This window comes from Telmatherina bonti, assembly GCF_933228915.1.
Source record: "Telmatherina bonti genome assembly, chromosome: 11".
In the NCBI taxonomy this organism is placed as follows: Eukaryota; Metazoa; Chordata; class Actinopteri; order Atheriniformes; family Telmatherinidae; genus Telmatherina; species Telmatherina bonti.
In genome coordinates this window covers 10261987-10315565 of record NC_136629.1, presented here as the reverse complement: position 1 = coordinate 10315565, position 53579 = coordinate 10261987, and the positions used below count along the sequence as shown (strand labels likewise).

Sequence of the window (53579 nt, the reverse complement as noted above, 5' to 3'; positions counted from 1 at the left end):
AATGATTTTTGTCTCAGATGATGAAATCTTGCAAAATTTACATCCTGTTTCAGGACGTCCCAAAGTTTAGCTTTTATTTTCCTAATCTAAAGATCTGAAACAAATATTTGCATTCCAGTATGAATACTGAATCCTGCAACGTTCAATCAAGGCAACGGCAATCACTTTATGCACTGAAGCATCACATTAAAATGATCTAAATCAGTGATTTTTTTTTCACAAAAACGTTATATTTTATTCTAAATCCTATTAGTTTTTCTTTGTATTGTTTGTAAAAGTCAACAGAAGTTTAATCTTTAGTTTCACCTGAACAACGAGGATTAAAACGCTGGAAACTGTTAACCAAGTGGTCCCCATCTGTGCAAAAATCCTCTCTTCAACGTGGCTGACAAGTAGAAAAACTGTTCTCAGTCGAGTGTTTTCCCCTCTCGTCTCTTCCAGATACTTTCACTGACTGTTATCAGTGTAGCGGTATAAATGCCAGAGCAAGTTGCTGCAGAAACACCAGGTTAATGACATCATCACAGGTGTGTTCCTGTCAGGTCTATGCTGAAGACGGGGAGCAGAAAACACACATTTCTGGGATTTACCAGCAGGAAGCAGGTCAGTGGTGCAACAAACCTTGATCTTCATAAACTCACAATTCTGTCATGTTAACACACACACAAAGCTGACACATACAAAGGTAACATCTTTCACAGTCATATTTATGCAAAAATCTGATTTTATTTCCAAACTTTGTTCATTTATAAATTTTTAACATTTAGTACAAAATGGAAGTTAGTTTTTTAAATATACTTTTATAAAATTGATACAAAAAACAAACAAAAAAAAACAAAAAAAAACAGGCTTTTTAAAATGTTCACTTAACATGAAAAAAAACCCCAGAAAAGTTTATTTTGATTTTATTTCATTTGTCAGATTTCTGGGATCTGAAAGTTGCTATTTCCCGCTTTGCATGTTGTGTAAGTAGTATCTAATTACCCTAATTCACTGAGTGTGGTAGATCCAGATCCCAAAGACAACCTTTTTTCAGATTGTGCTCTGGTAACAATCAGCTATTATGTAAAATGTTCATTTCAATTAAAGGGACACATTTCTGCACTCGTTTCCATGGAGAACTACATCTCCAGACTCACATCTCTCCAACCTGCTCTGATCCATAAAGAGAGGAGGATCTAATGGCCAGTCTTCCTGCTGTTCTCTAATGCCAGTCAGACTGGCAGATAATCTGGCTGCGTAGTTTATGTGCAGGTATGATAACAGGTGTTTTTATCTTGCAGTATCAGTGTTGCTCTTATCCCAATAAGTACCATCAACTCCTCTCAATGTTTTATATTGAGAGTAATATTGATAAAATCAAGTCTGACATGAATCCCTGCAAACTGAAAACAGTATTTCTGTACGCCGCAGATGATCTTAATGATTGCAGGTTTAATATAAAATTCTGCAAAGCTATGAGACTTTTTCATGTTTAGATGATTAAAAGTGAAAGTGAACTTTTCACTGATAGATAGCAGAGCTGTTATGTGTAGAAGTCGCTGCTTGCTGAGTTTTTCTTTACGCCCACTGGCATGTCTACCTGTTCAGAGCCATGTGGAGACATTCAGCTTGTCTGATCATGTTTGTTTTTTTGAACTTTTCAGTCAACATTTTGCTGACGGAAAGTAATGGATTCATTGTGTTTATATTTTGGACAGATCCAGTTATTACTGTCTGCTGAAAAGCTTTGGTTTCACCTTAAGTACTGTATCAGGGCTGAGAACGAACTTTTGGTTCCTGTTGTGGAAATTTCCTTTGGTAGCTTAGATATTCATATATTTCCCAATCCTTAGCATATATTAATTTCTGGCGATTGTTGTGTAGGTCTGAAGAGGTCATGCTGAGCCAAAGAACTTAAGCTTAGTTACACAATGTATGCTTATTTACCCTTAGTGGCACACTGCATCCAGACATGTGGACAACTAGTCCCTGGAGGGGACTGTCTGGGGTCAGGTGCCGTGAAAATGATGCCTGTCGCCACTGTGGCCAGTGGGGCCACTGGAAGGCCAAGTGTCCAAATTGCCAACACCTCCTTTTCCCTCTCTGAGACCCTCTCTTTCTTGTCAGACTTTGTGTATGACCACAGATCTTTGTGCTGCACGTGTGTGTGTGTGTGTCTGTGAAAATGCTCAGATGTGAGTTAGCCGGCTGGTGTGTGTGAACTGACAAGATGTGTTCTGCTGAGAAACTTGTGTATCAGAGTTATACTGAGAATGGTGTCTGCTGAATGTTGTGGGTGTGACTGAGGATGTCAGTGTAGTTAGGAGAGTGTGTAAAATGGTCACTGATTAAGATGACATCCTGAGCATTAGAACGGCTGGCAAACTTGTAAACTGGTAACCAAAGCGGCCAAAGCCGGACCTGTCAAAGCTAACGTGTTCTCTGGGGACATGACAGGTCAGTTCTGCTTATCTGAAGCAGACCTGGGAAAACATTCCAGCCTTAAAGAACGTTCTATAATCCTGGTGAGATACTGATAATGATGTGTCGCTGATTTAACCGATTGTTTCATGTTCAGATTTCTGCCCACTTCAAGCAGTTATCCTCTGGAACTAGAAGCGACTGTTTTGTTTCCCCTATGTGTGTGTCTGCTTCCAGTACATTCTTTGTCCTTTTACTGTAGAGGAAAGACAATGTTTTTTCATGACTTCGTTGTGGAAGCATCATTCCTGTTTCAGGCTAATCTCCTTATCTTATCTTATTTACATGAAAGATTTTGGCTCTTTCTGACGAGGTCTCTCAGAGTAGGGAATCGAACATATTGTAGCTTTTGCCGGCATTCTTCAGCATTCTTGCTGTGCTGTGGGGTTCATTGTATTTTTTTCATCCTGCTTAAGCAGAAACTTCTCATGTCTTTGCTTATCGACACCCCAAAATACTTCTGTGCTTATGGACATGCCAAATAGCACTGTTTACTGATGAATGGCCTAAAGATCCTGATTCTTTGTTTTCTCTTAAGGATGACGGTGAACCTCAGCGCTGTCTGCTGCTCTTGACAACATGTAACAGGCCTGATATCAAGGACAATGCTTACTAACGCTGGCCAGGTGTTGTATTTTGATGGTTTAAAGGGTACTGGAACCCAAGACCCGTTGTCAGTGGATAGGCTAAAAAACAGGGTACACAATGATCACACAGGAGACGTTGTTGTGTTTTCCTCCAAGATCGCTCAGCTTATGAGGAAAACGGGAGAGCACTAATGACTCACAGTCTCTATGCGCCTCCTGTGACACGCCACCATGAAGAGGCCATGTCTGATGATCAAGATGATGTCATCACTGATCCAGACTATGCCCTATTCTGTGATGAGTCCTCTGCCTCTGAAAATGAAAACAGCCTAACTTCGGTGGGACCAACTGCAGAACAGCAGGGTGAGGATGAGGATGCTAATTTAGATAATACAGTCAAAAGGAAAAGAAACAAATGTCTTAAACCAGCAGCATGGAAGCAAAATGAATCCAAGGAAAAACACCTGAGAGGAATGTCATACAAGAGCAAAGATGGCAAAGAGATAAGAGCTAAAGTAATAGGACCCCCCTGCAACTCAAAGTTCTGTCAGCGAATCTCAACTCGAGACTGCCAAGTTATTACAGAGTAGCAGCGGCAGTGGATATTTCAGAAGATTTGGGCAATGAACACATGGGAGGAACGCCTTTTATACGTCACCACTTTGGTCACAAAAGTTAACATAAAGCAAAAGAAAGTTGGTGAGGGATCCCGACGTAATTCATCATTGTCCTACCAGCTGAAGCTTTAAGATGGAATGACTCTCAGGGTGTGCAAGTCCCTCTTTTCCTCTACTCTAGGTCTCCCTGATAGAACCATTACACACTGGCTGAACGAAGACACCATTAACCATGACAAACAAGCAGCAGCACCACCATCTAAATCTGGACCCAAGACTGGCAAACATGCAAAGCTTGAAACTGATGCCAAGGATCTCCTAAAGGACTGGTTGAGCGACCTGCCCACTGTTGATTCACATTACTGCAGAGGCGCAGAGACCTACAAAAACAAGAAATTCCTGCACCCAGGCACAACCATCTCCCAATTACATCAGGAATATCAGCAGGCTGCTGCAACTGCTGGAGTAAGGGCTGTCGAAATACGATATTTCTCCGAAGTGTTTTATGAAGGAAACTATTCTGTTTTTATTCCACGAAAAGATCAGTGTGATGTTTGTGTTTCTTTCAAGCATGGGAATATCAGCAAGGCTGAGTATGATGCACATGTCTCCCAGAAAGATGAAGCGAGGCAAGAAAAATCCTGTGACGAGGATTCTGCAACTCATGAGAAGTCTGTTTGGACAGTGGACTTGCAAGCTGTACTGCTGTGTCCAAAAACCCAAGCCAGTAGCCTGTATTACAAAACTAAACTGCAGGTCCACAATTTCACCCTCTTTAATTTGGGATCAAAGGAAGGTTACTGCTACATTTGGGATGAATGTCAGGGTGACCTGAGTGGTGAAGTATTTTCTCACCTTCAGTATTGCCACTTTAAAGGTGTGATCAAAGACAATCCAGAACTCAAGGAGATCATAGTGTGGAGCAACGGTTGTGGTTATCAGAACCGAAATGCATGTGTGGAAAATGCATTCTCTGAGCTTGCAAGGAAATATGGAGTACTAATAACACAGAAATACCTTTTTGCAGGGCACACTCAAATGGAGTGTGACAGCATGCATAGTACTGTTGAACGCAAAATGGTTACAGATGTCTTCATCCCCAGAGACTACGTCATCATACTCCAGACTGCAAGACTTAGGCCATCACGTTACCATGTGAAAATGCTCAAGCATGATCAGTTCCTGCAAATGGATGGATCTTACTTCACTAGCATCAGACCAGGCAAAAAAGTTGGGGATCCAACTGTCCATGACCTGCGAGCTCTTCAGTTTAGCAGTGATGGCAAGGTCCATTTCAAACTGTCCTTCTCAGAGGACTCTGTGTGGGAAGCACTGCCCCAGAGGATACAGGTTCCAAATTAACCAATAACATGGATAAGAATGTTTCCATGTGCTCTGCCAATCCAGGAAAGAAGGTTCCAGGACCTCCAGTCAATGAAACATGTCATGCCAATCGAGTGTCATCACTTCTTTGACAATTTGCCACATTTATAGGCATCAGTCAAGAACCCTGTACAGAAGAAATGAAGGGAAAAATCGTGAAAATTGATGAGATACACACACCACCTCAGCATGATGTTTAGTTTGATCTCGATTGTTAACTGTGTTTAAGGTTTAAAGTAGCTTAAGTCACAAAAGGCATGTTAAAAAATTTGCCTAAGTCATTTATTCCTCTCATGTTACATAATTGAGAGACATTGTTTTAATATGTCAATAGTCATCTATTGTCACAACCTTTTTGAATGAAATTGTTCATAAAATAATATATATTCAACATTGTGTACTGTTTTTTGTGATTTGTGAAAATCCTGAAAAAATGACTTAGGCCATTATTTTAAGAGGGTGACGACATGGGTTTTACTTCACTGCCCTGCAATCATGACATCAGTGTAGCAATACCTTTTTACCTGGAAGCCCAACATCCCTGAAGTTTTGTGATGTGTAATTCTCCGTTGGGCCAGATATTTCAGTTTTATTTTGTGTTCCGTGCATGTGCTCATTGACAGTAATTTAAATGTTAGTCAGGGTACAATTGCTATTCAATCAAATGTTTTGGTTTAATTTCTTTTTTATTTAAGGGTTACTTGTTTTGGGGGTTATTGGAATTAAATCACTCAGTTGGGGAGTGACAGGGTTTATGGTTGTTCCCCGAAAATATGGCGCACTTGGTTTGAAGTGGTTCATTAAACTCCCAGTAAATCCACCAAACTGCAGTAATATTTACAGTGAGAAAATATATACAATATGTAAAATATTTACACTGATCTTGCCTCCAAAAGATCTCAAGCTCCAAAACACACTCCATCATATGCTATGCTCTGTACTCCTAACTCTCCATCCCCAACAACTCCGAAATGTGCGTTACCAATACAAAGCCCCACCCCAACAGGAACTTCCCCAATTACCCCAAACAAGAAGTGTAAACTTCATCAATATTTCCCACCTTTGAAACCTACAGAAACACACAATATTCTGGCATAATGCTACATTCAGTGGGTCACACAAGTAATGCCACCATAGCCATCGGAAAATCATGGAATCTATTTGACACTAGAGTAGAAATATGAGATCAGGTTACTAAACGAAGCCCTTTGAGTAGACTTTTAGGACTGACATAACAGAAATATAAGACCAGGTGACGAGGGGGAATACAGGGGGAAAGGAGGAGCAACCTAAACCAGATTCACCTATTATGATGTTGATGAAAAAGAAATATGGGAATGAATGTTGTGAATTTCTCGTTTTGTGGTGTGAAAGGTTCGGGTTTCCTGATGGAGGATCTCTTAGTAAGAACCAGTTGAAGAAGTTGAGAGATGAACTAGAGAAGGAACGCTGTAAGATGTTGGAAAGAAAAACGGTTAAGAGTAAAGATGTGAAAATGATGTACAGAATGAACGAATGTCTAAATAAATGGAAACCAAGAGTGTGAATTGAGAGGAAGTAAGGGCCAGAAGAGAAGCCAGACAGTTATGTCTGGAGTAACACATGGTGATAAGGGACAGGAGAGGCCTGCTAAGAAACCTAATGTTAAACCAGGAACCTCACTTCTCTCTATCCTTCATTACAGACATCCAATTGGGAATCTGCAGTCGACTACTCTCTGGACTCTGCCCTTCCGCCTTATTGTCCAACTGATCAGCACTATCGGGAGGGAAAAGATGACGGGCCGAGCTCACAGCATAGCAGCGCGCAGTCATCATCGTCTGAGGCTGAGGCCTTGCCATGTGTCACCACCCCATCACCTCCAGTACTCAGTCCAGTACACCAGGTGTCGCCCGAGGCTGTGCCACGTGTTGCCACTCCCCCACTTCCGGTACTCAGTCCAGTCCACCAGGCGTCGCTACAGGACACTCTTGCAGGGGCCTTTGGTGCACAATGCAACATCAGTTCCACACAGTCTGATCCTCCTATTTCCAGCCATACTAGACAGCAGACAATGGCTCATGTTCCCCAGCTGCCGATGGTACAGGTAGGAGGACCACGTGAGGCTCCTATGTTTGTTTACAGAGCGTGGACTCCAGATGATATCTTAAAGGCTGCAAAACACCTGCCGCCTCCTGAAAAGGGAGGAGATGTTCTCGCCAAGGCGTTGGAGGAGTTTATCCGGGATTTCACTCCCACCTCTGGTGAATTGGGTCGAGTCATGATGAACATCCTCACCCCTTCCAATTCTCTCCTCTGAGACCTCTGTTCAACATGCATTTCCAGCCGGCGACCCCTGCTTGGAACCATGAGTCGGCAAAGGACCAAGACCTTGACTACAGAGAGTGGGTTGTTCGGTTTCTGCAAACTGTCAGCGACTTTTTCCCAGTTACCAGTGATCTCTCCAAGATCAGTCTTTGCACACAGAAGCCAGGTGAAGCCGTGGAGGACGTTTGCAAACTGTTTTTGATGCTCATAGTGGTTTGGAGAAACCCCCGGGTACCCCGACGCTCGTATGGGCCCCTATGAGGGCCTTCTGAAGCAGCAGTTTCTCAGCAATACCCCTGGCTTGCTGACGCGGTCAAGGACTCATGTGTGGGTTGTTTTGATTCATCTGTGTGTCTGGCAGATGTGGTTCGCCATGCTAAACACCAGCAGTGCAGGCGTGATGACAAGGCTGCCAAGGACCAGCAGAAAAAGGAGGACACTCATCACAAGACGCAACCCCACCTCCTCTCACACGTGGGAACCCGTTATCCACTTCCTGACATACAACAATGTGATGGTTTGTTTCTATTGCCACCAACCAGGCCGATGGGCTCTGCAGTGCCCCCTGAGATCATGGCGCTGCAGAAGGAGAGGTCGTGGTCGTGGCTACTTCTGCAGTGGAGAAAGGGGAGGACTTAGGGGAATGCCAGACCCCAATTGGCAGACTGAGAGGTGAAGCAGGGTGGAGCTTCAGAGGGAAGTTCGACTGAGGACCGCCCTTCTCTGGCGCCAGACCACACAGATAAGTACACACCTAGACCAACACACACACTGCTGCAAACACCCACTGAAGAGAGTATTTTAAATCTGCCCACAATGATGTTGACTGTTGGTACAAAAAACTCAGTTTTATTGTTGATTCTGGAGCAACATTTTCAGTGATTCACCACTCTGACCTGCCAAACACCAGCCTTAGTGGGAGATATTTCTATTCTGTGAGTGCAAGTGGTTCGAAATTAAAGAAGGAAAACTTTACTGTTCCTCTTACTTGCTCCTCAGATAGTGCACCCTCATTCAAACATTCATTCTTGCTTTCTAAATGCTGTCCGTTTAATCTGCTGGGACGGGATCTTATGATTGCTATGGGTATTGAACTTCATTCGACCCCACTAGGAGTGGAGGTCTATCCAAATTCTAAATCTGCCTACTCCTTAGTGAATCATGTATCTTCTGGTGGTGTGTTTATCTACCAGTGGTGGATAAACTCAGAGCAGTCTGAACGGCTGTGTTCTATGGCATGCGAGTGGCTTTCACATGCTGCACAGTATATATCTGCAGAACGTCTTCATTGCGCTGCACACGTGGCCTGTGCTCCTGACCTTGACTTTGAAAAACATTTCTTTGCAGGCATAGAAGATGCTATACACTCCCAATATCTGTTTTGGTCCTCCACAAAATGTGCCCTCTCTATTCTGCTTAATCCAGACCAGCAGGAATTCTTTGATGTGCAGAATAGCAGTCCTCATGTTGCTCTTGTGAAATCGGATTACAGGCAGGACCTAGAGCCCTGGATGAGGGCCTGTCTATCTGTGTCAAATTGGCTGTCCACTTCTGACAGTTCGGTTTTGTTTTCTCCTTCCGTGAACGTCTGCAAAACCCCATGTCAGATCCAGCTTTCAGCTCTGAGATCACTTCACATCATCTATGCTACTCTGACTGCCTCTCTTGTTTCTTCCCCTTCACAGGATGGCCATTTCTCTGAATTGAGTTGGGTTCCTGACTGTGTGTGGGCTTCACATTCCTATGATGTTGGACTCATAAAGAACTTTCAACCATTTGTAACCAGCACATAGAAGGGGAGTCTAATGTTCCTTCAGAGTTGCCATAGTTAAGGAGCCATGCATTCCTGGGTTGGCAAATTACACACACCTGTGTAGTCATTTGGGAGCATAAAAGCCAGAAAATGCAGCTTTAGGCGTGCATGGTAGCTGGTTGCACGGTTCTCTGCAGGATGCTCTGTAGGGTAGGTGAGTGGGTTTCCACCTTGGTTTCTGTCAAGTTTTAGGGTAGCACATGCTAAATTGCTATCATTTCCTTTTGTAGTTGCAGGCTTAGCATTAAGGCTGTTCATAACCTGTGTGTGAATCTACGCAGGGTGGAAGGTATGGTGTCTGTTTTTTTTCTCAGCTTACGTTGCTGTTGTCTGTGGTGACATTGTCAGTCCTTTAATCACAGAGGCTGATGTACAGAGAAAACCAGTAGCTGGGCTTGAATTCCAATTGTAAGGTAAATGCAGTTATGTGAATACAAACGCACCTTGAGGTATGTGTGTGTGCAATTGCTTTCAACGGTCTCTCTTCTTCTTCTTGTAGACACCAAACCTTCTGGCCACTGCTGTTTTGTTCAGTTTTTATTGTGTTTTACATATGGTATTTTATTTTTTTTAAATCAACTGCTCATCTATTTTTCTTGTTGTTCCCTCAGGATCTTTATGCTGCCAGACCAGTAAATGTACAGGGACCCTCACGGTGGCAGCAGCTGTCAGGGTCGAGCTCTGGTTGGATTAGGTGGTCACCCTGTCCTCAAAGGTTTTTGAGTGCTTAAATGTACATGTCCCTTTTTTTTAAAAATTTTTTTTATTCTTTATTTATATAATTCTTTTTATTTGTATGAGTTTTTTATTAGAGGACTTAAGTGGGATCCGCCTCCACCCATGCTTTCTCCCCTGTAGCATTTTTAGCTGTGGCCACTGTTGTGGACCTTAAACTGGTTTCATTGGTTTGTTTTTAATTCTTTGTCTTCTGTTTTAATAAACTTGTGATCCTGAGGGAAACAATTTGTTGTGCCTATCCTTGACCTCACGTGATCCTAAATTTGGACCTGAAGGTCTGTCACACGTTGGTGGTCACACCTAAGTCTCACTTTTGCCCTTGCCAGGCTCAATATCCCCTGCGGCCTGAAGCACTTGCAGGCATACGGCCGGTTTTTCATTCACTCCTACAGTTGGTTGTGGTTGTGCCTTGTGATGACTCTCCTGTTAACACGCCCATTCTGCCGATTAGGAAGTACGTCAGCCCCCTGCACCAGAGGAGTGGCGTTTTATCAAGGCTCTTACTGCCGTGAATGCAGCGGCTCATGCTCGTACTCCGGTGGTGCCAAATCCTCATACCGTCTTGTCTACAGTTCCTCCGCATTCTAAGTGGTTTATGGTGCTTGACCTAAGCAACACATTCTATAGCATTCCTGTGGACAAGGAACGTTTGCATTTCAGTTTGAGGACCGGGCTACACCTTCACTCGGATGCCACAGGGGTATTGTGAATCACCCACTGTGTATAACCAGGCCCTGGCCGATTCTGTCTTATTTGGTTTTGACGGAGGGGTCTGCCCTCCTCCTGTACATGGATGATTTGCTTCTTTGTGTGCTGATGAGGGAGCAATGTGTGGCTGACACTGGCTCTGCTCTGCCACTTGGCGGCGGAGGGTCACAAGGTCTGCAAAAAGATGCAGTTTGCTCAACCTGAGGTTGTGTTTCTGGGTCACTGCATCTCTGGGCAGGGCAGGCGTCTCTTCGAAACATCTCACAGCGATTCAGAAGGCTCCCAAGCCTGAGACGGTGAGGCAGCTCCTTTCATTCATAGGACTCTGTTCATACTGTCGAGCCTTTGTTCCTAACTTTTCAGAGTACTCCAAACCTCTTCATGCCCTGATGCATTCTCAGCCCATGTCAGTGAGGCTGCAGTGGACTCTGGCGGCCTTGAAGTTGGCCCTTCAGTCTCCTCCTACGCTGGAGCTCTCTGATCCATCCAAGCCAGTCACCCAGACCGTGAGTGAGAGTGGCAGCTGCATGACTTCTGTTCTCCTTCAGGACCACGGTGGCTCTGAGACCAGTTGCTTATTTCTCATGTAAACTGGATCTGGTTGCTGCTTGTTTGCCTCACTGTCTGCGTGCTGTGGCTGACAGAGATCTGGCTGCTTCAAGGGACATAGTTGGTTACTCTGATCTCACCTTGCTGGTCCCTCATGAAGTCCACCTGATCTTGTCAGAGCACAGAACTTCACACTTCTCCGCTCAACGGTTCCTGAGATATTAAACAAGCCTCTTGGGCCTCCCTAATGTCACTGAAGCGTTGTATTGTTCTCAATCCGGCCACCGTCCTGCCCACTCCTGACAATGGCACACCCCATGACTGTGTGGCTGAACTGACCATCCTTTGCACCCCCAGGCCTGACCTTTCTGACCAACCTCTGGTAGGTCCTGACTTGGTTTTTTATGTTGACGGCTCTGCTTCTTAGAACTCTGACCCAGGAGTTTGTCATGCTGGGTATGCTGTTTGTAATGATATAGTGGAGGCTGCAGCTCTCCTGTCTCATTTCTCGTCGCAAGCTGCTGAACTTGTGGCACTCACTCGCGCTTGCTCGCTGGCTCGGGACAGGTCTGTGACCGTGTGGACTGACTCGCGTTACACGTTTGTGGTTGTACATGATTTTGGGGCGCTCTGGAAACACCATAGTTTCCTCAGGTCGGACGGTAAACCTATGCTCCATCATGCTCTCATTGACAGGCTTTTATCTGCTATTTTGCTTCCTTCAGATTGCTGTGTGTAAGTGCTCCGCTAACGGTTCAGACCCTGTTTCTACAGGGAATGCATGGGCGAATGCTGCGGCTAGGGCAGCTGCTCGGGGCCCCCTGTCCTCTCAGATGTCTTTTCTCTTGTTGCAGTGTTTTCGGCGGTTCTGTCCTCCCTCTCTGCGATGCAGTTCCTGACTTCGCAGGATCTCTGGAGGAAAGCGGGTGCCACCTGCTCTGATGCGGGCTGGTTTGGGCCTGATGGTAAACCTTGCTTGCCCTCTGCTTTTTCATCATTTTGTGATCCAATCCATGTGATAATTTAACATGTCCAAAGGGGAATGATGGACATGGTGGCGGCACGCTGGTTCACACAGGGTTTCACAGCGTGTGCTCGGAGGTACTGCCAGGCGTGCTTGGTTTGTGCTTCCCACTATCCGGGCAGGCAGCCACGGGACGCTCACAGTGCGGCGCATCCACCCCCTACAGGGCCGTTTGAACATGTGGTGATGGACTTCATTGAACTCTCGCCCTCTGAAGGAAAGAGGTATTGTCTTGTTGTTGTGGACATGTGGTCTAAGTGGGTTGAGGCTTTTCCCACTTCGAAGGCAGATGCGTCTGCTGTGGCGCGGCCCTGCTGTGTGAGAATTCCTCGCTGGGGTCTCCCTGGACCTCTGTCCAGTGACTGTGCGACTCATTAGCAAAATGAGTCGCACAGTCTCAGATTTCCCTGCATCTAGGCATTGATGTCAGGAAACACTGCTCGTACAGTTTGAGTGGGGGAGCAATTGAGAGGGAAAATGGGACCCTGAAGAACAAACTGGCAAAGTACTGTGCAGAATCAGGCCTCCTGGACCAAGGCCCTTCCCATTGTGCTGATGTATATGCTCATGCGTAGGAGGGAAAGATCTAACCTCAGTCCTTTTTGAGATTCTGTTTGCAGCTCCACTGAATGTTGGGATGGGCCCACCCAAGGCTCCGCCTCCTGATACAGCTCTGTGTGAGAGCAACATGTTGTCGTATTGTGCTAACCTGACTAAAACTCTTTCAGGCATCCGCTCACAGGTGTCAGCATCCCTCCCTTTGCCCACAGAGGGTCAGCTCCGTTCGTTTAAACCGGGGGACTTCATTCTGAGAGCTTCAAGAGACGGAGGTGGAATCAACGGCAGTGGGTGGGGCCCTTCCAGGTTCTCCTGATCACTCAGACTGCAGTGAAGGTGGGGAAGAGAGCCATGTGGGTGCACACAACTCATTGCAGGAAAGTGCCTCCTCCAGCTGCTCCTGGTCCATCCTAGCGGCGTTGTCACCCCACTCAACATAGGGGCAGGATAATCCCCTGTGGTGGTGTTGGATGTGAGACAGTCTACTCTCACATCTGAAGACCTGTGGCCTTCGCTTCTGTGCATCATCAGTTAAGGTGAACTTTGCTCTTCGTCTTGCTGCTACCTCTGTCGCCGCAATGTAACGCACCACCCAGCAGAGGGCAGAATAATCCCTGTGGTAGCGTAGGTAGTGAGACAGTCTCCTCTCACACCTGAAGACCAGCCACCATTCTCAAGCAGTATCAGTGTGGAGTGAAATTAGCATCCACCTGCAACAGTAGCGTGCCAAGCTCCAACACAAGCTCCACCCGATGTCATGGAGAGGAATAGACCCTGGCACCCATTTAGGGTTCATGGCTGGTCATTAAAGGGCTCAATGTGTTGCTTGGTCATTTTAGCTATAATCAGTGCATTCCCTATTGTCGTCTTTAATCAGTCTGCCTCACTGTGACAACCACCCCTCTGCCTCTCCCTACAGCTCCTCCTTTACGCCGTGGTCACTGGGTGTCTAGGTTGATTCCGATAAGCAGGCCCACCCACTCCTGTACCCCGATTGGAGTTCTTCAGAGCCCCTGTGCGGGCTGCTGCTCCTCCATATTTGAGACGTCTGCGCCTTATGTGTGTTACAATACGCTTTCTTTTTCTGCCATGGTGTCTCTTCCTCTGTCCTCTCTCTGGTTCTTCGAGAAGCGTGGTGATCAGTGGACTGGTTACCAGTGGCATTTCTGATTCCGCTTCTGCGTCTACTTGGGGGACCAGTTTTTTCCTATACTGGGACTGACTGGTCTCCTTACACCTACATGGATAATGAGAATTCTCGCAGGCGGTCTTGTGTGTTGAAATTAGACCTTACTAAGGCTACTCTGGTATTCACGTTCACTCTTTTACAGCATTCTCCTCCTAGCCGGTATCGTGGTGACACTTTTAATAACTCCTGTTATCATATGAGGTTATTTGTGTAAATTCCAGGCCCTCGCCGGGACCCGTTTGTGGATTTTTCTCTTTGCAGTGATGTTGTGTCGCCGCCTCATAGCTTGGCTGTGTCTTATGCTGACGTCCCTGTCATTGGTCTTTTCCCGGGTCCCAAGTCTGACCTGAGTAAGGTGTTGGTTGTGTGTAATGGTGACTTGGAAGTGGATGATTACATTGAGGTGATGACTGGCATGTCTGCTCGGAGTAATAACTGGTTATTGCTGGCTGAGCAGGTAGGGGTGTCTGTTGGAGTTGCTTGTGTAGTCTGCCTGGGGCCCAGACCTGTGCTGCGTGTAATCATCCCTCCACCTGGTTTTGACTCTGCCTGTATGGTTGATTTGTTATCTTCCACAAATCCCTCTGAGGTGCATTTCCTGGGATGTTCCTTTTCCTGTTATGTCCCGCACGCGGTTCCCTCCCCTATTTGACTCAGGTATGGCTCGGCAGAACTTCACTTGCTTCACGAGCTCCTCTCCCGGTTCTGGGTTTGTTGGGGCTGTGGACCGAGGATGGTGCAGTAGTGTGTATGCTGTTAATGTGCATTTTTCTGTAGCTCGAGCTGACCTTTGGTGGTAGTGTGGTGGTCAGGTTCTTAGGAGTGTGCTGCCAGCCTAGTGGGCTGGAGTTTGTGCTCCAGTCACCCTTCTTTTACCTGCTACTAACTTCCTGGGTTTCCCTTCGGCCCCCCCCCCCCCCTTCTCCTGTTGCTCAGGCCAGGCGCTCTATTCTCCCTGATGACTCGGATGATCCCACTTACATAGATGCTATTGGGGTTCCTCGGGGTGTTCCTGCTCAATACAAGCTGTTGAACCAGATTGCTGCGGGTTTTGAATCAGCAATTTGTTATGCACTCTAAATAAAAATGTTAACCGCCTCAATTACATTCATTTTAATATTCAGAGATTAGCTAATTTCACTTGAGATGGCCTGCAAGCAGTCCATGAACAGCTAAAGGCGACCTCCCTGATGGCTTTTCAAAATAGGATGGTGTTAGACATGATCTTGGCTGAGCGTGGGGGTATCTGCTCTCTGTTTGGGGAGCAGTGTTGCACATACATTCCTAACACTGCCCCTATGGGGAAGCTCACTTGTGCTATGGATGGCCTTAGGTCCCTTAATAGTAAGATGACTGTGCACTCTGGCATTGATGCCCCCTTTGGGAATGGCTGGTTTGATGGGTTTGGTAAATATCGGGCCTTCGCTGCATCAGTTCTGACTTCTGTTGCATCCTTCTCTGCTCTGATGCTTTTGTGCAGATGCTGTTGCACCCTGTGGATCAGGGCTCTGCTGCTTAGGCTGGTTGATCCTGCCTTAGGTCAGCGCATTCCTCAGCTTGTTTATGACCCACTTCCTACTTCGGCTCTCCCTCTCTGATCCTTTTCCCTTCTGTTTTGAGAGTGATGGTAGTTCTGATTCTGACGCTGATGTGATTGTTTTTCCTTGCAGGATGTTTTATGATGAATGTTCTTCAAACCCTGCTGGTTGTGACCATTCTGTATCTCTTTGGGTGGTTAGTGTTTTATGGGTTTGTTTTATTGCTTGGTTGTGTATTGTAGTTCTTTTGTGTTGATCCAGGAAAGAATCAAAAGGGGGAAATGTGGTGGGATCCTGTTTTAAGGTTACTAATTTATTAAGCTTCTTTTATGTAATACAAGTTATATATTCTGCATAGAGTAGTTCAGTAAGCTTGCTTTAGTAGATTCATGCATAAAACTAAGTGTTCTGTTCAAGGCCTGTTTCAGCTTGACTGTTATCTTGAAGCTGGCAGTTGTTTTGACAAGTGCTGCCAGGCAGAGGTTGTTTAAAGAACACTAACACTGAGCAGGGGGAGAGCTCTCAAGACCTCTCTCTCGCAACATCTGGACATGGTCAATAAATTTTAACAGAAAACAGTTGATAGATTTATTTCTCATTGGATAAATTCCATGACACCCACCCATCCCCCCCCCTCCCTGCCCAGCTGACATGGAAAACACCCCAGTAAGTTCACCTCTCGTAACCATTTCTCAGTAGTGAAACTATCTTCTTGCACTGACAGATTTGCCTGGCTGACAGTGGCCACGGGGACCTCCTGGCAAAAATCTAGGGAATAGAACGACTCATTCATGTAGGTGGGTGTGGGCATCTGTGACCAGGTGGTTTTGTCACAGTGAGACTAAAGGGTTGCAGTAATTATGGTTGTTCAGGGATGCTCCAGGATTACACCTTTTTTTTTTCCCCCCTTGGTTGCATTTGGTTACTCATGGTCAAGCTCATTGTTGAATTTTTTTTTTTCTGTCGGCATGAGGTGGGGAAATTGTTGATTTTCAGTTTTGTTTATGTTGCTTGCCAGTTAAGGTTTGGAAAATAAGATTTTGCCTTTGGGGTTTTGACTTGTAATTAAGCATTCATTCATTATTTTTTTTAATTCCTTCTTTATTTCAGTTATCCTCTCCAGGTGTCCCTGAAGAGTTTCAAGCTGATCATGCTCCTTATTGATGCATTTTATTCATTCTAGATTGCGCCGTCTGACAGCAAATTGTAGTAGCTCTGACTTGCTATCTTGATTGTAATTTAAAAAAAACAAAACAAAAAAACTCTTCATATGGATATTAGCTCAAATTAGGTCACCCCCCCCCAGGATTTTACGCCAATTTGGAGGGTGTGCTGCAACGAAGATTTTTCTGCATATTTTTGGCTCTCTCAAGACTAGTTATGAGTCTCCACGCCAACGAAAGACTTGTTTACAATCGGGATCAACAAATTATCAGCAAAACAACACATCAAATCCCAATGGAGTTGAAAAGAAAGAAGAGAAGAGGATGCAGAGTGGGAGTGAGACAGAGGAAGCTTGAGATGCTAAAGAGAGTGCAGTATTATGTGCTTCACCAAGACATGGCTGCATGAACACATCCCTGACTGTAATGTGTCTGTACCGGGCTTTAAAACAGTCCGTGCAGACCGCAGTAGACAACACAGAGGAAAGCTTAAGGGTGGTGGAATTGTAGTGCTGGTTAACCAGCGTTGGTGTTATTCTGGACATGTTACTGTCAAGGAGAAGATATGCACAAGGGATATTGAGCTTCCGTCCATTTTATTACCTAAAGAGTTTACTTGTGTAATTCTGGTAGCGTTTTATACACTGCTCAAAAAAAATGAAGGGAACACTAAAGTAACACGTAGATCTGAATTAATTAAATATTTTTATTAAATACTTTATTTCTATATTTGAATGTACTGACAACAAAATCATCAATGAAAATCAAATGTATCATTCCATGGAAGTCTGGATTTGGAGTTATACTCAAAATTAAAGTGGAAAAACACACTACAGGCTCATCCAACTTTGATGTAATTACCTTTAAACAAGTCTAAATGAGGTTCAGTAGTGTGTGGCAAGATTCTGGAGCTCATCACCAACTTTCTGGCAAAGATGAGACGGGACCCGTCGATGTGGTGGACTGAAGGTTTGATATCTGGATTTATGTGAAGTTTCACCTGAAAGTCTTTTAGCTTCCCAATGCCTTCGAACAGTTCTAGATAACTCTCCAAGTTCCTCAGCAACTGTGCGATCTGGTTTTGTGACTGCTGCTGCTGCAATTACATTAATCAGCCCGAGTGCAGTGGATGTTCTGTAGCTGAGAATGTAAGGTCCTTCACATTTGATCACGAAGAATGTGCATGTTGTCCTTCTGTGTTTCTTCTCCACGCAACACTTGAAAACACCATGAATTGGCAGTGGAGTTGTGGAAAGGATAGATCTTAGTTTCAGTAGGGCAAAGGTGTGGATGTGGTTTCAGCTTTTTAAAGGTTGTTTGCTGAAGCACCAGAATCTATTAAAACTAGCATGCTGAAGCCATTCAGTTTAATCACAGTCTGTGGCAGTTTGGAAATTTTGTCATCAAATGCAAAAACACAAGCATCATCACCGCTGGCAGTCATGTTCTGGCTTCTCACCTGGTGTGGACTCTCTCATGTAGTGAACTTCCTTTAAACAAGTTGTTTGATCTGTTTCTATTTATTCATTCAGTATTCTATTCAATGTTCATTATGGTCATGTTATTGATACGTTAATACAACTAAATAAAGGAAACCCCAGTGTAAATCTGTATACCAGTTTCTATAATGAGAGAATGGAGAATGGGACAGGGCCTACAAAATATCTCCTCCCAGGGGCCCAGCAGTAGGTAATGGATGTGTCATGCATGTTTTAATGTTTTTCATTGTGTCTGCAGCACCGTCTCCTCTGCAAACCAAGTTCTTAATGGATAAATAAAGCAAATTTTAATTTGATTTGAATTTGAGATACTCTGCTATGTGTGGACAAGGCCTGAATCATACAACAGCCCAGTTTTGGTTAACCACATGTCTCTGGTGGGTGTTTCTGAACAAACTGGAAGGAGACCCTGGGGAAGACCCAGGACACACTGGAGGGATTATATCTTTCAGCTGGCCTGAAATGCCTTGGGATCCCTCCGCAGAGTTGGCAAATGTAGCTGGGGAGAGGGAAGTCTGGCTTTCCCTGCTTAGGCTGCTGCCCCTGCGACCCGACCCCGGATAAGTGGCAGAAGATGGATGGATAAGTAACTAAAAAGTTCAGGATCTTGGAAACAGTTTGTCTACAACATTATGAACATGCGGGATTTTTTTTTTTTTTTAATTTGCTTTTAGTGAAAGACACAAGATCAAACAGAAATCCATCACCATTACAGTTGTATATGAAAATAACACAGATGTTTATCAGATGTCAGGTAAAAACAAGTCCTCTGAAGGAATATAGCACAAATATCAACTACAAGCATTTTCTAGTAAAATTAAAAAAACTGCAAATATCCCAAGGACACTGAGGTCAAAGGTCATAAATGATTTGTTTGACTCATGAGATTAGAAGCATCTTCTTGACCTGATCAATGCAGGTGATGAAAAACCACTGGACAGACTCAGACTTTAAGGGACACAGTGGCCTGCAGAAGCACTCATGGTGAATCTTTTCCTTGTTTTTGCAGCTTTTAGTTTTATTCTTTGCTTGTTTTTGTTCTTCCTGGATTGAAGTTTTATATTTTTGGAAGATGCTGAAATCCAGTTTCCTGAGCAAGGTCATTATTTTTATGAACTGGTTTATATGGACACAATTATAAACTGGACTATTGGCAGTCGCGATGAATTGTTTTAGCTGGATTATAATGGGATTACTGGGAATTATAAATGGAATGGACTGCATCTTTAAAAGCACCTTGTCAGGAATTAGCATTAAACACATAAAACTAAGATCAATAAATTGTACTGTCACACAACTAAGAACCCACAAAGAAACCCGAGAACGACAGTAAAGCAACCTGAAGTTGCTGCATGTTACAACACACTGGCCTCCAGTTTAGTGGAAGATGTTGGATTCAAGCAGATTAACACTCCTACTTGGTGGAGGCAGTGGCATCCTCCAGCTGAATAATCAGCGTGCTGGTTCCTGTGGCTGAAAGTTCATCTGATGAGTGAAAGACAAATAGTTTACACATCAGCAGATCAAAAGCTGAAGCTGCCCAGTACAAGTCTCCACCTACCGTCAACAAACCATCAACAATGTGTGCTGTGTATTTGCCTTCAGCAACGACCTGGGAGTTGCTGCTCATGAGACAGCTCACCGTCATTGGTCTGCCTGCAGGGTCACTTTTGATATTGCACCTGGACGTAGACATGACAGAGAAAGCTGTAAATCTTGTAAAGTCGGTGAGCATGAAGCACAGCGCAGACCACGTGCAGTTATTACATCTGGTTCATTAGTTCTCTGATCAGCTGTATTAATCTGTACAACGTCTGAGGAAAGTGACAGCATTGAGGCGTTTCTGCAAGTTCACACACGGGTTGCCATGGGGATGCTGTAGGGCCTCATGTAACACACTGGTTGCCATGGGGATGCTGTAGGGCCTCATGTAACACACAGGTTGCCATGGGGATGCTGTAGGTCCTCATGTAACACACAGGTTGCCATGGGGATGCTGTAGGGTCTGATGCTTGCAACCCGCTATTCATTAAGAGAAGTAGAGTGCAGGCTGCAGCAGAGCAAATCGGAAGGGTTGTCGTCAGTCTACATTTCAGAATAACCAAATGATTTAGTGACGTCAGAGTCAGTAAGTGGGTGATATAAGTTTATATAAGTTTAGTGCACCTTATTTAAAGGAACACTGTGTACCTTTTGGCCACTAGGGGCACTAAACATGTAACTTCAGACAGGTCACATGACACTGACACCAAATAAAACGCCAGCATTAGCCCTTAGCTTTTGGGACATTACAGTGTTACGGCCCATGGCCAGTCATCTAGCTCATCATTTCAACCAGCATCACCTGGGGAACTGATACACCTGACTTTCTTCCTGGAGCTGCCCTCAGGCTGATGTGTGCTGGATGCTGATTGGTCGCCACATGCCCACATACTCTTGATTGGCCGGACCTTCTCCAGAGCACCCGAATAAATGCTGTCGCCAACCTTCGTTCCTGGCAGCTGTGTTTTGGTTGAGCCTTGGTGCCACAGCTTGCCACTCCTTCACTGACTGCGAAGGAGATTGACTGTTTGGTGTTTGAGTTGACAATTTTGCGATTAATGCTGGGTTAGTGCCAGCTTTGGTTGATACTTTTGTTATCGGGTTTGGTTGTTTTCTGACCCTTGATGCGTTTAGGGACTAGTGGGTCCAAAAATAAAGCCTTCATTTGCACATTTTCGTGGTTTTCTTTTGTTAATGTTGCCACCCCCGTTTACCCCTGGACAAACTCCATTGAGGGTCGTAACATGCAGTAGTACTGCTTCTTATTGAACAGTGTAGGAAAACCATCAAACTAAACCAGGCCAGATGCTAATCGTTCTGTTACCTCTTTGATTTGTACCGGGATTTTAGGAAAGGCTCTTACTGCATACAAACCAACCCAAACTGCTTGAAATATTTAGGGACGTCACGTTAACTTTGATTTGTGGCCAATTAGTTTCAATCAGATGCATTTAACTTCTAGTGAAGATCAAACGAAAGAGACAGACGTACACCGCAACGTCCTGCAGCTCCCTGACAGCCATTGTTTTGAATAAATTCTGGCTGGCAGATGTAAAAAAAGTTCATCACATTTTGCTACGTTTGCACAACAGGCAGAGTTAACTTACTAGTCTTATCATACTGAGGCAAACAGAGAGTGGGATTTACATCCACGTTGTTCTTTCATCAAACTCCAACCAGCAAATTCTTTGCCAAGGTGAACTCGTGTCTTTCCACTGAAGCGAACCTTTTCCCACTTCCTCTTTCTGGCATCCTCAGACACCGTTTTCACCCTCTTACTTTGTTCAGCCATAACAAACTTTTATAGGAAGAGGAGGGAAAGTAGCACAAAGGAGAGCTCTCTGTGTTTATAGAGGGGCGCCGTAGAGCGAAGCGCTCCAGGTCACATGATCCACTCCTGCAAAGTTAAATGTCTGGTTTTTGAAGCGGGCAGTCCTTTTGGAGTCCCAACTCATGCTTGAACACTCATCAAGCAATGTACACTAAACCCATGCATTTTGCAAAATGAAGACATGTTTACATAAGAGCCTGACTAAGGACGGGCAAACACTCAGATACGCAGGTTTTTTTTCAGTTGATTGATTTAATCTGAGAAATGAGATATTGGTCCACCTTATTTCAGCTACTGAGTGAAATGACATTTTAACTCCTTAATTTCAGGTATATTTTCATTGTCTGATCTTCCAGCTTCAGTTATAATGTTTAAAAACATCTACAAAGTCTCAAGATGTTTGTTTCAAAACTTTGACCTTACATGACATTCTGTCCAGTCTCAGACGGCAGGAGGTCTTGTCTGGATACACAATTCACCACAACTGTGGCGGTGGAAGTTGGCAGTGGAACGGCAAACGGGACCTCATTCTTCACAGTGACCAACAGAGTGTGTTTGCTGCTCCTCTCAGTCTCAAGATCCTGGTTTAATGGAGGAAACACAGCAGTACAAGTCAGAAACCTCTTCCAGCTCAGTGTGAGGAAGTTCTCCAGCTTCTGTTTTACTCATGCAAACAGCTGTGAAATAAACTGCTTAAACTGTTTGGGATCAAATCATTTTTTCTCAACTTTAGAACCGGATCTCCCTCCTACCTTCGCCAGTTTCAGGATTCCCTCTTGCTTGTTATGTCCTGTTTCCACGGTGAAGAGATTTCCAGGATCTCCATCAACAATCCAAAACTTGGTGTTCCAGGCAGGGGTATGAGGCTCATCATAGTCCGTTACCTCCATTTTCAGGACGACAGCACCTTGTTTGTTATCTGCAACCGTTGCTTCGTACTGAAAAATGCAAAGCAGATATTAAAGACAAACCAGCTGTAGGCCGTCTACCAACTGACATAAACAAGGATAGCATCTGCAGATTACAGAATCAACTATAAACCGATATGAAAGAAATTGATCATAACTTTGTGTTTAGGATCTATTTCCCAGCAGGAGAGTCCGGAGGTTACGCCTTTTGCTCGCTACGGTGCTATACTCTCTCAAAAACAGTTTTCCAGTTAAAAATGACAGAATAAATATTGTGCAGGGAGATTTAATTCAGTGCAGACGGGTTGCAGATATTTAAAAAAAATTTCTCTGTTTTGGTCTATTTTTGTGGATGAGTTTTTTATTTAACTGATCAGGTCTGAGTTGGCCTTCATTTTATTATTTATTTCCAGGAAAGTTTTTAAATCCCACACAGGCAGTGAGATATTTTCCTGCTGCTGGTTTGGTGATTCTGGATCTGAGAATCACTAAACACAGCTGAGCCCAGGGATGGTGGATGATATCTGGTTTATACAGCATTCTCACAATCGCATGAATAAAACCTCCAAGTAAGAAGACAACAGACTGAAGGGAGGTGGTCTAGTGGTTTCAATCGAATTTATAAGGAACCTCGATAACAAAAATAATATAGCACAACCTGCTATACACATTTAACACCCCCTCACCCACCACATATACACACTCATATACACACATACAAGCACATGTACACACCCACAGACTGTGGACACAATCTATAAAGACCCAGAGTCAGGAAACACAATTTTAAGGGGTGGTTTGCACCAGGTCCCACCACCTCATGGCAGGTCAACAGAGCCCACAGCAGCGATGTAGTGCCACAGAACCACAGAGACAATCAGGCCAGAGCCAATAGCAGCGCCCAGTGCAGGCAGCCCTGACTGAGGAACACTGGAGATATAGTAATAAAACAAACAAAAAAAATACATTGGTTAAGAACACAAAATGAAAAGAAAGAAATAAATGAATAAATAGATAAAAAAATTCCTCATAAAATAAAATAAAATAAAATAAAATAAAACACTAGCTAAAAGCCAGATTAAATAGGTTGGTTTCGATCCTTTCTTTAAAATGATGAACATTCTCTGTAGTTCAAAATTCCTCCAGCAGGCTATTCCATAAACAGGGACCATAATACTGAGTCGGTCTGAGTTCTAACTTTTGGTGCCAGAGGATTTCAAGGTCCAAGAGGACTGATATGGTAAAAGCCATTCAGAAAGATAAGAAGGTCCAAGACCTCTAGGACATTTCAAAACGATTCAGAAGAACCAATCCATCCTAAAACACATTTATAAAGCAATGCGCACACACGTCCCACGCCTGTTTCGCTTTCTATATCAGGATCAACACAAAATTTTGCACACGTGAGGGAACATCTTGTCACGCCCACATGTTGGCTATAAATATTAATTGCTTTTATTTCAGCAGGAACAAAGTCCAAATGAAAATGAACAAGTCCACAGAGACTTGAGACAGAGTGATCAGTCCTTTCCCGGCTTATCAGTCGCTTCTTCCCTTTGGAAGGTGCCGGCTCCACTCCAGAGTAAAAGTAGACTATAATTGGCATACGCTGGTTTTTGTGCATTCAACAGCTTTATAAATGAGGCCGCTGGTTCTGAGGAAGCTGGCCAAGGTGCAGACCGGATGCCTTCAGGGCAGTAAACATCTGTATGCAGCAGACCATGTCAGCTTTGATACAGAAGGGGGAGGGCCAGGGTACACGAGGCCGAGAGAGAGACTATGGACTCACACCCTCCCCCCACCATCCCCCATCCTTCCCACCTTCATTCTGTGGATGTAGAGATGGTGGCCTTGAAGTGTCACAGCAATACAAAAGCCACAACATAATTAGCCACAACACAACACAATTAGCCACAACACAACACAATTAGCCACAACACAACACAATTAGCCACAACACAACACAATTAGTCACAACACAACACAATTAGTCACAACACAACACAAATGCTTTATTAGCAATAAGAATAAATTCTTTGTTGTGCAGCATTTTTGAACATAAGTTTTGCTAATTAGGCAACATAAAGCTGTGATTGCATGAATCTGTACTAACGTGAGGAAAATACTTTATATAATAAAGTGTCATATGTACAATACTTAGCCATTGTGTAGTTAATTAATCTTAAAGATTTCTCTGTGTAGAGCAGGGACGTCGAACTCCAGTCACTCCAGTCCTCAAGGGCCGGTATCCGGCAGGTTTTTGTTGCTTACCTCCACCAACACAGCTGATTGAAATCAAATGGATCCAGCAGCTTCTTGTCAACCTGTTTATGAATTTCAGTCATGTGTGTTGGAGCATGAAGACAACAAAAACCTGCAGGATACCGGCCCTCGTGGACTGCAGTTTGACACCTGTGGTGTAGAGTGTGTAATATTGAACTTTACAAATAATTACACTTGTGTCACTCCACCTGCATGCAGTAAGAGGGGAAGAGTGGGATGACACATTCATAACATCTATACCTTGGTCACTAATAGATGGGCAAGTTCTGTTACTGTCTAATCATTCCATTATGAGCGTCACCATAGCAACACGTTAATCAGCTAGTTCAGATCAGCTGACCTTTGACAGATGAATGAGAGAAACATGCTACTTGAGAACAGTTGAATTACAGAGGCCAGCATAAAATAGTTCCTACAGCCTACTTTAGCATATTTAGCGAGTTTTGCAATAAAAAAAAATTTGTAAAAGAAAAAAAAAAGAAACCTTAGTTATAAAATATTTATCGTGTGGGACCATGGTGATTACAACACTGCGTTGTGCCTTCTAAGAAGTGATGGGAACTGATTTCCAGTGCATGTAAAAAGGAACTGCTGTGATATGTAAGAGCATGCATAATTTTATATTTTACATATGTCAGTTAATGGGCTTTGGATAACCAGTAAATAAGTGTCTGCTGTATGTTTTTCTGCCAGTGCCCAGAGACCACTGCCGTATTTTTTCTTTTTATTGTTTCTTTAAAGTGGAACTATTATGTGCATTTCAGGCTAATTTATTTTTTATTTCTGAGCCCAGAAGGGCTGGGATTGATGGAGTTATTGTCACAAATCTCTTTATTTACTTCAGACTGACCCTCTCCGTAGGCTGTCAGATCAGCCTGTGGGCAAAACGAGTGGATTGAGACTCTTCCGCATTAAGCCCCGCCTCCCGCCACTGCACTACATCTGGAGCGCGCACCGCACCTGCTTTCGCCGTCATTGTAACATCTCATAAACAGAAGGATTAGGCTAATATGAACTCAATAAAAAAACAAACTACAATGTCAACACATAGCATACAGCCCTACATGTTGGAACCTGAATCAGAGCCTGAAAACGAAGTGGAAAACAGCAACCCACAGCAACGAATGCAGCAGGATGTCTCTCTTTGGTAAACTCACCAGCCATCGTTGGAAATAACTTTATCCCACGTTTTCCACCCGCCTGATGTATTTGTACATGTCCTTGTTAACCAGTAGAAGGTAACCAATCACCGAACCTTATCCCCCGGGACGTCACAAGGTAGAAAAAAACTCTCTAAAATGACGCGTTTTTCGTCGCCATGGAAGCCGAATGGCGAGCGTGCTGGAACTCAAACTCAAACTCGAACATGCGTTTAGGTGATAAAAAACAGTGTCGTTCACATGTCTGATGAGGATTCAACACTGTAACACTGTAGAAAGCTCAGGAAACTCCAAATACCAGAATAACACCCCTTTTAAGTTTGTTGCTTATTTGCCAATGTGGTGGTGAGCACACATGGGTGTCATGTGGCTCAGGTTGGCCCCTCCCTGCTAATCAGCAGGTACCTATAAGACACCTGCTGATTTTCTTCTCTGGTGGCTGATTCTGTGTTGGTGGTGGTGACTGGCTGCCCTCTGTGCTCTTCCTCCTGGCTTGGTTTTACTCAGGGTGGTGAGTAGAAACAGGAACTTGAAATGGAAAAAAAACTAATTTTGTAGTTTTACTAATTGTGTTTTCTGTTTTTATAGATCCACCTGCTGCTGTTTTTATTGGCATAATTTTATTGTAGTCTCTTTTAATGAGTTCTGTTTGTTTCTTTTGCTTTAGTTTTGTAAGTTGATTTTTCTTTTGTTTGTTTCCTTTAGGCAGCTGAGAACCATTTGGTGGATGGGCTAGGCACCCGTGGTTGGGGACCCTCACGTTTGGTTTGGTTTGTTTGATGCACTGGGCATAGGAGGGCTCCACAGTTAGTTTGCAGTGAAGTGTGATTGTATTTATAAGGTAAGAGGTGGCAACACACCGGGACACTCCTTCCCTGTAGGCTGCCCTCCACTGGTGGTCCCAGCTGGCCTGGTTGTTTTGGTTTATATAGTTATTTGCTTTTAAATAGGTCTTAACAGTGGGTTTTATACGCTGTTAATTTTAGCTTTTAAATTTTTGTATTAAATCGTTTAAACTCCCTCCCACGTCTCTTATTTCAACAGGAGCGACCCTGCATTTATTTCCTGGAGCCCTGTGCCCCAGGTGGTGTTGTCTGGCATTAGTATTAAATAAAAGTTAACTTTCTCATTTTACCTTTTGTTGTCCAGTTATATTTGTTAAGGCCTTACCACTCTACCACACCAAGTACACTGTACCCAGGACTGGGAACAGTTAGCAATGAACTGCTGCAAGAAAACCTCAGTTATTGTGTCCTGTGAAGTAACTTCTTGCCCGAGCGACTCTGGGAATACATGCCAGATCCTATATGTCCTAGTGTTTAGTTTTCCTGGCGATACAACTTAGGGCCCGACTAGCACAGTCTGGCAACATTGAAGTCCGTATAGAAATGACGTGTTCATTTGTAAAGTTGGCTTAGTTGTTGCCAAAACAGAATTAATATTCACTTCTCCTCTTCCCTGGTTTTCTGAATACCATGATCTCTGTTTTTGTTTTTGTTTTGTTTTTTTTAAAAATTATTATTAGAGAGCCGCCATCTTTTACAGCAGTCATAAACACACATTAGCATTCTTTGCAATTCGTTTTCATTTTCTGCCATCAGAATGATATCATCCACGTAAAGCAGAGTAATCAAGTTTACCTCCCCACATGTTATTCCTACCCCAAACTGTTTAATTTCCTCCACTAAATCATTAATAAAAACAACAGAGTAGAGGATAAAGAATCGCCTTGCCTTACTGCTGCATGTGTAAAGAACCACTCAGTAAGATATTCATTCAACTTGACACAAGCTACAGGTGCTTTGGAAATAGACTGAATGTGGGTGGACAACACAATAACATTAAATATACATCAAAAATATGACAGATTAAAAAGATGAAAGCCAAAGCAAAACTAAGGCAAAGAGATGACAAGTACACAAAAAACGGCGAATCATTCTACAATTGATGATGTGTGTCCACATTCTTGATTGATTGTTATTCTGCCTTATTTAGTTTTGCTACAAATCAGATTAAGTATCCTTTCCATTTCACTTATTCTTTTGTCCCTCCACATCAGATACTGTACTCGGAACAACTATGTCCAAAAGATTTTATGACGATAGGAGATTGACAACTGTGTGTGTTTTTGTTAATGTGTTTATCATTAAGGTGGGGACTGAAGATTGGGTTAATCCACTGTAAAACTGAACAGATAAACAGGCACTGGATGGTCATACTTACGTTGTTTTGAGTAAACTGTGGAGCATGATCATTGCTGTCAGTCACCTTCAGAATAACTTTTGCTTCTGAACTCAACCATCTTCCCTCCCCATCTGCTGCTCGTACCACCAGGTCATACTGTGGTATTATCTGTTGGAAGGAAAACAGGGAATCTTCCACAAGTAAAATTACTCATGAAAGTATGAATAATTACTCCCGCATAGGAACTGGCTGCTGACATGAATGTGATGTGTAAAGCGTAACAACATATTTGTAGAAGTCTCACCTCTCTGTCCAGTCCACCTTCATTAACCCTGATCATTCCAGTCACTTCATTGATAACAAACGTTTTATCACTTGGCTTCTTTGGGGTCTGGCTCACAATGCTGTAGCGGATTATAGAATTGAGATTATTTGGCTCGTCCAGGTCAGTAGCTGTAACCTGAAGCACCTCGTGACCTGAAAAGAAGAAATGCACAAGTAAAAACAAGACAAAAGGCTTTTTATAATGTATAATAAATACACACATAAATCATTTATCCATAAAGACTAGTTGGGCTGATAAAGATGCAACAGAAATATTTGCCAATTCTGCCAAAAGTAAATGGATCAAAAGGATTTCTGAGAAGTTTACATAATATATAAAATGGCTAAATCATGACTTCAAGCACAAACTGTTAGAGCAGCATTTAAAACATCTACATGTTGTTTTCTTTGTAGTTTACACGTCTATCACTCGTGGCAGATAGATGGTTCACTCCCCTGCCCATCCAGAAAAGTCCTGCAAACACGTGTTTTGCTGTTTCATAAGAAACAGTAAAATGGGGTGGAGCCAAAAGAGCATGCAGTTAGCAAGCTAGCTTAGCAAGTTTCAAGAGATGAAAAATGAATGTGACACCCATTTAAAGCAGTAATATGGTTTAGAAAATAACAAGGACAGTTATTTTTCATCTGTGCATTTTTCCACATGAGATAACAAAACTCCTCCTGCTTCTCCTTCTTATCTGATGTTATTATTAAAAAAAAAGATTATCTGAAACTCTATGATTTTGTCTGTTTTAAAACTTTTACTATTACTAGCCTGTGCCATCTGTCTGCCAGTGGCAGTGTAGCTCAGACATGTTAGCACATGGCCCGGCACCCGCAGACCTGATGTCATGCGATTACATGTCAACATGAGAATAAGATAAATAAGATCAGGCTGCATAGTCTTCATAATAAAAAGTAAAAAATATAAACCTGTTCCACAAAATAGGGGACTTTAGTTTATTTCTGTTGGGATCTGGTGCAAAACAGAAATGGCCCAAACAATAAATTATTTGCATATAAAATTTTAACTCAATTATTAAATTTAATTTTAATAATTTAACCTAATTTTACTGGTATTTTCTTTTGCAGAATAATGTTGAATTCAACATTCACATTGTTTTAGAAGAGATTTCAAAACACCAAGATATATATTGTGTATAAAATAAAGCGAATAAAGCCTAAACATATTGCAATGTCAGTTATTGGCTATATAATCTGACTGAAAATTATTCAGAGAGGTGATTAATGTCTGTCAGAGATGTTAATTCAAAGAAAAGCATGAGTCTCGATGCAGTTCGGGGTGTTTATTTTACCCTCTTTGATTCACTTTGGTATACATTTTACTTTGTTCAGGTAAAAATAGACTGAAGTGATGATAAACTGATGATAAACAGAAAAATATCAGCACCCTGCCTCACCTCTCTGTAACAAGCAACAAAACATGCTACAGGCAGATACAGGTGATATTAATTAGGAAATCACTTAGCTCCAGACACATACACATATCCAGACACATGTTACCCCCTAGCAACAGACACACTGAATAACATCCTTGCCTCTGCGGGCTGTATCGCCAAACCCTACTAAATACTATCAGTTACCATGGAGACTGAATAATATATCTTGTTTTCCTGCCAAACATCACCACACACAGACATAGGAAGGTAAGCATTCTTGCATGATGATTGTTTTGAGTTGGTAGGCAGAGAAGTAGCAGTTTTCTTCCTCATTTGTCATGACAAGCATGAGGAACCATGTTGAAGGTTTCCACTGAGAAAGTAGTAGTCATGCAGTCACACAGGAAAAAACAAAGGTGCATCACTAATAGTTATATAAATTACATCACGTCCACTCAGTTGTAATCAAATTATGGGTCTAAAGATTCCCCTCCCATGTTATAATCATCAGTTTCTTTGCTCAACATGACCGATTGATCCAGTATTGGTATCAGGTTCTAAAACTGATGTGATTTATGGACTGGATATTGGGCTGAATTCCCTCGATGCACCTTGAGTGACATTTTATTTTCGTGTTTACAAAATCTAAACATGATGCAGGTTTAAGCCTGAAAACACCGCTACATGGGATACCGTTAGGATGAGGTGGTACACACTGGAAACAGGACAGACAGATGAGTCCGACAACTGATTGTCAGCTTTGTGTTTAAAGTCTGAACAAACGCTGAAACGGCTTTTATATTGTGCCATTTAAATTGATCACATTTGTGTTAAGTGCTCCAAGTAGTCGATGAGTTTAAGAAGAGTAAAACAACCCAACAGATCAGTTTTTCAGGCCTGTGTTGATAAACTAAATCAAGTGACATTACCTACAGGTGAGGCCTCAGCAACTTCTCCCAGGTAGGTGGACTGAGTAAAGACAGGAGCGTTGTCATTCTGATCGCCTACTCTCACTATGATTTCCATCGAGTCCTCAGCTTTTCCTGAACCTTCTGCAACAGCATGAGCCATGAACTGCAAGGAAAAAAAGTTTCACATGATAAAATAAAAATCTATCTGAAGAGTGTGCAAACTGAGGATATGTGTCCTGAAAATGATTACACAATAAAAGGCAACACATCAACATGGCAGTGAAAATAAATCTAATAATGGAAACAGTATAGAACTGTAAAATGATCAAACAACATTTTTTTTAATAAAAAAAAAAAAAGAAAAAAGAAAAACACAACGACTGAGAGAAATAACTGAATTTTAACTACGTTTACAAAAAGTCGATATAACCCGTGGAAATTATATAAGCTGGCATTTTTATTTACAGTGTTTTCCACAACTCATTAGAATGATGACAGAATTTACCTTGGTAAACTGGTAATCCCGGTTCTCTGAAAACTGAGTGAGATATCTCACCATGGGAAGCACCCTCTGGCGTGACCAATCACAGAAGCTCTATTACCACCAAGTCTATACAAGACAGTCCAATCACGTGCCTGGCTCTGGGGCAGCCCACCCCCTTTATAATTGTCTGCAGACCCGTGCCTGAGATTCCAAAGCATATTTCTTCCACATGCCCGTGCAAGAAGGGCACTGCTGTGAGATACCTCACTTAGTTTTCAGAGAACTTGGGTTACCATAGTAACCTACCGTTCTCTTTTGGCCCTCGTTCGGTGGCTCACTTTGCGAAATGTAGCCCCCTCCCGAATTGCATGCTCTGAAGTGCAAATCCTTGACTCATAAGCAAGTTGACACTACACACCCACCCAAGGCTGAACTAAGGCTCCACTCTGAGGACTGAGTGAGCCAGAGAGGACGCCGTAATGTCCAGGCGATAATACCTGATAAACACGTGTGGAGATGTCCAGCTTGCAGCGTTGCACATATCTTTCACAGACACCACTTTGAACAGAGCACATCAGGTAATAGTACCGCTATTGGAATGTGCACGCAAATGCTCTGAAGGCTTCAGCCCGTGGGATTTATAGGACTCCCAAATGGCCTCCACCACCCAGCGGGATAAGGATAAGGGCCTTATGACTAGGAGCCCAGGACACGAAGAGTTGGTTACTCTTCCTTAATCCCTTAGTTCTGTCCAAGTAAATGCGTAACACTCTTACCGGACAGAGAAAATTCAGTCGTCTTTCGTTTTCACAAGTAAACAGTGGGAGATGAATAGCCTTTTAACTCTCATGACACACACTTGTAAAGCTTGTTACATACTCCAGGAGAAGCGAGAACTTTTTTCTTGTTCTCACGGACGTGTTTGAAGACAGTTTTCAACACATCGGGCTGGCAGAACTTTTTTCTTGCAGGTCCTCCGAGAAGTATTGTATGATTGGTCGGACATTTGAGGTGGGCGTGGTTAACACGGAAAAGCATGAAGCAAACAGTTGCTGCTTCTGTGTTTTTGCTGTTGCAGATAAAATGGATTGTTTTAATAAAACTGCTGATCGAAGTGGTGAGAAAGTATGAATATTTTCACATGTGACATTAAAACGCTCGAACCCAGCCACGTGAAACTAGAAAAGCACTTGGAAAGCGCAAACCTCCACCAAGCACAAGGTTAAAGAATCCTTTTAAAAAATTCCAGGATCCAAACGGTGAGCCGGATAACCACCAAAATTTATTCAGTTCTTGCTTTTCACATTTCCAATAACTCTTGAAAATTTAATGAAAATCAGTCCTTGACCTTTTGAGTTATCTTGCAAACAAACAGAAAGACAGCCAGTGAAAACATAAACTTGGTGGAGGTAACAACGGGGTTCATGACACATAAAAGCAGACATTGCTACCTGTAGTGATCTCTCCTGGCTGCAGATGTGGTTCTCGTGGAGTATGAATGGACCTGATGAAAAATAATTTTTTTCTTGTTCTTGCAGCCACGAGAGCAAGAACTCAGTTCTCGCTTCTCGTGGAGTATGTAACAAGCTTAAGAAGTCACATAGATAAGGGGTGCACAGACAGAGCCTGCAGCTCACCAATTCTTCTTGCTAATGTTAAAGCCAGCAAAAGAGTGGTTTTAAGAGACATCTATTGACTCGAAAAACGGTTCTGAGAGCACCTCCAAGACTACAGGCTCTCATGATGGGACTGGAGTCCTAATCACTGACCGCTCCTTTTATAAATCTCCTTATTAGGGCATTGCCCAACAGGAGCAGCGCCAAAATCCACATTGTAGGCTGACATAGCAGCCAAATAAACCTTAACAAGGCTTTTCCATCATCCAATAAATCCTGCAAGAAACATACCACATCTGAAACAGAACACTGAAAAGAAAGTATTTGTCTTTTATCACACCATCTCTCAAACATGTACCACTTGTTGTAGAGGGAATGCTGGAATGGAGCCCTGGTGCCCTGAATCATCTCAATTACTCTCAAAGGGAGACCAGAGCCATATAAATGTATCTTTTCATGTACCAAGCCCATAGAGCTCGTCGCTCGGGATGCTAGTGAAAAAGAAGTCTCTGAGCAGCGGCAGAGGCCATGGTTTTGCCGTGGCACTGACTGACCAGCTCTGCCATCCACAGCCTGCTCGGCAAATGCAGCGCTATTAAAATCAGAGACAGCTGTTGTTCTCTCAGTCTGCTCAGAACCGATCCTATCAGCCTGAGCGGGGGAAACACATACAACAGCGCTTTTGGCCATGGATGCGCTGGCGCGTCTATCCCCAGCTGTGCGTCTTTGTTTCCTAATGAAAAAAAAGGGGACACTGCATGTATTCGCGCAATGCGAAGACATCTACGGATGCTTGACTGAATCTCTCCCACACCAGCTGGACCACCTCAGGGTTTGGCTTCCACTCCCCATATAGTGCATTTTCCCTGGAGAGCAAATCCACCGCGGTATTCAACACACTGGGGATGTGCACCGTGTGTAACGACAACAGGCACTCGCTGCTCCACGCTGCACCACATGCAAAGGCGGTGGGCAAGTCTGTCACGAACCACAGAACGAGTGCCCCCTGGCTAATTTAAATAAGCCACTACTGTTGTGTTGTCTGCCCTGACAAACAAATGACAATTCATCAGGCTTGATGGAAAATGTTTCAGACTCAAGAACACTGTTAATAACTAAAAGTAATTTATATGTGCAAGACAGAGCTTCAGGGACCAAATGCCATTCACGGCTTTTCCCTCGAACATGGCCCCCCACCCTGTAAATGATGCCTCGGTTGTCAGGGTCTTCCTCATAACCACTGTTCCCAATGCGACACTGGTGGAGAACACTTTTGGATTCTTCCAGGAATGGAGAGCCAGCAGACACTCAGGGGAAAGTCTCACCCTCCGTCTAAGATGACGTCTGGCGTCCAGACGCAGGGAGGACACCCAGCGCTGAAAATCCCGCATCATCAGCAGTCCCTGAGGGACCATAGATATTACTGAGGCCATCAGCCCCATGAGACGCATGCAGGCTCTCAACGGGACAGTGTTTCCCTTGCAAAAAATGGATAAGGTGTTGGCGGAATTTTTCCAATCGTTCCTTTGACAGAAAAACTAGAAAAGAGACTGAGTTTATTTCGAGGCCTAAATACTGTAACTTCAAAGTAGGAACCAACACAGTCTTTGTGCGATTGATGCTAAAACCCAAGCCCGACAGGCTGCTTAGCAACATCAACGTATCTCTCTGTGCCTGCTCCCTGCTGGGTGCGGACACAAAAAAATCATCCAAATATGCCAGCACCCTAAGGCCTGCTCCATGAGAGGCTTTCAGGGCTGCTTCAACAAACTTGCTGAAGACCCTCGGGGCTAATGACAGACCAAATGGGAGGGTCTGATACTTATACGCCACCTCTCGATATACAAACCAGAGGTATCTCCTGTGAGAAATAAGCATCCTGTATATCTATCCACATCAGCCTTGTCATATAGATTGTAACAAAATGTGTGTGTCAGCATTCTGAACTTTTATTTTCGAAGATGGGAGTTAAGAAAATGTAAGTCTGAGATGGGATGAAACGATCCTCCCTTCTTTGTAATAAGGATATACCGGGAACAAAACCCCAGCTTTATTTCATCTTCCGGAACAATACAAATCACGCCACGGCTTAAGAGAGACAATATTTCTTCCTCTAAAGCTGTCACAGCCACCCCTGATGCCACGGACCATAGTATTCCTTTGAAACTCAGTGGTTTCATTGCAAACTGCAGTCTGTAACCCTTGGTAACAGTGGTAAACACCCAAGGAAGAACTGTGCATGCGCGCCATTCCTCCGCTCTGGCAGCCAAGAGACCTGGAGGGCTAAAGTCCAAACTTGGAGCAGCTGCGCTCTTTTGATTTTTCTTTTATTTTTGGAACACACTCTGCCCTCGGTGTGATACCTGGCTGCGGTAGTCAATGGCCAGTTGGGCTGCCACCCGCTTACATACCTTGTGCAGGTCTAGTTGGCTGTCAGCTTCTCATGGAATACTCCCAGTAGATCCACCCTATCTACAACAGTATCTAATCCAGCTGGTCAACTGAATTACAACGTTAATTATTTAAACTACATACACACACAAACTCACAAGAACTCACAGAAACAAAGACACAAAGAGACATGATCTCAAAGTACATAAAAAAAAACTTTCATAGCCTCCAGGAAGTCCACTCTAACAATATGTGCAATAATTGGCCCGGTCAGACTGATTGCAAAACATAATCGGAACTGTGTCAATAGTCAACACTAAATCCACTTTAACAACATGTGCAATAATAAGCTCATCTATCTATCTATCTATCTATCTATCCTGTAACTGAGCTCTGCACAAGACTTCCAATGTGCTTGGACAGTGAATTATGCAAATAACAAAATAAAAATCTTGAACTTTTAAACATTTCTCTGGTCCTATTTAGAAGATTGCTCTCATTTGGTCCAGTGCAACTAAATGGAACCTGGCCAGGCTGCAAGTGGCTCAGATTTGTACAGCTTGCTTAGTTTCTCATTGTTCTTATCAGATCAGAATAAGCAAAATGCATCATTATACATCTTGATGAGGATGAGGAAGGTAGAATGCACAAATGAAGCATCATAAATATTGTACAGAAGGTTATTTCTTTCAAATACAATCATTTCACAAGATAGACATAAGAAGGTGTGTTATGCTGCCTCTATGTAGAACTAACTTAAAACAGAAGACAATGAAATGCAGAGCAACAGTGGCATGGAAAGCATTACCAGGCTTTTTGGTGTAAAATAATTTTGTAAGCTTTAGGAAGAAGCTAAAAGTATTTCTGTTTACATGGTGAGAATAACATTGGCTGTTCAGAGGTGAGCTATTGATTTGTTTTTTTGCTAAACTGTGAAGATGTGACCTTTGTTTTGTTTCTTTTGTTCCAGGTTCCTGTTGTATTTAGTAGTTTAGCTCTCCTATGTTTGTAGCCTTTATTTGCTTTCTGTTCATTTGCTCACCTGGTTTGATTTCCTGATTCATTTCACCCATTCCTTGTTGTTTTCCCAGTATTTATACCCCCTGGTTTCTGTTCTCAGTTGCTGGTTCATTGTGTTTGCTTGTCTGTAGTTACGTGTGATTTTCCCGGCCTGTTTTCCATTTACTTCAAGTTTTTGGATTAAATTGTGTTCCTGCAACTTGTCTGCCTCTGCCTCTCTGTCGTGCAATTGGCACTTCCTTAAAGCTGCGATGGTAAGAACCGGCCACCACATTCGGACTCAGCGGACAAGACAACGACTCTCCTCAAGTATTTGTTTGAAGAGAGGCTGCAAAAAACCTCCTGACCTGTGAATAGCCTGACCTTGTGCCTTCCAGCTGTGCCTGTCCAAGCGGTGTAAGCTTAGACACCCTGTGAGCATCATGTCCAGCGAACTGTTGGGAATGCTGCTTGGGCTGGATCCAGAACCAGAGCCGGTTAAAAGAATGGTCCAATCACCTTTCCTGAGAACACACTTCCTTAGATTTGTGAATCTAAACACTATTTAAATGTGAGATTTGACAATTGAACTTCTTAGTTTGAAGTGAGGAAAAGTAGAGTTATAGAGCCAGTGTGCTGGTTGCAATGCGTTTGAAGTTTTTTTTAATGTACTTTGAGATTGTGTCTCTCTGTGTCCTTCTGTCTGAGTTCTTCTGAGTTTGTGTGGGTATGTAGTTTAAATAATTAGTGTTAGGCCTTAGGATTATGTCAGACCTGTTTTACTGTTTGACTGCAGTCATTTGGTTCAATTGCTCATAACATGGGTTTAAAATAAATACAGAGTGTATAAAGTTATCAAAGAGCTGCTTACTGTGTAACTCGCTTGCCTCTCTCTGTCCAGTGGTTGTGTTACATACAGAAAACCAGAGATTCTGTCGATGGTGAAAATACCCTCATCAGCTGCTGGACCAGTGATGCTGTAATAGATCTTCTTTGCTTTGTCCTCACTCGAGCGAATCTAAATAAATAACATCAGGACTGAATAAAAGAACAACTCTAGTTTCAGTGCAGGTAAACAACTACAGTAAAGAGAAACGCAAACAGAGTGAGATTTCCAACATACAGAGAAACTGCAGCATGAAGAGCAGAGGTTAGAGAACACAGATGATCAGAATAAATTAGTTCTGATAAATAAATGAGATTACAGTATAACATCAAAGATAACATATATGTACAATTATCCAAACAATTTCATTCGTACTGTTTTGTTTTTGGAAAAACAAATGTTTAAGTACCAATAGTTTCTAGCTGTATGGCTGCATGTATCATTTAATTTAATTTAATCTTACAAGAACAAACTTTCATGGAATGTACTGAATATTTATTCAAAAAGCATGGTTAATATCCTTTTTCCTCAAAAAAAAAAAAAAAGATTTAAAGGAAAAGATTGTTGGAAATTTTAATCTAGTTTGTCATATTTGTTGTTTTTTAGTCTGCAGAACAACTTTCTGGTCCAAACATGAACACTATTCAAGTGTTCAAGTGAAGTTGTAAATAAACACCATCATGGTCCATGAAGGCCCAAATACATAAATACAGCTCAGTGTCAAATCCATTTCCTCTTACCTGAACAATTCTTTGAGGGAAGGGGCCTCTGGAACCCTCTTGAACGGTCATTGGAGGAATAACCCAATCCCTCTTCCTCCTCCTCAGACCTTTTACAGACTTGGGGAAGTAGATGATGGACACATTTTCACCAGCTGCAGTCTGAAAACACACCAACATTTTATCCATATGGAGATGAACTGTGAGATCTAAAATCAAACTTCAAATTCTTCATGTTTTAATGGCCCTCAGACCCTCCTGGGTTTCAGTTCACATGTTGATCTCTTGACAACAGTCACTATCAGACACTGTTCACATCATCAGATCAGATTTTATCCATGTGAAACCTTCTCCTGTCTGGTTAAACCTCATGACGATGAAGCCAAAGCAAACCCAAACTGGACGTCAAAGTGTTGGCGACCAGTTCAGTCATGGAAACCTCAGACTGGACCAGGCTGTTTCTTCTCTTTACTGGTCAAAATTCTGTCAAATACACTGTTTTCATGTTAAAACTAGAAATTCACCCAGTAATGTAGAAGAAATGCAGCTTTCTTATTGGAGCTATGACAACCAGCTGACAACATGGAGGCAGAGTGTTGTGTGGATGTGTGGCCACAGAGTGGCAGTATCTGTTAAAGACAAAGCAGCCGTCCACGCAGAGCTTTCTCACCGTAGGTCTGCCTACAGGCCCTTCACTGACAACATGGTGCAGGTGTGGTTCAGGTAACCAGAAGATACTAAACTTCTGACACATTTAAACCCACCTCTGTGTTGTTACTGGAGTCCACTTTACTAGGATGCTGCTCAGCCTGTCCACTGTCGTCTCCATGGTGATGATCAGCATTATGGTGGTGGTCTTGGTGATGGTGCCCAACATGGTGCACCACCATAACAGGAACAGTAAGTTTGTGACCTTGTGAGTCCCAGGAGTGGATGTAGAAGTCCCGACGTCCCTCATGAAGGCGGACATGTCTCTTCACCTGGAGGAGACAAACATCAGCAGAAGTTACAGACATGACTGGATTTAGCTGTTCTAGTGTCTCCTGCCGCAGTTACTTTTTCCTTAAAGCCGTGACAGACTCCTGCAGTCATCATCTACCCACACCAAACACACCCACACTGGGTTTACTGCAGCATATTCTGATGTTTGGTCTGGTAATATTTATGCTGGAAAAAATTTTTTCGAGATGCACGACGTTGGATTTTTGGCTTATATCTGATATCTGATGTGCTCATTGTCGTTTGGCTAATGATTGATAACGATACCCACAACCACGACTTATTGCAGGTGGCATTTTGCCATTAAATCAGTGAAATAAAACATACCACTAACATCCCATCTGTCAGGACCATGAAGTACTCGTCATCAGTGGTGAAATGAAATGTTGTTCGGTCGGTGCAGTCTGTGAAGTTCACTGCAGGTTGAGAAAAATATTAACTTTTTTCTTGTCATTTTACTGTTGTACAACAACACTAAACGTTCTTCATCTGAAACACTGCAAAAGATGTTCAAACAGCTACAATTACAAACATACAAAGAGATCAACCGACACAATAAATCAACAATTACAGACTACTCATCAAAAATGTTTACACTACAATAAAAGGAAATAAATGACACATCATGTGTCATATTTTTTAAAGTAACATTATGTTACTTTAAACATTCCACATTTCAAACTTTTGATTGGTAATATGTGTATATAAAATATAAAATATTTCTATTGAACCAGAATTAGAAAATAATGTAATGATTTTCATAAAATTTTTATTTATTATTATTTTAGTCAATTTCATCTTATTTTACAAGCTGTTTTTTTTCTTCTTTAATGAAAGGATATGAATAAATAAGAGCACAACTGTGTCTATATACTTTATATATATATATATATATATATATATATATATATATATATATATATATATATATATATATATATATATATATATATATATATATATATATATATACAGGAAAATCACTCCAGTTTTCTGGGTTCTTACCTTTTCCCAGCCTCATGCCCTGCATCAGTTGCTCTCTGGGAACTTTGAAAATGATAATGTCTGAATCAAATCCTGGGATACATGTGCGGCACGCTACATGTGAAGCCTGGAAGAGAAAAGACTAGATTTTAATTAACTGGAAATGTTTGACATCCATCATACTGGTGATTCAGGATTAGAAATGTGGAATCAGGAACATCTTATCATGCCAGTGTCATGATCTGGTGACTTTACTGTTAATGATTTTTGTCTCAGATGATGAAATCTTGCAAAATTTACATCCTGTTTCAGGACGTCCCAAAGTTTAGCTTTTATTTTCCTAATCTAAAGATCTGAAACAAATATTTGCATTCCAGTATGAATACTGAATCCTGCAACATTCAATCAAGGCAACTGCAATCACTTTATGCACTGAAGCATCACATTAAAATGATCTAAATCAGTGATTTTTTTTTCACAAAAACGTTATATTTTGTTCTAAATCCTATTAGTTTTTCTTTGTATTGTTTGTAAAAGTCAACAGAAGTTTAATCTTTAGTTTCACCTGAACAACGAGGATTAAAACGCTGGAAACTGTTAACCAAGTGGTCCCCATCTGTGCAAAAATCCTCTCTTCAACGTGGCTGACAAGTAGAAAAACTGTTCTCAGTCGAGTGTTTTCCCCTCTCGTCTCTTCCAGATACTTTCACTGACTGTTATCAGTGTAGCGGTATAAATGCCAGAGCAAGTTGCTGCAGAAACACCAGGTTAATGACATCATCACAGGTGTGTTCCTGTCAGGTCTATGCTGAAGACGGGGAGCAGAAAACACACATTTCTGGGATTTACCAGCAGGAAGCAGGTCAGTGGTGCAACAAACCTTGATCTTCATAAACTCACAATTCTGTCATGTTAACACACACACACACACACACACACACACACACACACACACACACAAAGCTGACAACATACAAAGGTAACATCTTTCACAGTCATATTTATGCAAAAATCTCATTTTATTTACAAACTTCATTTATCTATAACTTTTTAACATTTAGAATAAATCAAAGTTAGTTTTCTTTTTATAAATTTGATAGAAAAAAATTCAAACCAGGCTTTTTTTTAAAAATTTTTTATTTTAGATTTAGAACAAGAAACAGAAAAAATTATTTGAATTTTCTTTCATTTGTAAGATATCTGAGACCGAGAACTTGCTGTTTTCTGGCTGTATATGTTGTACAAGTAGTGGTCTTGCCTGGGCTCAGTGTGGTAGATCCAGATCCCAAAGACAACCTTTTTTCAGATTGTGCTCTGGTAACAATCAGCCATTATGTAAAATGTTCATTTCAATTAAAGGGACACATTTCTGCACTCGTTTCCATGGAGAACTACATCTCCAGACTCACATCTCTCCAACCTGCTCCAACCTTCTCCATAAAGAGAGGAGGGTCTAATGGTCAGTCTTCCTGCTGTTCTCTAATGCCAGTCAGACTGCACGCTGTTGGGCTGTGAACATAGACCCGACTTCTGGACACTGCTGTGCTGTCCTGAATGAGCTGCACTACTTGAGCAGCTTCAGTGGGTTGCAGCCTCTTGTGGCAAAATGCAAACATGAGAAAAACTCAGCCAGTAAGAATAAATTGCCTCTCACTTCCACCTGTTGCCTTCTCCATTTGTTCAATAACAGGTGAAATCGATTCTAGGGGTGCAACTTTATCGTGTTAATTACAGTTAATAATTACAGAGACATTAACACATTAAAAAAATAACGCATTTAATCGCAAAACCTTTTTATCAGATCACAATTTCCTGGTACGCTGATTACACTGATGCACACACTACTTCCGCAGCTAACCTAGCTGCACTGCTGTTCCATTTAGCAATGTTTCTGACCTTTCACTGAGTTTATTTGAAGACAAAACAAACATCAACAAGTCTAGGGTCTTTTTCTGGTCATATCAGGGACTCTTGGTGAGTAATAATAAAGGAACATTTAGTTTTCTCTTCTCCGTTAACAGCAGCTGCAAAGCCCCTTCACTTCCCCCCTCCATCGTCCAAAAGATCACACGTAGCTCGGTCTTCATGCAGCTCCACGCTGCAGTCAGAGCAGGAGGTGATCACCTCTGCTGCATGATCAGACTGAAGTAGTTTGTCCTGGATTCCACTCAGATATTATTGTCTGTTAATGAAGGGTGTGGATGTAAACATTGATAAAGTTAAAATTACTGTAACATGTTGTAGACTCTTCATTAGAGAATAACTGGAGCTGCAGCTGTTGAAGTATTAAAAATGACACTTTAACTTTGGGTCTGTTCAGTTTTGACCTGGATGTTTTCTGTTTCTGTTTTACTGTTTCAAAGTTTAATTGATTTATTTAGACATTAATGGAGTTTGAATTTACTATATCAATCTCTTTAACTATTATTTGATTTAATCATCACCTAAAATCCATTTAAATTAAAAAAATTTTTCCTTTTTTGAGGCAAATTTTATAATGTGATTAAAATATGATTAATCAAGATAATTTCATTACAAAGCCTGTAATTGATTAGATTATTTCTTTCAATTGAGTCCCAACCCTTAATTTATCAATCAGTGTTACATCATATCTGTACACGTTGGTATTCCAGAAATGGGACTGACGTTCAGTTACATGTTACTGAATATGTGTTCCCTTCTTTTTAATGAGCAGTGTTTAATAGCTGATTGTTACCAGAGAGAAAATGATGAAAAAAGTGTTTTCTTTGTGGTCGGGCTCTATGGTTTTGAAGTTTTGGTCTCAGATTACCAAAAGAATATAAAAAAAATTCAGGAGTTCATTTCTTTCTTTCTTTTCTGTTTTATATGAATATTAAATAAATAAATAATAGACAGAACTCCAATTTTCTTTCTAATCTGATTACTTGTCAGGCTTGTTCAGACCTGTTTGTGTGAAACAGTCACACCTGAACCCTCCAGCAGATTCTAAGACATAAAAACCTCATTCCGTTTACACTGAAAACAGACGAAAACATCTTCCACAGCGAACATTTTTAGATAATCTGGCTGCGTAGTTTATGTGCAGGTATGAGAACAGGTGTTTTTATCTTGCAGTATCTGTGTTGCTCTTATCCCATTAAGTACCATCAACTCATTTCTCTACCTCTAAATGTTTTATATTGAGAGTAATATTGATAACATCAAGTCTGACATGAATCCCTGCAAACTGAAAACAATATTTCTGTGCATCAATATGGATGCTGCTGCAGATAATCTTAATGAAAGCTATGAGACTTTTTCATGTTTGTGTTACGGGTCGCCAAACAGGATGAACCACAGTAACAACAGATCTTTGGTCCACGCTCTTCAAACTGGAAAACACAGGTGAAATGTGTGGGGGAATGAAGACACAAACCATGCATTTCCCTTTCTGATTTTTCCTGAGGGGTGGGGGGAGGATGTCCCACACCTCAGGGAGCTGGGGTGCAACGTTGTTATGCGTCATTGGCTCTTCTCGGCAGTTCCTCATGAATTATAATTGTTTCACGTTTCACACTCCTAATCTGAGGGGGATTCCTTGTGGGACCATATGCTGGTGCGGTTGGCCCTGGGTTCCACCTAATGCAAGACAATGCTGGATCTCATGTGGCTGGAGTGAGTCAGCAGTTCCTGCAACACGAAGGCATTGATGTTATGGACTGGCCCGCCCGTTCCCCAGACCTGAATCCAACTGAGCACATCTGAGACATCATGTCTCGCTCCATCCACCAACGCCATGTTGCACTACAGAGTGTCCAGGAGTTGGCGGATGCATTAGTCCAGGTCTAGGAGGAGATTCCTCAGGAGAACATTTGTTGCCTCATCAGGAGCATGCTCAGGTTTTGTTGGGAGGTCATACAGGCACACAGAGGCCACACACACTACTGAGCCTCATTTTGACTTGTTTAAAGGACATTACATCAAAGTTGGATCAGCCTCTAGTGTGTTTTTCCACTTTCATTTTTAGTATAACTCCAAATGCAGACCTCCATGGGTTGATACATTTGATTTTCATTGATAATTTATGTGTGACTTTGTTGTCAGCACATTTAACTTTGGAAAGAACAAAAGTATTAAATAAAAAATATTTCATTCATTCAGATCTCCAACGTGTTAGTTGAGTGTTCCCTTCATGTTTTTAGCAGCTACCCCCATGATGATGACCACAATTGACAGAAGTGGAGCCAGGCCTGGGGGTGTGGCATTAGAGCAAGCATCTGCTGGCCAAGCTTTTGCCTGTGGGGCCCGGTTGGGCTCAGCCTGAAAGGGGTACTTGGGCCCCACCTCCTGTGGGCTAACCATCTGAGGTAGGAGCCGTGGGGGCCAGGTGCAGTGTGAGCTGGGTGACAGAAAGAGGCAGGGACCCTGGCGGTCCGATACTCGGCTGCAGCAACTGGCCCTAGGGACGTGCAACGTCACCTTTCTGGCGTGGAAGGAGCCTGACACTGTGCACAAGGTTGAGCGGTTCCAGCTCCAGTTCAGACATGACCGCTGTATGTTTCACATAACTTATGTCTTCTGCAGAAAATTCTATGTAGCCTGAACTTGTCATGTTTTTGTTTCTTTTCTGGATCAAAGGCAGTGAGAGAAGCAAAAAGCCCCAGTTGGGTGAAATTTCTCAAACATATTAAAAGATTCCTATTAGCTGGAGTGTGACACACTCCAGCTACATGACGTCTAGCATTGTCTTGCATTAGGAGGAACCCAGGGCCAACCACACCAGCATATGGTCCCACAAGGGGTCTGAGGATCTCATCTCGTTACCTAATGGCAGTCAGGCTACCTCTGGCGAGCACATGGAAGAAATGCCACCGCACACTATTACTGACCCACTGCCAAGCCGGTCATGATGGAGGATGTTGCAGGCAGCAGAACGTTCTCCACGGCGTCTCCAGACTCTGTCACGTCTGTCACATGTGCTCAGTGTGAACCTGCTGTCATCTGTGAAGAGCACAGGGCGCCAGTGGTGAATTTGCCAATCTTGGTTTTCTCTGGCCCTGCGATGTACTGGCGAGCTGTCCAGGATGTACCCTGCCTTAGCCCAAAGACTGCTGGGATAGTCTCCAGCTTCCCTGTGACCCTGAATAGGATTAATCGGTTAGGAAAATGAATGAATGAATAAATGAATGAATGGTGTTCTCTGGCAAATACCCAACGTCCTGCACGGTGTTGGGCTGCAAGCACAACCCCCACCTGTGGATGTCGGACCCTCATACCACCCTCATGGAGTCTGTTTCTGACTTTGAGCATAACACCTGCGTGACAAAGCTTCTCAGCAGACTGTAATAACTGGATCTGTCCAACATCAAAACACAATGAATCCATTACTTGCCGTCAGCAAAATGTTCACTGAAAAGTTAGAAAAAACAAACATGATCAGACAAGCTGCATGTCTCCTGAATGTCTTCTGGCTCTGAACCCATGCAAGTGGGCGTAAAGAAAAACTCAACAAGCAGCGACTTCTACACATAACAGATCTGCCATCAATCAAAGTGAAACGTTCACTTTCACTTTTATTCACCCTGATGTGGTAACCTTAAAAAAAAGGGGTATAGCCCTTCTGTGTTTGTGCTTCTGTTTGAATTTCTGTATTTTAATCACCTTTCACCTGTTACTGAGAATAATCCCCCTCAGATTAGGAGTGTGAAACGTGAAACAATTATAATTCATGAGGAACTGCCGAGAAGAGCCAATGACGCATAACAACGTTGCACCCCAGCTCCCTGAGGTGTGGGACATCCTCCCCCCACCCCTCAGGAAAAATCAGAAAGGGAAATGCATGGTTTGTGTCTTCATTCCCCCACACATTTCACCTGTGTTTTCCAGTTTGAAGAGCGTGGACCAAAGATCTGTTGTTACTGTGGTTCATCCTGTTTGGCGACCCGTAACACAAACATGAAAAAGTCTCATAGCTTTCATTAAGATTATCTGCAGCAGCATCCATATTGATGCACAGAAATATTGTTTTCAGTTTGCAGGGATTCATGTCAGACTTGATGTTATCAATATTACTCTCAATATAAAACATTTAGAGGTAGATAAATGAGTTGATGGTACTTAATGGGATAAGAGCAACACAGATACTGCAAGATAAAAACACCTGTTCTCATACCTGCACATAAACTACGCAGCCAGATTATCTAAAAATGTTCGCTGTGGAAGATGTTTTCGTCTGTTTTCAGTGTAAACGGAATGAGGTTTTTATGTCTTAGAATCTGCTGGAGGGTTCAGGTGTGACTGTTTCACACAAACAGGTCTGAACAAGCCTGACAAGTAATCAGATTAGAAAGAAAATTGGAGTTCTGTCTATTATTTATTTATTTAATATTCATATAAAACAGAAAAGAAAGAAAGAAATGAACTCCTGAATTTTTTTTATATTCTTTTGGTAATCTGAGACCAAAACTTCAAAACCATAGAGCCCGACCACAAAGAAAACACTTTTTTCATCATTTTCTCTCTGGTAACAATCAGCTATTAAACACTGCTCATTAAAAAGAAGGGAACACATATTCAGTAACATGTAACTGAACGTCAGTCCCATTTCTGGAATACCAACGTGTACAGATATGATGTAACACTGATTGATAAATTAAGGGTTGGGACTCAATTGAAAGAATGGCAGTCAGGCTACCTCTGGCGAGCACATGGAAGGCTGTGCGGCCATCCAAACAAATGGCACCGCACACCATTACTGACCCACTGCCAAACCGGTCATGCTGGAGGATGTTGCAGGCAGCAGAACGTTCTCCACGGCGTCTCCAGACTCTGTCACGTCTGCAACATATGCTCAGTATGAACCTGCTTTCATCTGTGAGGAGCACAGGGTGCCAGTGGTGAATTTGCCAATCTTGGTTTTCTCTGGCAAATACCAAACATCCTGCACGATGTTGGGCTGTAAGCACAACCCCCACTTTTGGATGTCGAGCCTTCATACCACCCTCATGGAGTCTGTGTGTGACTTTGAGCAGACATATGCACATTTGTGGCCTGCTGGAGCTCATTTTGCAGGGCTCTGGCAGTGCTCCTCCTGTTCCTCCTTGCACAAAGAAGGAGGTAGTGGTCCTGCTGCTGGGTTGTTGGCCTCCCACGGCCTCCTCCACATCTCCTGATGCCTGTCTCCAGATAGTGCCTCCATACTCTGGACACTACGCTGACAGACACATTAAACCTTCTTCCATAGCTCGCATTGATGTGCCATCCTGGATGAGCTGCACTACCTGATCCACTTGTGTGGGTTGTAGACTCCGTCTCATGCTACCACTAGAGTGAAAGCACCGCCAACATTCAAAAGTGACCAAAACATCAGCCAGAAAGCATCGGAACTGAGAAGTGGTCTGTGATGACCAGCTGCAGAACCACTCCTTTATTGGGTGTGTCTTGCCAATTGCCTATAATTTCCACCTATTGTCTATTCCATTTGCTCAACAGCATGTGGAATTTATTGTCAATGAGTGGTGCTTCCCAAGTGAACAGTTCGATTTCTCAGAAGTGTGGTTGACTTGCAGTTACAATGTGTGCCTTGTCTTTGGTTGGATAAGTTTGAGCGTATTTCGTAAAATGGTCCACCAAAACCTGGATGTAGTCTTCATCCCCCTTGCTTTTCTCCAGATGTAGAAAGTCTATAAAGACCATCTCAAAAGGTGCAGAATACTTGGAGTGGTGTCCTCGTGACTATATTGGGCTTTTTTCCCTTAATGCAAGTGCAGACTTGTGTGACATGATGTTCCATTTCCTGTCTCATCTTTGGCCAAAAGAAGCATTCCCGGTCCAGAGCTACCATTTGGTCACCACCTATGCATCCCATCTCTGCATGAAGATACTTGTACACCAGGGGCTTCATGGACACACTTCCTCCACAGAAGTTCATTTTCATCCAGCTGCAACTTTGGCGATTCCTTCAGTAGAGCTCTGATTGGTTGATTCTCTGCAGATCTTCAGGTAAATTTGGGTTTTTTTTCAGGCTGGCAATTCTTTGGATGGCTGGATCTGCATGTTGCTGCATCTGGACATCCTGAATGGGAAGGGGCTGAATTGGTGGTACAATACTGCCTAACTGTGGCAAGACATCAGTTTTACATGTTACTGCAGAAATCCAGTTTATCTAACCTGTATGGCTGCATTTGAGGGCTTAACTCACAGAAGCTACTCCAGTTTATAATCCTCTCGGTTTGCCTATCAGGTGGGGGTTGTGCCATGACAGCCAGGGGTGACCGAAAACAAAGGTGACCTGGGTGAGTCAACAATAAAAAGGATAGGAGTTCCTGAAGGTTGCCAGAGACAATTAGTTTTATTGGAAGGGACTGCTGGGTTATGGTGTAAATGAGGCTGCCATCCAGGGCCCGCACAGATACAGGGGAAATGAAAGACTCCAATTTAATCTGTAACGTGTCAGCTGAATTTCTGTCCAGGAAGTTTGCCTCATCTCCAGAGTAAGGCGTCCATAGAGTGGTGTGCGTTATCAATAAAGATGGCTGCAGGAATGCCACTACTGACGGCCCTGGTCTTTTGGCCGGTTTGGACAAAGAGAGATCAGTGTCCAGGTCATCCACAGTAATGGCTGTCACCCGTCTCTCTTCTCCATTGTTGCTCATCTGGAGAAAGGTGAGCCCTGCCCAACTGCATGGGTTCTTCCAAGGAGATGGTGGGAATGAGGAAGAGAAGAGTGATCCACTCCAGAGGAGAAATCAGATGAGGGGCTGGATCACCATTCTCGGTCCCTTTCCCATAAATGGTTGTTTATGCGTATGGCAAGAGAAACCAGTCCATCGAATGAGTCAGGCGTGTCTTGGGTTGCCAACTCATCTTTGACCCGACTGCTCAGACTGTTGGCAAAAATGTCACGGAGTGCTTCATCATTCCAACCAGAATCAGCAGCTGCTGTCCTGAAATCAATGGCATAATTTGCCACACTCAGATTTCCCTGAAGAAGGCTAAGAAGACGTGTAACTTGTGACGGGGTAAAATGCATGGTTTTTAAATGGACTTGTTTTATTGCATGTTTTTTTTTAACCTATTTCTGTACTGCTACTAAACCCCCCGAAGTCCCGACAAGCTCACATCTATGAGACTGAGATCAATAAGCTTCTAGAAGTTATGTCTGAATGCTCACAAAAGAGGAAATGACCCAAAACCGGGATTCCTGGCTCATCCTTCGTCATCTCGTGGAGCCTAATGGGAAGCATTGGCTGGTTTTCAACTGCTCCTAAACAATCACTAAACAATCAGCTTGCTCCAGGCCCTAACACTGTTGGGTGTGCTGTTAAGGTTTTGATAACATGCAGTGGCAATAAGCGGAGACATTAAAGCAATGTTTCATCAGGTACAGCTTTTACCAGAGGACCAACCGCTGTTACACTTCATTTGGAGGAATCTACACCGAACTGATCCACCAGATGTCTATAAGTTGAAGGTTCTTGCATTTGGGACAACCAGTAGCCCTTGTTGTGCTACATTTGGCCTTCATAAGCATGTGAAGGTTAACTCTGCTGGGCAGGAAGATCTCCTGCTGGTATTGGAAGAATCTTTTTATGTGGATAACTGCCTCAGCAGTTTCCCGGATGCTGCATCTTTGAAAGACCTTGTGGATTGCATGAAAAGTGTACTTGCCACCGGTGGGTTTGAAATTCGTCAGTGGGCAAGTAATGATCCCAGTGATGATACCCCCTTACACCACCGGGCCAAGATACTGATCAAGATGTTGTGGTCCAAGTCAAGAGATTGGGACGATCCCAGCTTGCCACCTAGTATCATTGAAGCATGGATCAACTGGGAAAGAGAGCTACCAGAAATTGAGGCCATGTTCTTTCCACAAGGGTATACCCCACTAGAACTTTCAACCAGGGATGTAAGGTATGACCTGCATGTTCTGTGATGCACCATATGCCTGTTCAGTGCAAAGAGGCATATGCTGGTTACAGGGACCACTGTTCTTTTTGGGCCCACCTCATCAATGGCCGAGCCCACCCAGCGTTGTAAGACTGCAGTACACTGACAAGCTCAAGAAGAACATGTTCTGTAGTACTTGTACTTGACAACAAGCATCATGGAACCTGCCTTCTCATCAAAACCTTTGACACAAAGTTGCTACACCCTGGTCTGGAGAGGGTATTCGCAGAACTGTGAAGACAGTACTGGATACTGCGTGGGAGTCCAGCAATCAAGCAACACCAGAGGACATGTGTTGAATGTCAAAGATGGAGAGACAAACCAACAGACCTACCACCAGCACATTTGCGTCTTTTCCAGTCCCCCATCTTTTCTACTGGAGTGGACTGCTTTGGACCTTACACCATATAAGTTGGGCAACGTATGGAGAAATGCTGGGGGCTGATTTTTAAATGTATAACAATGAGATCTATCCATGTAGATCTTATCAACAGCTTTGATGCTGATGCATTCATCTCTCGTCGGGGACCCCATCTGAAATTTTGTCAGACCAAGAGACAAATTTACAGGGTGCTGAGCGAGAATTGAAGGAGACCTTTGCTGCCATGGAACCTCAGTTAAAAGAAGGCTTGGCCAATCATCAGATTACCTTCAAGTGCAACCCTTCTGGGGCCTCACACTTTGAGGGATTGGGGGAGAGGGAAATGCCGTCCATAAAATCTGCTCTCCAGGTGGTCATCAGAACAGAAGCTCTTCCTGAAGAAGTACTCCTTGTGCTACTAGTGGAAGTAGAAGGTGTACTCAACGCCAAACCCCTAGGTAATGTCTCCGCTGATGTTGGTGACCCAAACCCTGACACCAAATATGTTATTGATGGGGTGGTGGGATGCATCCTTGCCACAAGTCTCGTATACACCATCAGCAATCACCAAGAGGAGATGGCGGCCTACCCAAATGATTACAGACCACTTCTGGTCACACTTCATCTGTACCTACCTTCCCAGTCTTCAAGTCTGCCACAAGTGGCAACAACCAGTAGACAACCTGAAACAAAGAACAGTGGTTATGCTGTTCGATCTGCATCTCCCAGGGCCTTTGTGGCCTGTGGATCTGTGTGACCAAGGTTATCACCAGTTCTGATGGATGTGTAAGGTCAGCGGAGGTTGAGGTGAAAGGACGGATTTACCATTGCCCAGTGGCCCGTATGATACCACTTCCGAATATTTCTTAAAGTGAAGATTGATGGGCATTTCTGCATCGGGGACTAACATAATAGCCTTGCTATCATGGGGGCAGATGTTCTGAATTCCCCTAGAATTCCCCCTAGAGGGCAGTGTTGGTCCGTTTGAGACAGGCATGAATAAGGTAGGTGTATGCGTGATGTTTAAGTCAAGTGCTGGAAATTGATGTTGTATGGGTGTGTGTATGAGTGTGTATGCGTTTGAGTGTGAGAAGGGAGGGGCTGATGAATTTTCTTGTGTTTTTATATCATGTAAAGCACTTTGTTTTGCATTTTATTAGAGGAAGAGTGCTTTATAAATAAAGTTTCATTTGATGTGGAATTCTTTTTTTATATGCTTTTATTGAAAGTCACAAGATCAAACAGAAATCCATCACCATTACAGTTGTATACGAAAATAACACAGATTGTTTATAAGATGTCTGATAAAAACAAGTCCTCTGAAGGAATTTAGCACAAATATCAATTTCAAGCATTTTCTAGTAAAGAAGCAGCAAATATCGCAGACACTGAGGTCAAAGGTCAAAAGGTCAAAGGTCGCTGTAGTGACCCTTTCAGCAGGGACAAGCCGAAAGGACAGCAAGAGCATTTTAATTAGCAAAACGAACACAGACACAGGAGACAGTGTAGAAGAACAAATAATTCAAACTGTCTAACAATGGAACAGTGTTTGACCATGAATGTTAGGTGCTTCCTTACACTTTCATAAATAAAAAGAACAATGCACTTGTTGAAGGTTTTAACAGGTAAAAACTGATGATGGCAATAATATTAATAAGTCAATTTACTCCCACAATAGTGTTTATTTTAACACAAAGCTTTATACAGCTCTATAGGGTGTAGGGTATGTCTACACTAATAAAATTATTTGTTGTTGCTGTGGAGCTCCTTTCTAAAAGCAGCCACCTGATCCAGAAAAGAAAGCCTGTCTTTTAGAGCGTCTCGGTACTTGTACAGTCAGATAATTATGTACCCAGAGATTAGAGAGTGGACATTTGTCAGTTTACACATTTATCCTTTTTGTCATCTTCTTTCCTAAAATAATATATCAACAGAGACAACTGTTTTCCTTTGATTTTGGCCAAAAGCTTGACCTGTCCTGTTTACTCCAGACTTTCCCTTCTCCAATGGACAGGATATAGAAAATAGCTGTGTTTTAGAGAGGTCGCAATTATATCCAGGAAAACTGGGAGGATGTCAAAATTAGCAGTGTCATGACATCTTTGCTATCGCTTTGCATGGTTTCTCCAAATGGTGTGGAGTTTGGTCAGAGGAAACCTCTGGGATCGCTCCAGTAAACTGCTTTGCTAAAGTCACAGCCAGTGACCCTGGATAGGTCACCAGTCCATCACAGAGTCAACACAGAGACAAACAACCATTCCAACTCACTCCAAGAGACAATTTAGAGAGATCAATTAACATAATGTCCATGTCTTTGGACAGCTGAAGTACTTAACTTAACCCATGCATACACAGGGAGCAAACTCCACACAGAAAGGTAAGAACTGATGCTCAAACCAGTAACCTTGCTTTGAAGCCATGGTGCTAACCACCATTCAGCTCAGCTGCTGGATAAGAATCTCATGTTATCTTCAGATCTGATCTACATCTACATTCATTGTCCTATAAATTTGACAGGTAGGGATTTATCACAGAAATTAACAGATTTCAGTCATTCCCATTAGTTATGGCATGGCTGCAGTTTGTGGAAGGGAAAATCAGGATGGATTTTTTCATCAGAGCCTGAGAGAACCAAACTTTTATTGCTCCTTAGATATTTCACAGGAGAACAATTCACAATTAGCAGAGGAACACCAACTGACAGCTCATAATACTCATAAGCCAACTGAGTTACACGTCACTCTTAGATTTAAAGAAGAATCAGGGCCTGATCCCACATATGAGATGCAAGTTCAAGATTTAGGTCCCCAGAAAATCACAGTGCAGACACTTTATGTGGACTTCTTAGGAAATTCAGGATGTAGTGTGATAATCTCACTTGAAGCGCAGAGTTTATTCAGAGGGAAAAACCTTCCACATCTCTCGCTTACCAGACACCCAGCTTCCACTTGGCAGGAAGTTGGTCACATGGTGTCAGAAGGAGACAAGCAGGAGCACTGGGAGCCAGGAATTGCGGGTTGGGATGTAAACAGAGAAAGACAGATGTATCGGAAACGCTTGGGGTGGGTTTTTAATGCAACTCCACAGACACACTTGGAAGAACCCAGTTTTTCAACAGCAGAATGATATTTGGTAGATTTAAATTCATACCCTGAGTTAAAAGAAATTCCAGAAACTTTGTGGGCAAAAGGGAAAAATGATGTAGGGTTAATGACCACAGCTCAGCCAGTTGTCATAAAACCTGAAACAGATTGTAGGCCAAGAATCAGACAGTACCCCTTAAAACCAGATGCAATTGAAGGAATCAGACCGGTCATAGAAGATATGAAAAAGACAGGAATTATTGAAGAAAATGCAGATGTGCTTTGCAGTTCTCCAATCTTCCCAGTTAGGAAGGCAGATGGAAGTTGGGGACCTGTACAGGATCTTAGAGCAGTGAATGCTGCAGTGGAGAGCCGTGCCCCAAACATCCCGGATCCGCACACGATCCTTAACAATTTGAAACCTTCACAGAAATTTTCACAGTGATCGATTTAAGTAACACATTTCTCT

General features: G+C 42.8%; 1 protein-coding gene and 1 long non-coding RNA gene across 2 annotated transcripts; both read right to left on the bottom strand.

Moving 5' to 3' along the window:
• Positions 1-19550: 19550 nt before the first annotated feature.
• On the bottom strand, positions 19551-38866 carry LOC306762255 (cadherin-1-like; the record flags this gene model as incomplete). Its single annotated transcript, XM_079248697.1, has 11 exons — positions 19551-19621; positions 19709-19818; positions 21933-22090; positions 22262-22447; positions 28084-28212; positions 28349-28521; positions 30698-30842; positions 37041-37187; positions 37796-37936; positions 38539-38754; positions 38831-38866. The coding sequence occupies 11 exons, from the start codon at positions 38864-38866 to the stop codon at positions 19551-19553; spliced, it is 1512 nt and encodes a 503-aa protein (XP_079104823.1).
• Positions 38867-39098: 232 nt separating this feature from the next.
• On the bottom strand, positions 39099-40447 carry LOC306762564. Its single transcript, XR_013771504.1, has 3 exons — positions 40323-40447; positions 39779-39884; positions 39099-39189 (listed from the first exon to the last, which is right to left on the bottom strand). It is a non-coding gene; the product is annotated as an uncharacterized lncRNA (long non-coding RNA).
• Positions 40448-53579: the final 13132 nt, after the last annotated feature.